Here is a 59,580-nt window from a genome sequence, read left to right on the forward strand (position 1 = left end):
GGCCCAGAGTGTCTCTGTAATTATTGGCACTTGATTGGGAGGCAATTCACAAGAGGAGCAGCACCAATTCATTAAGATGCTTCTGAGGACAGAAAGTCTCCAGGAGAGACGATGTCACAGGAGACGGTGACACAGAGAGGAAGACGGGGCGGCTCGTGGTTTCTTTGTCATCACGGTCATCATGAAGGTCGTCTCGCTGGGAAAGCACAGACACACCTGAAAGAATGTCATTCAGAGCCGACAAACCACCCGTCGCTCTCAGATTAAACCAAACGAGCCGATCGTCTGTCTTAATTTGACAGTTAGAGGACGCGTCGCTTCAAGCTGCTCGCCCTGTCTGTCCAGGACAGATCACAGGTAGAGGAACAGTTCTAGAATGAGACGAAAGGAGTGAAGAAAGACGATCAGACAAACTGTCATCGACAGACCAACTTCCTGTCTCCAGAACAGAAATGTGATTTCCTGATTTCTCTCTGAAATCAGATTGTGAACAAAGTCACACTGAACGAAACATTAAAAAAACTCCATGAGAAACATTTATTCTGTGATTTGTCAGACGAATCAAAAGTCATAAAAGTTCTGAAAAGAGATGTTTTCCTTCCTGTTCGGTTCTGGTAGAAGGTGATGATTCCAGGTGTCGCCGTCACAGAGAAAACCGGATCACTTCCTGTTTTCATCTGTAGCAGCGACAAACACACAGGATGCACTGCGCCTGCGCCAGTCAGCCTTCATTTTCCAGGTGATCACACCTGCTGGCCAACAGAACTGCAGAGTGAAACTGGGGCCTATGGGGAACCAAACTGAACGCCGATGGTGTCGTTATCCTGCAGCCGTCACACTGTGCAGTCAACATTAACGACACGTTCCAACGACATGTGCGCAGTCTGTAGAGGATGAGCCGCTGCTGCTGATGCACGACGAGGAAACCAAGAGGAAAACAGCTGGCGGTTTCTTCAGCAGTGAAGTGTCACACAGACAGAACTCTGATCCCGTCAGACTGGTTCAACGTGCACTCAGTTTGTTGGTGGAAGAAACTTACAAACCAACAAACAAAGAAGTTCACTCTCGACCTCCAAACAGTCAAAAAAGCCTTCAGCGTCCACTTCACGGCTTTTACCCACAACTCACAGACTTCTTCAGCAGTTTGTGCAGCCAAGGTCGTCAAGTCTAAACAGCGAAAGCAAAACACGTGGTTTGATGATGTTGCAAGGGATCATGGGAGTTGTTCTCTTCATTGTAACACGTTGGCTGACTTCCTTCCTCGCTCGTTGACGTATCGTCTCGTATTTCTTGTATTGACCAGATGTTTCCACCATTTCCTTGAATAAAATCATGGATTTCTGTGAGTTTGAGCTTTGTTGGAAACATCTGTGATAAAGTAAGTACACGACTCAAGACATATGACAGAGGTCGAGGTGTTTTTAGACAGTTTAATGTGGAAATGTCACATATTAAACCTTGAAGTGCTTCTGTCACATGACAGCAGGTCGTATGAGGGATGAGTTCTGCACTCAGATCACGTGATGTGTTTGAAAGCACTAAAAAAAAGCAGTAAGTCAAAAAGTCGGTGAGTTAAAGGTCCAGTGTGGTGGATTGAGCGGAATAAAATATGAATTATTATGTTTTCATTAGTGTTTAGTCACCTGAGAGGAGGAATTGTGTTTTTGTTAGCTTAGAATAAACTCATTATGTCCACAGAGGGAGTGTTTTTCACGGCCACCGTAGACGAAGATGTCTCCAAATCCCACAAACCTGGTCCTTTAACTTTTCTTTTCAGTGAACTTGAGAGATGTTGTTTTCGTGACAGTAAAATATGGACAGATTTGAGGCTCATGAAGTGACGGAAACACAAAACTGAAAGAGTAACCAGCGAGTCCAAAGTGACAGACAGTAATCGGGGGTGTCCTCTCTGTAATCACATCGTGAGCTCATGTTATCTTTCAGTTCTGCTGTTCAAATGAATCATTAAGAGCAAAGTGTAATAAAGCTGCATGACGTTCATCCAGTAACTTCTGTGTGATTTTACCTTCATTTGAAATATTGTGACACTGATATTTGAAAATATCGTCATTAACATTGTGGCATTGAATTTGTCCGTCATTTCGTCATCAAACTTAAAGGAGTCTGTTTTCAGAGAGACGAGCTGATCTGAGTCAGTCGCTGGTTTTAGTGTTTGGTCTGAATCGTAGTTTCATTCTGAGAGTTACAACCGTTCAGTTTCAATCCTCAAGACTTTAAAACTAAAAAAAGATTTATGCTCAGCATTTTCTGCATTCAGTGATTTAGGTGATGGAACTACATCTCTGTATGAGAGCTGTCACTGTTAGACGCGATGTCTGTAAACATTTCCTGTTCTGCTTCACATCAAATGCTGAAATCTGAAGGATTATAACTTCAACTATTCTCTTATTTTGAAAAGCCATTTCCTGAAGTCATTTAGAGTGTAAAGACCCTCAACTAGCAGTATTGTGGTCTAAAAGAACAACCAGGATCAGCTTCTCCCTCTGCTCCTGCTCCTCTTCCTGCCTCTCCAAAGTCCTCGTAGGCCTCCAGAGAGGAGGTGCACCCTGGTGCACCCTGGGAATCGCAGTCCAGGAAGAAGGCGGGGTGTTGCAGCTGGTGCGATTGGTTGATGGCTGGGCTCAGCGGGGGGTCGCTGAGCGGGGCGGTGAGCAGAGAGAGCTGCAGATGGTCGATGGTGCTGGTGGGGAAGGGCTGTGATTGGCTGGGAGGGGAACGGGCTGGGGACGGGGAGCCGGTCGTCATGGTTACGCCTCTCTGGGGAGCGGAGGGTGAGTTGACCTGAGAGTCGTCCGTGGTGAGAGAACGTCTCAGTTTGGCCCGAGCGTTTTGAAACCACACCTGTGTGTGTGTGTGTGTGTGTATGTGTGTGTGTGTGTGTGTGTGTGTGTGCGTGTGTGTGTGTGTGTGTGTGTGTGTGTGTGTGTGTGTGTTTGTTTCACAGGTGAAACATGAGAGTGAAAGAAGAAAATGAAGATATTTGTTAAATAAATTAAATGAGATACAGAATGTAGATTTAAACTCAGATACTACTACTATGTGTGTATAAATATATGTATTTATACACACATGTATGTACTGTATATATCTAACTGTACATCTTCCCTGCAAACGTCATTTTATTTTCCTTTTGACGTCGTCACGTCGTACCTGCAGGACTCTCTTGGGCAGGCCGGTCTTATGGGCGAGGCAGGTCCAGTCTTTGCCGTCGGGGTTGTGCTTCTGAGCGAAGTACGACTCCAGCGCTCGGAGCTGCTCGCTGCGGAAACACGTTCGAATGCGCTTGGTCCGCCTGCGGGTCCGCCCACCGGCCGCCCTGTCGTCCAATCGTGGCTCTGGACTGCTGACAGGCTCCTCCCCTTCACCTGAGACCAGATGTTGAGGTGAGTCTCACACACACAGGAGTGTTTTGTTAAAGGCCTGAACGCACCTTTTAGCATGTACACGCACACACGCCCGCACGCACGCACGCACACAGCTCTCACCTTCTTTCTGACTGGCTATGGGCTGGAGGTCATGTGACAGCAGGACAGTCCCTTCGCCGTGGTAATGGGACTGACAGTAGAGGTTCTGGCCCTGCATGCAGTACAGGTTCCCCGGTATCAGTTTCACGTCACACTCCTGAAAAACACGTTCACGGTCATAAAAACGTCTTTTTTAAGGTGAGATAAGACGAAATGTGAGATAATGTTTCTGTGAATGTTTCTCTGACCCGGCAGGAGAAGCAGTGAGGATGGAAGGTCAGCTCTCCGGACCTCATGACCAAAGCGGAGGCTGGGATTGGCTGGAAGCAGCGAGCGCACTGACCTCCTCCAAACATCCTGACAGGAGGAGAAACCAGGAGACGTGAACGGACGGCGGCTTGAGTCTCAGACTTCAGACAAAGCGAGCGAAACGTTCCACACCTGCAGTAATCCTGCTGGCAGTAAATGTTCCCGTCCCTCCAGTAAAGCGAGGGGTGTGTCTGCAGCTCGCACTGACATTGGCTGCAGCGGAGGCACACGCTGTGCCACACCTGGCCAGCAGCCAATAAGAAGAAGCGGTCGCACACCTGCTCGCCGCAGCCGGCGCACATGATTGGCTCCTGGATGGACACGGCTGTTGGAGGCTGAGACAGATCGACAAAAATGGTTGCAATTTGGAAAATATCACATTAAAATATGAGTTAAGATAAGTTAAGGGTGACGTAACTTATCGACATGATGCAGTTTGAATTTAGTCATAATTCTGCTTTATTTTCATCCTGTTCAGGCCTGAACACAGACCTTCGCTCGCCGCTCACCGGTTTTAAATATCATCAAAAAGTATCTTCAGGTAAAGTGACTGTCAGTGTTATTGATCGTTAGAGCTGGTGCTGTGTCTGAGGCTGCTGGGATGTTACGGGTTAGGATGGATGGAGCAGCTGAAGGAGAGCCAAACAGAAACATGAAGCAGTATTCACGCTGTAAATACTGTAAATACTGCAAATACTGTGAGTGATCAACAGGTCAGACACAGTCTAAAAAGTGTTGACTCATTGTTGAGATGAAGCCTGGGCCTTTAAGGATCTTACTGCGTTGATGCTCACGGCGTCTGCAGCAGCAGCGCTTTCCTGCAGCCCTGCAGGGCCTCCGCCCACCTCCGCCTCGTCACCAAGGTCACTGCTGTACAACAGGTCCTCGAGGGCCCGGTCGTCTGGCGACATCATGATTGTCCTGAGAAGGTAGAGTGATTATCAGCCCACTCGGTAATCACAGCCCTCATTAGAGAAACAAATATAGGCTCATTTAAGGCGTTTATTAATAAACTGACCCAAACACTGCAGATTTAAGGACTTTTCAATGACTTTCAAGGTTTGTCTGAAATTTACAGAATCACAGATCAGCAAATTAAAGTGCAAACGAACACATCACAGCCATTTTAACATCATCACACCGTCTCCTCGTCTCTTTTAGAGAATCTTTGTCCATCTTAAAAGGCTGAGGTCGACTGTCCCGCCCTTCATATTTCCTGACTGTGACTCAGGTCATTGAACGCAACAGCCTGACATGAACGGAACATGCACATGTCTAACGTAAGTATTAAAACGCTGAAGTGTGCACTGACCCACGTGTGGGTCGACTGTGTCAGTCCATGAAAATGTTTCTTTAATTTCAGATTTTATATTTAACTGATTTATCAATGAAAGATAATAACTTTAGTGAATTAACTGAAATAACTGTTGTGTCCCTAAACGTCAAGCATGTGCAGCAAGGGAGTCGATTTATCCAGGTAGACGGAGACGCAGGTGAGGTGAACCTACCTGTCCTGTTGAGACGCCTGATTGGTTTTCCACTGAGCCGCTCTGTCCGAAGCCTTCAGACACCTCCAGAACACAAACTCCTCTCTGCTTTGTCTCTCCTGAATGTCTCCCTGTTCAGCGCTCTCACCTGTCCAGGTGTCTCTGCTGCCTCCTCTCTTGTTCTCCCACCTGCGAGCGCTGACCTGAGATCTGCTTCCACCTCACCCTCAACCAATCACAGTCACAGCATCTAGACTGAGGATCAGCATCTGTCCCAGGTGACATCCCGACACACACCTGTAAACAAGAGGCCCCGGTGGCCCAGAGAGCAGGTAAGGACTGCTGTGATTGGCTGCCAGGTGCGCAGATGGGTGGGTGGTGGGGGGCTGCAGCCCAGGGACCAATTAAACCAACAAAGGGTGTTTAAGAGGACATCTGGGATCTGCAGAGGAGGAGCGGCGTCTGGACCAAACTGGTTTCTTCTATGTGACTTTTTCTGCTGTTTCACTGAAAACATCGTACGAACATCCAGACTGAAAGTAATCGAATAAAACACGTTCGGTGATCGGCGACGTTTCCTCAGCGCCACCATCAGGTCAACACTTCAGTGTGTTCAGCACTTCTGTTTATCATTAAATACCCGCAGGACTAATAACCTTCCCAACTTTGTGTTCACTGCTAATTAGCAGATGTTAGCATGCTAACACGCTAAACTATGATGGCATACTAAACATTATATGTGCTTAGCATTAGCATGTTAGCATGGTACAGCCTTGTAGAGCCTCTGGCATGACTGCAGACTCCACATCAAAACATGTTATTAATCACTTTACTCACTGTGCAGGTGTGTTTTAATCAAAGCAGCCAATCAGATCAAACCGTTTAAATGCTTTAACCAACATGAATTTAACTGCTAATGGAGTATTTTTACACCATCATCTCGGTCTCAGAGAAATTGTGATGCACACTGTTATGACTTAAGAACCAATATATAAAAAAGTAATCGATAATCGATAAGTGACAGTAACTGTTAGCGTTTCACTGAAAACTCTGAGCTGAGTTTTTCCATTTCATGTCACTTTATGCCTCTGCTCCACTGCAGCGTCAGAGACACACTAAAGGTGTCTGATGCACAGATTATTAATACAAAACATAATCAGCTGATCAATAATGTGTAACGATAGATTACTGTAAACTAGTAATCCTCGGTCATAATCACCCAGTAATCATCAGCCTGAAACATTAAGTGATGCTTCCTGACAATTTATCATCCAGTAGCACACATGCTTCTCAGATGAGGTATTCTGCGTCAGGAGTACTTTTAGTACTTTGAATAAAATGATACTTTCAATGCAGGACTTTTACTGATAGCAGAGTATTTAAATACTGTGGTGTTATTGGAACGGATAACAGTGAAGACGACCTGAGGAAGCTGCACTGCTGCAGGTCAGCGCGTGTTCTGCTTCCGTTGGACTCCGTCGACATTCGCTGGTGTTCGGGTGGAGAAGAAGGACACACGAGGCCCAAAGAGATGAAGAGGAAGGTGGAGCGATGACGGAGGACTGAATGCAGTTTAAACCCCGAACGATGTGAAAAAGGGAAGTGAGTCCCAGCCGACTGCTGTTTGAGCACAAAGGTTTCAGGCCTGTTAGCAGGAAGTCAGAGCGACTTGGAGAACGTTGTTCCACACCTCGACAATTCCATCTGTCGTCAGGAATCCACTTACCTGCAAATGACTGCTCATATATTCACAGTTTAAAGTACACACATCTATAGATCCTGCACACAGTACACACTGTACGTAGTACACACACACACTGTACATCTCCCTTCAGCTCGTGGATATCATCTATTACAGTTCTATTTGTGTTTATAGAAAGAGTTTTAGACTGAATGTTGTGGTTCATTGTTGTTTTTATGTAAATAAACTTCAGTCAGTCTGACAAACTGTAATTAATTATCTTACATATATTAATCTATCAATCACATGATCTCTAATCAGCAGCGTTTGATTTTTAGTCAACTGTGTCACAGCTTTTGTTTGTTAGCGCATCGCTTGTTTTTGTGTGTCACCTGTCAATGATCTCGAGTATTAATAAAGGTTGAATGAAAGAGTTTTATTTTATCAGCTGATGCCAACAAAAGCAACGACGCAGCTTTCATTTTCAGTCCTTTTATTGTCGTATTCTTTCAGGGGGCAACATAAACAGTGAGAGGACGGCCGGCAGCAGCACAAACAAACCTCTCCATGGTGCTCGTGTGCAGTACTCAGGTACACAGACTGTGTACTGAGGGGCCACAGTGCATCTGATACGCCTGACAGCGACCAGCAGGGGGCGCTGCCGAGCTTTAAGTGAGTCGGCCCTCCTGTCGGCTCCTCTGACTCTGTATAACAACGATTCTGCGTTTGGCTGATATCTATTTACATGAAAACTACAAGAAGACAAACAGGAAGTCACCTGTGAGCTGCAGCCAACCCGACGATGAAGCTGCTGCGAACACGAGCCACACTCACACCTGTGAAACCCGCCCTGCCTCACATCCAGGTGGTGGCGGGAGATTCAGGTGTCGACAGAGAAAAGTGTTTTTGGGCCGAGCCGGCGGATGCAGAGCAGGTGGGAGCTTTAAGAAGAAGAGCTAAACATGAAGCAACTGTACAACTACAGTAACATACTGATAACTGACCTCTATACAAATGAAAAAAGACGCCTTCGTCCCTCTGAAGCCAGAGCCGCGCTCCCTCTGAACATGGCTGTGTGTGTGTGTGTGTGTGTGTGTGTGTGTGTGTGTGTGTGTGTGTGTGCGCGCGTGCGTGCGTGCTGACACACTGCTGTCCATGCATGTGTGCTGCAGTTCATTATCTTCCCTCCTTCATCCTCTGGCTGGAGGACTGAAGGCTGCTGGTCTCATCTTCATCTCAGTGAACGGGATGGAAAACTCTTTTCCTTTCCAGGTGGTCCAGATTACACCCTGACACACACACGCACGCACGCACACACGCACACACACACACGCACACGCACACACACACACACACACACACACACACTGATGTCAAACAGGAGACTACAGGTGCTTTCACACCTTAACTTCAGCTCATTTGGTTCAGACAAAGAGAAGAATCATCCACAGTTCTGGTGCAGGTCTAGGTCCAGGTCTAAGTGCAGGTCTAGGTCCAGGTCTAGGTGCAGGTCTAGGTGCAGGTCTTAGTCCAAGTCTAGGTCAGTAACTAGGTTTGTCGGCACCTTAAAGGGACAGTCTGTGTTCTTTGGAGCAGGGCTGTGTGAGAGCGCACAAAGCGAGCTCGTCAGGTGAGCTTACCTGGTGTTTGACGTCGATGCCGTACAGGCCGTTGAGGTTCGCCTCGTGGCAGTTCTTGTACCACCAGCCTCCTCGGTACGACATGGCGCAGCGGGTGATGAACGGCGCCGGGTCCCGGTCTTTGGTGGAGAAGACCCGGTTGTTGTGATAACTGAGAGAATCACCTGAAACCACGAGGAGAGACGAAAGAGGAGCAAAGTGTCTTAAAGGAAGACGTTGAAACGAAGGAAGTCACATGTGATGCTGTGGTTATTTCCAGCAGAGTTTAAGAGCCGCTGACTTCCTGTCACCTGCAGTGCCGCTGTATCCGCCCACCGTCAGCTTGTAGTTCCTCTTGGCCACCTCGAACGTCGAGTACTTAGCGAACACCGCCTCGTCTTTGTCTCGCAGGTCGATGCGCAGACTCATCCTGGCCATCGTCGTCAGGTTGTGGAGGCTGTCGAGGCCTGAAGCAACAGGAAGTTCAGACAAACATCACTTCCTGTTTGGACTGAAATAAACCGAGTGCTGTAGCCTACTTCGGTACAGTTTTGGCAGCATGTGATGTGGCCGGTGTGTCGTGTCATTTGATGGCTGTGGAGGAAACACTCGATGTGTCGTACAGAAAGAAGAACTAGTCAAAGTACGGAAGCCTGAATGTTCCAGTCCTGTGAGAAAGGGAGTGAGCGGATGAAGAAAAGGTGAGAGGAGCTCCAGGTGAGTTTTGAGACGCCACAGAAAAATAACACACGGCCAGTGTGCACGTTTGCTGCTAACTAGCCAACAGCTAATGGCTAACTGTGCTGCTGTCTCATTGGCTGTTTGTGGCACATGACCACAGCGATCAATTCTACCCAAATAATTCAGATTCACCTTTAAAAAACTACTACTGACTTAGAAAAGACAAGATTTATGATGAGTGGAAGAAGCACTGACACCACACTGTGAAAATACTCCACTACAAGTAAAAATCCTGCATTAAAAACCTTTAAAAACTAAAGGAACATGGAAATAATAAAGTAAAATACAAAACAGTCTCTCACCCAACCAAAACTCTCCACTCAGATCCCCAAATCCTTTCACGTACTCCTTCCAGCCTCTGAAGAAATCCACCGAGCCGTCCTTCCTCCTCTGGAAGACCTGCAGGCAGGAAACACACAGACCAGGATCCAGGAAAACCTCAATACGAGCCGAGACTCAGGCTGAGGAACATTCCTCTGCATCTTTGACGTTCCGTACCGTCCAGCCTCCTCCGTCCGTCTCCATGTCGCAGTAAACCAGGATGGACGTCCCGAGTCTCCCCTGAGGGAAGACCTCCGCCTCGCCCGACGTCCGGATGCCGTTCAGCAGCTCCTGGGAGCAGTCTGTGGGGAAGGGGAACCTCAGGGTGCCTGAGGAAGAGGACGGAGGAAGACTTTAGCTCTCCATCACTGAATCCTCTGGCAGTAACGTCACTTGCGAGCAGCAGTTACCGGTGGTGAACTCAGCGGAGATGGCGGCGGTGTATCGTCCTCCTTCGTCTGCCTGCAGCTGCGCCGTGTACGTCGACCCGGGAAGAAGTCTGGTCAGGTTGTACTCTGTCACCGAGCCGTCCAGGATCACTTCCTGTCACGAGGAAGACGGGAGACAGATGTCCACAGAAACAACGGAAAAACACGTTTATTCACGGGTGAAACAATCCGAGCAGGAACGTTGTGATCTCACGTGGTGAAAGTAACTAAGTACTAAGTACTTTTACTGCTTCCACAGATATAATTACTTCACAGAATACGTCTTGAAAAAAACACAAGTGTATAAACATTTGACGACGGATCAAACCTGCAGTTTTAAGCCCTTCTGGCTTCTGTGTTAGTCGTTTCCTCTTGTCATGTTACAAAAAAACATTTGACCTCCGACCTTCTTTGAAGTCCGAAAGAATTATTATCATTTCATTAAATCATCAAAATGATCAAATATTGTACAAAATCAGAGTACATTTCTTTGGTAACACTGTGTAGTTTCACACGACTGCATCGGAACTTTGACTTAGCATCAAAATGAGTCAGACCCTCCTCACCTTCATCTCGTAGCCTTCTGTCTGATAGGTCAGTCTGTAGCTGCCCACGGGATTTGAGGGCAGCTTCCATGACAACAGGGCGGTGCGAGGCGTCACGTTGCTGGCCTGGAGATGGCGTGGTCCCTCCCCGACCCCCCCCGAGCCTGGAGACGAGCAGCATTCACGTTATTTAACAGCAAAAATACTCCAAGTAAAAATCCTGCATGAAAACTATGAGGACAGCGTACACACACGCAGCACGCACCATCACATCCGTAGAAGTGTGTGAATGTGTGTGCGTGTGCGTGCGCTGACCTCCGGCGGTGGTGAAGGTGGTGGTGGCCGCGGGGCTCTCCTGGCTGCCCAGCTGGCTGGTGATGGTGACGGTGTAGGTGGTGGATCCTTCCAGACCGCTGAGCTGCTGCTCGGCTGCGTTTCCAGACACAGTGACTCTGACCTCTGACCCTGAACACACACACACCGTCAGCCCCTCGCTGCCTCTAACCTGCTGAGGTACATGTACTCAAGCATTGTAGTTTTAAGGTACTTCATACTTCATACATATACTGCATGTCTGAGGTAAATATGGTGTCGTCGTCATCATCATCATCATCATCATCATCTTACCCGTCCCAGAGCCATAAACGATGTCGTATTTATCAATGGCGGCCAACGCTGGACGCCACAGTAACAAGGCCTTGGTGTCGGTGACGTTTACGGCCCGGAGGTCTGTCGGCGGGTCGGGGACTGAGGCACAAATAAACGTCTATATTTATACTCATTTCATTTAATTTACAGCAGAACTGAACACACACAGAATCACACTGTGAGACAGACTGTCAGCCGTCAAAGACCATCTGAAAAACTACAATCGCCGCCTCGTGGTTGTTTTCCTCCATCAACCAATCAAGCTGCATTTACATCCACGTCTGTTCAGACTCATACGGTGAAAAGGAAGTTCTGTCTATCCTGACAGTCTGACTCCAGTGAATAATGTCCACTGAGAGACACGCTGTCTTCACTTAGAGACTGTCCAAAGGAGGACAGAGGACTCATAGAGAGCTCCAACAACAATCACCTGAAGATCAATATCAGCTCAACCAATCAGCTTCTGCTGGACTACAAAGCTTCAAATATGGACGCTGCTGCCGAGAACGAGGAGGCTTCACACACACGTTCAACCTGCAGCTCTGAAGATCTCAACAATCAGCTCAGTTTGAAGATGGACGCCAAAGCTGAGTAATAACAATAATGCTGAATAATGAGCAAAAAAGAGTTTCTGCACAACCTTATGATGTCACAGAGAAGATGACCTTTGACCTCTGGAATATAAAACGTCATCACCTCATCTTTTCATCCAGTGAGACGTTTGTGTGAAGTTTTGTCACAATTAGCATCTGAATTCTTTAGTTATGGTCAACAATGTGTGGAGTGAGGTCACAGTGACCTTTGACCTTAAATCTAACCAGCTGATGTTTGAGTTTCCATTTCTAGATTAAAAACACAGGAAGCCAAACGTTTTTATGATATTCTCATTCATTCAAGACGAACTCAGCTGAGACAAAATAAAACAAAGTGAAGCCTGAAACACTTACGGGTCATAACAAAGTCTCTGATTGGATCGCTCTCGTCCAATCCGAGGATGGAGATGACGCTGACCTCATAAGAAGAACCGGGCGAGAGCCGTGATAGGCCAAGGGTGGACTCGTGTGAGTCCACAGACACCGACACCGGCTCACCTGCAGAGAGGGACAAGACGAAAAATCCATCTTATATTTACTTTTCAGGCTGAAATGTGCGATGGTGTTGCAGAGGAGAGCTTCGCTGGTCTGTCAGCAGGTCACCCACACAAGCCGAGTGACATCATCATTTGGTGTATTCAGTATTAACATAACATGAATCTCAGTCCTCACCATCGTCTACGTGGGTGTAGGTGACCTTGAAACCACTGATGGGACTCTTGGGTTTGGTCCAGGACACCGTCAGAGAGTTTTCTGTCACCTTACTGAAGACGATGTCGGTGGGGGGCTCCGGACCTGAACGGCACAAAGAAAACCATGAGAGGTGAATGAAAGGGAGGGCAGGAAGGAAGTGATTTAGAGGAAGAAGTAAAAGAAAAGGGGGAAACAGAGAGAGGAAACAGACAAAATAGGAAAAAGACAAAGACGAAAGAAGGTGAAATGAAAGAGAGTCGTAAGAGAAGAGAAAGAATCACTGTGGACAGACAGATTTCATGAAAAGACATTTGAGAGGAGACAAAAGACAAAAATGGCCACTAAAGGAGTGAAAACAGTGTCATTATTTATTCACCCACACATTTGCTATTAGTGCTCCGATGAGTTTATGTGTATATATGTACAGTGCAAACATATATACAGTATACAAGTTATATACAGACATACAGACATAATTAATTATAACAATCAAATACAGACGATTGGTCCTGGACAGCAGCAAAGGAAAGAGTGATGGCGTTTAAAAGTTAGCCGGTCGCTCAAACCTGAAAAATAAAAGCGCGGCAGCAATGAATCAAACGAAGGAAGAAAAGTGGACAATTTAACAGGACGAAAGAAACAAATACATTCAGATATTAATTCGATGCAGTCAGAAGAGCTGAAAGTGAAGCGTAGGGAAATTATTTTGTGGACAGATTTTCATCCTCCCTGCAGTGTGAATGAGTTTAGACGAGACTCGAAGCACGGCTGGGTATCACTGAACACATGTCCTAAAGGCTTTTCATGCATCCTGAAATGTGTTTCTTGATCCAGTTCTCTAATATCTGAATCTATCTACACACTCGTTTTATGGAGCGCTGGACTCTTAATACAGCCTGTTAAGTTAAATACATCCCATGCTGTCCGTCTATACATTACTGACATATTATTTTTTGGCACCTAGACCCGTTCAGTTCTAAAATATCCACGTTAACTCTCTTTCTGGGGAACTCTAAAGGATTAAAATGTGCATGTGTGGATGAAGCAGGTGGAGACAGACCAAACGTACAGAGACCAGCGGTGGTCTTACCCTGGTTTGGGTGAGAGATGAAGGGGTGTCAGTGAAGCTGGCTGTTAGCTTACCCTGAATGAGAGAAGACCAGAGCAGCAGTGAATGGTGCTGTTATGCTGTTACTGATGTTTTTTTATTTGATGTCAACTGCAGTCACTCAAAAAAGATGGCCGCCGTGGTTAAAGAGGACATAAACTCAGGCCTCTGCTGTGAAAGACACAGCTTTACGTTTCACCACACTACACACATCACTTTCCACGACCCTAAGACGAATCACCACCACTAGAACTTTCTCTTCACAAAGTTAGATGGTTAGAAAAAACAGAAAAAACTGCACCTCCAATGAAAAAACATCTGCACTTACTCCTGTACTGTCCGGGCAGCACATACTCATCAGAGCCCAGTTATCTCCACGGGAGACACACCAAAAACAAACTGTTTTCAATCTAAGTTAGCCAACATGCTAAAGACAACTGATGCTAATGTTAACATTAGCTGGAGCAAAACTTAACTAGCTAACAATATGTGAAAAAGTGTCAATGCACATCTGAGGTTTGACATCAAATAACTGAACATTTCTTTATGATAAATTCTTGACTACTTCATATGAGTATTTAATATATTCAAGAAAGCTGACAAATGAGTGCACAAATATAGCATTGACACGAAACACAACAGCTTAATGGACATTTTGAACATCAAGACCCATTGAAAACAAACAACATGTCACGTCATTGCTAAAACAATGATTAAATTAGAAGTACATGGGGTGAAACTGTAAATTGCAACTTACAGTTTTCAAGAGCGCCACAGAGCTTGAGCTCTTGAAATGAACATGGAGGAAGCATTTAGTGGGTGAGCAAACATTTGCAGTCAGACTGAAGACAGGTGACAATTAGTTTTTTGTTTGAATCAACAGATGAAACGTGGTGCAGTACAAATAAAAAATGTGTGCGTGAACAGTTTTATATTTTAAAGAAATGGAGCAGAGCCGTTTTCTTTAACGGACTTCACTGACAGTAATGTTGCAGCATTGTACAGTAGTCAGTAAAGTTGTTCTACTGTCACAATGGCTTGTACCTGTACTGATGACAAGCTTGTGCAGTCTGGACAGAAGGCCAGGACCCTTTCCAAGCAAAGTCACGGTGTACTCGGTCTGAGGAGGCAGATTCTCAAACTGGAAGGAACGAGCTGAACCAGGAAGAAGTTTTTTGAAGGTACTGTCACTTCCTGTCACTGGTTTGGCTGTTGCGCTGCTTTGAATCCTTGAATCTCCTGTAAAGATACTTTCAGGTACTCTGTTTTCATCTTCCCTGCTTCCTTTTTCTGATTCCATTTCTTTGGTTGGTTGAAGATTTGCTCCCTCCTCTTTGTTGAGACCCTCTTTCTCAGAGCCTTGTTCTTCTGCCTGATCCTTCTTACCTTCCTCCCACTTTGGCCCTTCATCTTTTCCAACTTGTTTCCTTGTCACAACAAAGTTTCTGTACTTCCCTTCTGGTGAGTCCCATGTGAGTGCAAATCCATCTGAGGTCCTGTTTGTCACTCCCACATAGTCCAGAGGTTCTCTTGTGACTCCGGATGAGGAAACGTCTGAACCTGTCAGAAGTTTGGAATTACTGTCAAACAACCTTTTTGCAGTATTATTTGCTTTTATATCCTCTCTCCTTTGGGTCCCACTGATGGAGTGTCTCATCTGGGTACTTCTCATTGGTGGTTGTCTCTTTGGAAGTGTGACTGGTCTTGAGGAACCATGCCTTGAATCAGAACTTTGTTTTATAGTTGGTCTACCTTGACTGGTAGCACCTGTATTTTTGCCAGCATTGACTTTCTCTGTATGAATGTCAGAATCAGAGTTAGAATCTGGGGTTCCAGTTTCTTCTTCCCCAGATTTAGCAATTTGGACTGGACCATTGTCCACCTCTTCTAATTCGTTAGTCTGCGATCTGATGATAGTGTTGCGAGCATCTGTCTGGGCATTTGGAATTACCTCTGCAGTGTCTTGTTCTTCGGATTGTCTAACTTGGACTCCGTGGGTAGGCATGAGGGCATCCTGCTCTCCTCCTTGGCTATCTGGGATTTCAGAAGCACTAACCTTTCCTAATTGGCTAGTTTGACTTCCAACAGTAATACCTCTGCCTCCATTTACCTTTCTGGTTGGGAATGGCTTGCGCACAGGACCTCTATATGGATGTTGAGCCAATCTCAGGTTTGTACGGGTTTTGTTTTGAAAACGTCCACCATGCAGTTGTGGCCGACGGAAGTAACCACCTTTGGTAGATGGCCGATGGGAGGATGGCACTCCACTTCCTCTATAGGTCTGATTGAACTCAGTGCTTGTCCCAACTCTGTCTTCATTCTCCTCTTCTATTGGCCTTGTACCTTCAGCTGGATATGATTCTTTGGAAACAGGAAATGAAGTGGCTGGCAATTCAGTGGAAGATAGCTGCTCTTTCCTTGTTTCTGATGCAGGATTTAAAGGTTGAGAGGGGGGAGGTAGCAGCCTCAAATTTGGACGAATTCGGTTCTTAAGAGGTCCAGAGTTTGGAAATGCGCCAGGCAGGTATCCCCCTTTTAGGGGAAGACGACGAACTGGGATTCGTCCTCTTTCTTTTGGCATCTTTCTCTCATTTGGTTCAACTTCAGAGGATGCAGGTATAGTTGCCACATCTTTGTATCCACTGGTATCCCTCACTAGTGCATTTACCTCAACTGAGGATGATTCCTCTGAAACCGATGAAGATGGTGACGACAGTAATTCACTTGTAGATATATTCCTGGACTCTGTCTGTCTTCCAGGGATGAGGTTCAAATGAGGAGGGGAATGGTGAGGAACTCTCAAATTTAGACGGGTTGTATTGCGAAAAGATCCAAAGTTTGGCCGTGGGCGACGTACAATGCCAGATTTTGCAGGTGTACGGCGGAAAAGAGGTACGCCAGCTTTTCCTGAGGGTGGTAGTTTTCTGTCTTCAGGTGATGCAGCGTCAGTCATGCTTTTACTGTTTTCAACATTGGGTTCATTGCTTTCAACTGAACCGGATTCACCTGAGCTGGAAAGGGATGATGATAGAGCTGACTGTGACAATGATGGCGGTGATGGTGATGATGAAGGTGATGGTAATGATGAGGGTGACGATGAAACTAAATATGTTAGTGATGATGATGGTGCTGCTATTGGTGAAGATGAGACTAGAGAAGCTGATGAAGATGGAAATGATGGCAATGATGATGATGCCGCAACTGATGACTGTGATGAAGATGATGAATGTGATGATGATGATGATGAATGTGATAATGATGATGATGATTGTGATGATGATGATGATGATGATGATGATGATGATGATGATGATGATTGTGATGATGATTGTGAGGTTGATGGGGATGATGATGAAGATGGGAATGACGACAGTGGCTTCAGTCCAGTTAAAATCTTCATCCTGACTCTGTCTGAATCAACTGAGAGGTCTGATGGTTCAGATAGGTGAACAGAAAAGGTTGTGATATTCAAATTGTCAAAAGTATCCGTCAGGAGTTTATGTAAAGAATCTGGTGAATAGTCGAGGTCTGTCTCTGCAGACGAGGCCTTTAAATCAGGAGTATCGTCTGTTTGAAAAGAACCTTGATGTGAGCCCGGTGTCCTTCCTCCCAGCACTGTTGCATCTCCTCTACACCCGCTGCCTCTGTCCTTCTGGGGTAATCTGATGTGTGTCACTTTTACTTTGTTCATACATTTCTTCTCTTGACTTTGAACAGTCCCAGTTGGCTCTGGGGACACTGGAGCAATGTTGTTTCCATGGCCTGCCATGCCAACATCTGGTTGCTCTTTGGAGCCAACAGCAATAATCTCCTTCTCTGAGCCACTTTGCCTGTGTGTATCCAAATCAGTCCCAGGCATTATGAGTGGATTTTTGGCATCGCTTCTCTCAGTGCTTGATGCCTCTACAGTTGGGTCTCTTACAGTCAAAGCTATTGTTCTGTTTCCAACGATGGGGACACTTGGTTTAGGTTTTTTGGGTACTAATGGTGCCTTCTTCTTCTCCCCAACTAGTGGCTTTTTCAAAGGTCCTGGGCCAACCTTCCTCACTCCAGTTGCAACTCTGGTTGTGTTAAAACGGGACAGACCAGTGACACTTGGCTTCCTTGACAATGTGGGCCTCTTAGCGACTTTGGGCTTTGTGCCATCTATTGCCATATTTCTGTTAACCAGAGGTTTAGTTCTTGCAATCACAGAGACTGTGGAATCTTTGTTCAGTCCATCGATACCTCCGACTTTCAAAGCGTCAGCCTCGCTTCCATCATCCCCCCTTTCCTCAGCCTCAGGCAATGGGTCAAAGTCTTGGTCTCTGTTGCCAACATCTTGTCCAGGTGCCAGTGTGACCTGCATGGTCAAAGCTGCCGTGGTAACCCTTGGTAATGTGTTTCCTAAAGATGTGAAGGAAGTGAGCATTTTCATTCAATGTTAAGGTCACCATAAGTTGCTGCTGTTGATAATCCAGAAGAGAGTCTAATAAAGGAAGAAAAGCAGTTTAAATATTCATTATGATACTTCAGGAAACGTAATTCACAGTAGAGGGCAGTTATTATGCAAGTGCAAACAAAAAACCTAAGGCAGCAGTATCCATGTGAAACCTGCAAGGAGAAAATTGAAATATAATTAATGTTGAGCTTGGACAGATGAATTTAACATGCTTGGTATCTGTGTCACTGCTGAGAGGGAAATATCACCTCTGAGTTCGAGGAAAATGGAGCAGTTTAAGGACTATTTTTTTATCTTTGCTCCTGGAGGGTTGAGCCTGCATCTCGCTTCATTAACTTTTACAGTAACATTTCTTCACACTGTGATGCATTTAATATGATGTGTCCCACTGAATAATGAGGTCTCTGCGCAGAGACCTCATTATTCAGTGAGAAGTGAGAAGTTTCACTTGCTTTCACTTAGCTGGAGCAAGTCTATTCTCACCAAGTCTATTGTCACCTGAAGAGAGTCTGGACAAGAAACATTTGACTTGCTTGCACTTAGCAGGATGATGGTTGAAGCATCCATGAATGCAGCTTGTGCTGGAGAATTACTTTCTATTGCTTCTTTGTGGTAAATGTCTACGCCATCTATTTTTCGCAGTCTTCTCCATTTCTGTCTTTGTCCTTTCTCTAATTTAACTTAGCAGCATTTACCACTCTCCTATGAAACCATCAGTCCAGGTTTGTTGAGTTTTAACATTTTCAGACAAGATGAAGGGTGAGTTACACCCTCTGTAAAACTTTTTACTAACCCACTGGATAATCTTAAAAACGCGTTTCCACCAAGTTTAAAACTGACAGAATGAGGCATGACTCTAGATTTGTCTGTGGCTCTCAGCTCTAAGCCAATTGGTTCCAACTGAAGACATAACTCTTTAAAACAACTCAAACAGGAGGAAGTAGTGTATCTGTTGGGGACTATATTTAGCGGCGGATGAATCTACACTTGGTGCTGTAGTGAGTGTTTGGCAGACCTTGTTAAACTCTGGGGAGTCCTCTTTTGGTTGTACTGATTCATCTGATTGCAGTAGCACCCTCAGGCCTGTTTTCATTTGTAGTTTACTTCCTCTCTTTACTTGTAAATCTGTTACCTTTGATCAATCCATGCAATAAGTAACTTTATTTTACCACATCCTGTTGGTTCCATGTTGCTTCTCTTTCGCTTACAGACCTGGGTCGCAGCGGCTTTAATGGAAGTGTTTCTTGTTTCACTTTTATGAGAGGATTGGGACTTTTCCAAACATCAGTGTTTTCTTAAATCTGACCCAAAATTCAGCAGAAAATAAAACCTCAGCTGTTCAGAAAAACGTGTCTTTGGTCGCTCTCACCTGGGGTAAACTGTGTGGTTGCAGGTTCGCTCCGACTCGAGCCCTTCTCTGCCACGAGTATGATGTCATACAAATGCCCTGCCTCCAGCTGCTGGATTTGGGCGGAGTTTTGGCCAACTGGGACGGTCATTTCTTGACTCCTCCCTGCTCCGTCGTTGGGTGTAACGGTCAAACGGTACCTGTCAATCTCCCCCTGCGAGTGCTCCCATTGGACCACGGCAGACGTCGAGGTCGTCTTGACGACTTGGAGGTTGGTGGGACCAGAGATGACTGAAGATGAAGAAGAGAAAGGACACAAATCCTCTATTTCTCTATTCTGCCTGGTAACATGTACCTGTAGGAGTGTTTCCAAGGGGGGACACAGGTACACAAACATCCACTCACACTCCTTCAGCCTTAAATTTACCTTGGCTCTGCACCTTTCCTCCTCTTTACTTTCCTAAAGTCACAGTTTGACTTGCTCCTGAGCAGCTGCCACAGATTACATCTTTCACAGGAAGGGCAGCGAGAGGGAAATGTTTAAACTCCCTGTGCCAATTTGGCGATTTGAGCTGCTCACGTCGGCCAATATGTTGGTCAGAGGCTCCGTTTTCTAACTGTTGCAGCTGAAACTGCACTTTAATGGGCACGTTTTTCATTTGTAAGCACTGCTGTCAACTGCAATATATTTGATTTCAGTATCTGCCATATTTGGGGAATGTGGCTTTTTCAACGCAGATGTCAATAGCGATGTTTCTTGTACTGAGGCTGCAGCACACTTGGTGTGCTGCTTATCAATATCCATCATTTAGATTATTTACATGTTTTCCAGGAATGTAGAAGAGTACCTGGAACAGCTATTTAGGACGTTACAAGACCTGAAAATTACACCTAAAACACAGCTTCCATACTGCTGCAGTGAGACTGAAAAATACTGTTACTGTAAACCAGCCAGTGAAGAGAAATTTAAGACTTTCATGACGCTGACTGACCACAAAATAATAAATGTTGCGAAACAAAGGCAATAAAAAACTGATCAACAACAAATCAGTCAACATGAACGCCATCCTAACTCGTCATTCGGGTAACATACTTTCAACCAGGAGTTAAAACTATTTTCTTCTCTCGACTGTCGTTCAAACTGCTCAAGAAGAGAAACACTGAGTTATACGTGTTGTATTCAGTAAAGGACAGACAGACATGGAGAGCTCACGGGTCATGAATTCAGAGGAGCTCTCGGTTCCCCTCCGGCCGCCGATCTCTCCGCTGATGCTGACGGTGTACTCCTGACCAGCCGCCAGACCGGTCTGGGTGAAGGTGGTCAGGCTGCCCTCCACCTGCACGGTTATCTGCTGGTCGCTCTCCTTCTGTTTGGGCCAGACGAAAAACACAAATGAGAGGGAAACCAGGTTCTTCGTGCATTAGCTGAATCGGGTTCTTCTCAGCTCGAGCAGCAGCATTCATCCATGGTCTTGTGAATCTGTCCGACCTCTAGGCCTCTTGGCCAGTTTCCCACATTTTTCTACATAAGCAGAATTTATAAGACAGAGACAGAGATGTGGTGATTCACTGTTGGTAAGAGGGATAAAATACAATTGGATGCAACTGTATGAAGGACACACTGAAGCCACTTTGTTCCAAATAAATAAATAAATAAAGTGTGATGGCAAAAAAAAAAAAAAAAAAATCCTGAAGACCTTTTTCTGTTTGTCTTCTGATGATTTTGAACTGTTTTACAGACATTTCTTCCTTTCTCTTAATGATTTGGGCACTTTTCACGGTCACAGCGTCACATCTGATCCATCAGCTCTGAAACTGAGTTTTTCAAGTGCTGCAAAACGACCACTAGAGGGAGCGTTTTCTCCTGTTTTCTCCGGCACTGACAGCTGATAATTAACTCCATTAAATGTTCTCTAAACTGTTTGCTGATTGAAGTTGTACCCTAACTTCAGCTCAGACAGCTGAGGGAAGAAACACATTCCCAGTAATAAAAGTAATCATCATCAGGGTGCACGAATCAGACCGAGTGGAAACACTTTGCTGTCTGCAGGGCATCAACATGTGTGTGGGCAAAGACACACTCCTTCTGTTGTATTTTCAAATACAACAGAATTTTTCCAAAATCAAACTTTACTGAAGCAGAACAGAAACAATCCTGAGGGAAATCACATTTCTGAAACTCGGCTTGTTTTGTTTCTTTTGCTGTAATCATGAAGGTTTGTTCATGTGACTGAATGTTGATTTTATACATTCAGTGTTTGCTCGGACCATGAAGGCATTAACCTGGATTTTATTTACAACGTTTTCAGTATTTTTCGATATGTTAAATAAACACTAACAGCCACGAGCAGCTGACTCTGTGTGGGACTTGTCATAAAGCATCTTTGAATGTCTTCTCTGGAAATCTCTTCTCCAGTGTTCTCCTTCCAGAAAAAACTCAGCAACCAAAAGGGAGGAATTTATATTTGACATTTTTTGTTTTCATGACTGCACCCTGTTTTGACTGAGACCTGATTCCAGCACAGCCAATCAAATCTTGCATAAAGCAGCTGTGATGATTGTCCTGTCGTTACAGTCTGTGGTGACTCTGTGTTCACTTTATTTCCATAAGGAATCGTTTCACGCTGCACAAAGTTCTCGTTACTGAATTCATTTTTGGAAACTTCCCTGAATTAAACGCTGAGGCTCACTCAACAGTTAGTCCACTGGGAGTACTGGGCTGGCGTTTCCTTTTTACTTTATCTCTAATGAATGGATTTCATGTTGTAAAGTAAATGGACCGCAGCTTGTTGCCATGCTGGTCACTTTGTTGGCTGCCTAGTGATGGAGCTCCAGAGGTCATCCTGGATCAGCGTCGGCGTGTCAAAACACCCTCATCCGTTCCCACATCAATGAGCTGACATCATTAAAGCTGAGTGGAGGCTCTGTGGCGTCTCTCTGGTTCAGGGACTATGATGTTTGGCTCTTCCTGAACACGAGGAGGTCCAGCTGGGCCTCCGAGGGACTCTCAGGCCGAATGTTTATGAATCCAACATCTCCACTGGAGGTTCTCCTCAAGCGCTGTTCCTCTGTTTGGTTCCATTTATTGCAAGAGTGTCATCAGCAGGTTGGCAGCCTCAGATGTAACACTAAGCATAGTGTGAGTGAGTAACGGAAGATGGACTCAGATCATAAGTAGAGGTAGTAATACAGCGTAGAAATACCCTGGAATTCATTATGCAGAACAGCTGATTTCAGAATAACGTTCATAATGTTACTGCATTATTATTAACGTTTGAATGGGTTCATCACTTTAATGATGCAACTGGTAAATGTATAAAGTTTCATCTTAACCTTCATAATTTATTTGTTGATTATATTTTGTATTAATAATCTGAATTTGCAAAGTAACTAAAGGTCTCAAATAAATGCAGCTCAGTAAAAAGTGGATTAAAAGTTGGGTAAAATAGTAATAGTCAAAGTACAACAGCGTACTTGAGTAAATGTACTATCCACCACCGTTGAGCTGATCTGAGGATCACTGAAGTCTCTTCAAAGACACAGGCCGATGTGGGAAACAGCACCACCGTGGCTCCAGAATCATGATGAAACTACGTCTCCTTCAGTTTTCAGCTCCTCTGCTGAAAGCATCAGGAGTGAACTCCACTGATTCATTCTGAGGAATTTGCTTCAGATGATTCATCAACCGAAAGCTGGACTCCAAAATAAAACTGCAATTGAGTTTTAAACGAACTGTGCTTGATTCACACAACCACTGAGGGTTGATTCATCGCCTCCACTTCCTGCCACTGAAATGTTTGTCTCGGATCGGTCTGCTTTTTATCCACGTCCGTGTGAATAAATGAGACAGACGTCATCAACCGGAGACTTTATGAGGCATTAAAACAAAAGAGCAGGTTCTGTGCAGCTCCACAGCTCATTAAAGCAGCTACACACTGAACGCTGCAGCTGGATCTGCATGTGAAGCATTAATGGAGTAAAATGTACTTCAAGTATTCAAAGTAAAAGTACTGTGTCTGTTGTCCTCTTGTCTCTGGTCTTTAGATCAGTGTGTCTCCTCATTCATGTCTCAGCAGGATGTTCCTGTTGGAGTTGGTTGAGGTGGAGCTCATTTTAACTCAAACTAATGATTCTTTTCATTCTGGATCAATCTGCTGATCATTTTCTCCATCGATCGATCGATTGATCGTTTGCTTTGGAAACATTGTGAAAATTGTGAGAAATGTGGTGACAAAGAGCCCAAAGTGACACCTTCACCATGTTTGTTTGGTCCAAACAGTCCAAAGCTCGAAATGATTCCAAACACATTCAGATCATTGAGATCACTGAGAGGAAAAGCAGCAGATCAAACATCTGAGATCAAACATCAAGTGATTCCACAGCAGAGATCAATGAAACCATTCAAACATCAGATGATTGTTGACTTTCATGTTCTTGTCTGTTTTTGATGCAAAAATCTTATTTTGTAACCAAAGAATATTATTTTAAATTCTAGTGGAGATGATCGAGTTTCCACAGATGTCTAAGACTCCTGATTGGAGGATTTGCTGCTTTTTTGTGTTTTATAGGATTGGATACCTTTGGGAATTTCAGGAAATTGATCAGGCAAATGTTTAATTGATTAATCTCTAAATAAGCAGTCACATAATTGAAGACGGATCGGATGTGCTTTAATGTGCCTGCAGTGGTCTCCTGTCCGAGAGGTGAAACGTTAAAAAGGAAACGTAAAGATCAGAGTTTGGAGTCGGGAGTGATGATGTCGCCTGGAAACAATAAATATTTGCAGGAAGTAACCGTGGTTCATGAGCAGCGGAGCAGAGGCCATCTGGCATGCGGGGACAAACCCCGGTGGGCCGGCGGACGTCTGAATCTCCAGTTCATGAAGCGGCTTGAACATAAAACATCACCTCTATCAGCCAGATGTCGGGTGAAGTCCGGACTCTTCCCGTCCGTCTTCGCTCCTCGGAGGTAAATCTTCCTCCGACCGGCTCGAAGTCTCTTCGGCTGTTGTTGTTGTTTATCTGTTGATCTGGTAAACATCCCTTTTCCTCCCTCTCTCTCTCTTTCTCTCTCTCTCTGTGTCACAGCTGTGGCCCGGTGGTGATGTCATCTCTCTGGCAGTGGCCATGTTTTTGACAGTGTTTACATGTTGCCGTAGCAACAAGCATCCCACATCTGCATCTTTTCCTCTCCACCTCCGAGTGTTGTGTTCATTCACTGCTCTTCTGTTTTCATTCTGATCTGTTGGACTGTTTTGTCTCTAAATTCCACCTTCATCTGTCTTCTATTTTGTCCTCTAACTTCAGGCCTGTGCACGTGAGGAGACAGACTGAAGCTGACAATCGTGAGGGAAACATTGGCTTTACAACCAATTAGACTGTGAGACACATCACCGATGATCTCTGGAGACCAAAGACAGACCAGAGTCTAAAATCTGGGTCCAGATTCTCACAATGCGACAGCTGTAACAAGTCATCCAAACTAAACATCAAAACATGTAGTTTGCTGGTGTCGGTTATGAACTGGTGTGATCACCAATGAGCTGTCCATTTAAATCTACTCTTTGATATTTCGTGTTGTGGGATGAGAGTCAGCACCCGCAAGTCTGAGGCCAACAGCTGGAAAACGGTGGACTGCTCCCTTTGGGTTGGGAGTGACCCACAGACTCGAGTGAAGGAGTTCAGACGAGTTTTATTCATGAGCGAGGAGTAAGACGGAGGGTGAGGTCGACAGGTGGAGATGGGCGTGGTCAGCTGGGGCGCAGATGGTGCACCGCAGAGGATCGGAGAAGACGGAGCTGAGCCTGAAGGCAGAGCTCTGGATTTACCAGCACCAACCGAAACTTACGGTCGAATGAGACCTCGGGTACAGAAACCCTCCAGGAGCGGCGCAGAAATGAGTTTCCTTTGCAGGAGGTCTGGACTCAACGCTCAGAGACAAGAACCCAGACATCCAGAGGGAGTCTGGAGGAGTTGAGGTGGTTCAGGCACCTGATCAGGATGCCTCCTGGGAGGACACCCCCATGGAGACCCAGACCCTGAAAACACTGAAGGAGTGAAGTATCCTTTCTGAACAGGAGACACCCAGACATCCTCATGGACGTGGCACCGAAGGCCACCAGGACCTGGAGATCAGAGGAAATGAAAGTGTTCCAGTCAGGAGAGCTTCTCCTCTGCGCGGGTTCATAAAGTCAAAATGACGAGTCGTCTTGTTGTTTTCACATTTTCCCAGCAGTTCCAGTTTTCTCTCCTCCACTTCCTCCATCTTTTAACACTTCATCTCTCCACGTCCATCCATCCATCGTGTCTTTTCTCTCTCTCCAGCTGAGGGTGGTTGTGGATGTTTTGGACGTTATTCTCGTCCAAATGTCTCTCAGAGTCATTACTGAGGCTTAATCCCACGATGATGTCACCGCAGGGAGACCATTGGTCTGTTTTGACGAGGAAATCACACAACGAGGTGATCAGTCTAACTCTGTGTGTGTGTGTGTGTGTGTGTGTGTGTGTGTGTGGGAAAACACAACTGAGAGGAAGCCATGTGTGGAGAGGTGATTCCTCCTGTGTGTGTGTGTGTGTGTGTGTGTGTGTGTGTGTGTGTGGTGCGTTGGTTTCTTTTCATCTGGTTGGCGGCTTTGATTTTGACTGATTTACAGACTTTTGGAGGTTGAGAGTGTTTTCTTTGTTCTTCTCTCTCCTCAACACAACTCTCACAAATACCAACGCAATTAGTAATTTTCCACTTCTTTAATGCCTTCTGCTGCTGATTGATCGCACATGTTAGAGGACGGACCGTCCTGATGAACAAATGAAGCAGAGCTTTCACGCAGCTGGAGGAGAAACAACGATCGTTGCACTGAACGAGCATCGTATCCGAAAGTGGGTGATGATCAATCAGCAGCGATAACATCCAGTTACACCTTTATAAACCCTTTTCAAAAGTTTTCAACACCCAGTGATTAACAAAATAAACAAGCTAATCGACAAAAACACAGTTAATGCCCCACAGTGGTTGTACTGTTCATTAAAACCATGGAACGCTTTGGATTGTAAAACCATTAAGAGTCCAGCTGCTGTAATTTGATCACACTCAGTCAAAACTGTGACCAGTTTTCTTCAGTCTCTGTGACAGTTGTCTGCACAACCATGAACACACTGCAAACAGCAGCTGCTAACAGCCAATTCAGCATTCCATTAAACGCAGAATATTTGCATTTAAAATAATTTAAATGAGAAAAAAGCAACTGGGTCAACAAGGAAAGAACTAAAACTCTTCAACCAACCAACGATCCTAGAAAGCACGTTTCTGCTGTTCACTGTAGCATCAGAATGGATGGATTACAGTGAGAGGTGATGTTTTTTCTTTCATGAACCTTTACGGCTGCCAGTGCTTAAACATAATGACGACGGAGACGACGGCAAAATCCGAATTTTGGACAGAAAACAAATGAAATGCTAAACATTTCCTCATGATGTGCAATACATTTCCAACAGAACATATTCGCAATTTAGTTGGGTGTAAACGTAATTTCGAGGAGATAATGTTGCTTAAACATCACTCTGCATGACTTCGTCTTCGACCCAGAGTGAAACAGACACACCAGTCATGAATCATAAGGCTTGCAGGTGCGACCACGTTGATACCAAAGTGAACCGACATTTCCAATCTCTGCACGACGTAACAGCCAATGATCTCCAGAGATTCATCAGTGGAGGCCAAACAAGTCAAGAAGCTCAAACCTCGAGGCTGAAATGTGTCTGACAGCCGATGAAACAGACGTGAGGAGCAGATGGAGGTTCGTCTTCTCCTTCAGACTCACAGGGGTGATTAAACTGAGCTGTTGCTATGCTGCGCTCCGTGTTTGTCTAACTTTTACCGGGGATTCGATGCCATCTGTGTTGTCACGACCGACACACCCTCCCTGACTGTTCAGTCATCTTTTAAGGTTCCTGTGAGGGACGGCAGCAAAAACGAGAATCTGGACTGAGAGAAATGAGAGGAATCATCCAGGAAATGCAACACGCTTTAAAAAAGACAAGATGAAGTGTTACCGTCCACGCACGCCGATCCAGCTGACACGAGGCCGTCTCTAACGCTTACGAAACGTCAGTCCGTTCAATGCTGGGACAAAACGGACGTCAGTGATTTTCAGGTTACAGTCAAACGACAGACGTGCCGACCTTTGCTGTACCTGGCCTTTACCCTCACCTGGTGAACGCTGTGAAACAGTTGCAGTTTGCTCAGATTTAGTGAAAATGAACACATCTGTGACGTCGCTGAAGCTCGGGACATGACCGGCCGTCTCCTGGGTTAACGTCTTGTGTTCGTTTGACTCATCCATCCACCTCACCTTCCTCCCTATGAGGACTTTCTTGGTCTTTATACCATTTATGCGGGCAGCTGTGGCTCAGGAGGTAGAGCGGTCGTCTGCCAATCAGGAGGTCGGTGGTTCGATCCCTGGCCTCGGCAGTCCACGTGCCGAAGTATCCTTGGGCAAGATACTGAACCCCAAAACTGCCATCGGTGTGTGAGGTCACCGGCTAATAATAAACATAAAAATGTGCTGGATTAACATCCGTGCACAGACGACCTGTGCGTCCGTCCTTCAGCTTGTTTTCTATCCTGTCAGAAAACATTTATTTGTCCTGTTTGGTTATTTAGAGGATTCAGAGTGAATGTGCCTCCATCGTTGCGTGTTTCTGGCTGCTGCCGCCTCCTAAATGTGTCTTATACAAACAGGCTTGATTCAGTGGCAGCGTCATGGCGTCCAGGCCGTCGCTGTCTGTTGATCTGTGAGCACAAACAGTTTCACGTCTGCATAAACCAACAGGAAACATTGTGAACATCCGGACGTTTGTGAGAGATTCACTTCATAAATACTGACTAATTTATTTAGTGGATCAGCTCAGACACACTTTGGTTTTGTTGACGTCTGCTGTCTGTTTCTCTGCAGGGACCAAATTTCAGGTTTCCTTGTTGGAACCTGGAACCTTCACTTCCTTTGATGTTGTTTTTTTATTTATTTTGTGCACCGATTTGACAGTTATTCATTGTGGATTTTTATCATTTGAATCTCATTTTGGGATGGTGAGACTACAGTTTTGTTGTGTGCGAGGACAAAGACAGTAAAGTTTATTTTGCTCCTTGTTGGCTTCCTTTCGGACTGTTTGTGCAGACTGAAGTCAAACACGTAAAATTTGTGATACGTTTGTTGCTTTTAGAATTATTCCTTTACGTGAATCCGTCTCTCGTTTCTCTTTCTGCTCCCTGACCCTCGATCGTGTTCGAGTATCATGTGAAGCAGTGACGTGAATGAGGTCTGCTGCTCGTTCGGTGACCCGTGTGTGTGTAATATTCAGGATGAAGTGTTTTTCATGAACATTTGAAGCTCTCCTTTGGCTTCCACAGAACTGAGGAAAAACCTCTCGAGTTGCTGAGTAATTAAGTCCTGGTTTGGATAACGGGGGAAAGATACAAACACGCACACGCTGTGGTCAGAAATGTTAAACTAAAAGGAGTCCAGATTCTTTTCCGTGGATTTGATGGAGTCCGTGAGGATCACTTCAAAGCCTGTAGAGATCTCTGCCCTCCTGACACTTATCCTAATTAGATTTATTGGATCTCATCTGCAAAAAGTTGATGAAAATGATCCTTCAAACTATTGTAACTTGATTTGTAACCCAGAAATGTTTTACCTTCCTTCTGTCCAAAAACCCCACAACTCTCCCGACGTACCGACGTTATTTTCAACATTTTAAAACTTTACATGAAACTTGGATTTTTGAAATGTTTTCAAACAGTTTCATGCTCAGAGTTTGGTGGCTGACAGATGAAGGAGCTGAAAGTTACAGTTTTATCTACGTTTACTTCAGCTTTAATGTTTTTAAATGAGTGTTTTTGAGCCTGTTAAAAAGACTAGAAGCTTCAGTTTACGTCACGGAAACATGAAAGTGGCACTTTGCTCTTAAGCCAGCATCCAGTGTTCAGAGTCACTGAAATGCCATAAAATCCTGCTGTAGTTGACCGTTTACGGTGCCCAGAGATCCCCTCTGGGACATGAAGTCAATTTCACAGATCATTTTTTCTGGCGTCTGTCATGGAAATGACAAACTTCTCCATTTCTATCCAACACGACCTGCTGCCACCACTCACTGTCCAGTTCTGCTCTCTTTAAGCACCTTCTGAAACGATCTGTCGTGTGTCCGTCTTATCTGGCTTTTCATTTAAATCCTCAGTTTGCTACCTGCTGAGCGGCAGACAGACAGTCAGAGACGAGCTGGTGAACATGGTGGAGCATTTAGCCGCTAAAGAGACGGATATTTCCCTGAGGAGCTGGAGGAGACCAAAACCAGAGCTAAAGGATTACTGGACGTTTGTCAGGTGACACAAACATGAAAGCAAAAATTTAATTTGCCAAAGTATTGAACTACTCCTTGAACTATTCTCCCGCGTCTAAACCTACAAAACATGAACAATACTATGAATACTATTGTACAATGTCAGCGTTTTCAGTAAAAATAGCACTCACACACCGACTTGGAGTTCTGAGTTTTGGCCCTAAAACATCTGTTAGAGTCCTGAGGTGATTTACTGAAGAACATCTGTGCTGCAAATCCTCTTCGGGGTTCTTAGATGAATCTCACTGGATGTTCTGAATCAGTGTTTGTGGAGGAAATTAATCCTGGAAGCTGCTGAATCCTCGTTGACTTCACTGTTTTTCATCTTTTCAGGCCTTTCTGGGATTTCATGGACGCTGTTGCTCTTGTTGTGATGGAAAGGATACAGTGAATTACATTAACCTGACATCCAGTTACAGAGTTCTCCTCAGTAATTCCACCTGACGGCTCTTTGAATGGGACTTTTTGCCACCTGCGATTTGAATTTTCATGAACACAAACAGGCCTCAGAGGAAGAGCTCCGGTCGTATCATCTGGAGGTCAAAGGTCAGATGGGTTTGTTGTTTATCATCTCAGGCCGTATGAGGTCATTTTATGATTCTGCAGAGCTCGTCCTCATTTTTTAAAACTCTCTTGAGGGTCTTGAGTAAATTTCAGCAACAGTTTTTACGTTCTTCTCCGTCCTCTCAACATGACTCTGACCTCCTGAACGCTGGGACGGCGACCACTTTTGGTGTTGCGCCACGACTGTCAACAAATACATCTGCTGTCTGAATTATATCTGTGTGTGTGTGTGTGTGTGTGTGTGTGTGTGTGTGAGTGTGTGTTTTGCACTGTGAACAGCAGCACTAGACTCAGACTTCTTCACGAGTCAAGATCATGAAGTCAAATTCAGGTCTGCACACGAAAGATCATCTTCTCTGAAATCACTTTTCATCTTTTATCTTCAAGAAAGTCGTTTTTGCTCTGATTTTATGTTTCACATTGTTGCATCTTTGTTTTTAGAGAGCTGTTAATGAGGATTAGAACATTTAGAGTCTGTGTATATAGTTTAACAGTGTTCACAAGGTGCAAGTGTTGAATCAAGATGGTCTTGGAGCCCATTAGGGGTCCCTGCTTCCATCTAACAAAGGCATAGAAATGCCACCATAAAACAAAAAACTAAATCCTTGTAGAGCTGAAAACGCCGACGCAGACATTTCAGCTGATGTGTATGCAAGTTCACCGAAACACTTTAAGACTCGACTGCATGAAAGCAAAGAGGCGAGAGGAAAGAGACGTGCAGTGACCGGCAGGCCGTGTTCTCAGGCTCGTACCTGGCTGGTGAAGGTGATGTGGTAGGTCTCGTACTGGACGGGCGGTGGAGTCCAGACCAGAGTGACAGACGTCTCTGTGATGTCCCGAGTGATGAGCTGAGACACACCTGACATGACTGCAGAGACAGAGACACATCGTCACTGGGAAGCTAATGTTATCCATCCCTTACACGCTGTGTGATTGAAAACACATTTCTTTTACGGATCTTTATCGCATGTTTCTCTTTGACACTTGGGATTCTTGACTTGCAGCACTTCTTTCTTTTTCTCACTCTGTCTGTCGTGACCATTATGCACCAAAGTAGCAGCGGTGGATGCACAGTGGTTAACATGGATCAGGCGAGAAGGACAAAATTTTCCATCTCGACATGATGACGCTTAATTTTCTCAAAGCAAAGCATGATTAAAATATACGAGTCCATTTTAGTCTTCCTCCACATCCACACAGAGCAGCACGGTCGTCCTCCAGGAGTCGTGTTTGTGTTCACCTGACGGATGTATATTCACTCTTCAGCTCCCTTTCCCTGATCTGAGGCCAGTCTGCTGTGGCTCCAAAGTCATGAGCCTGGATGTCACCCATTAATGACAAAAACATCTTCTCCGTCTGAACTGTTTCATTTTCAAGCAGAAGATCAGATAGAACAGCTTGTTTTATTGTTGTGGTGCCAATAAACCAAAAAAGGAGATAAACAGGTGAGATTTACTACTTCTCCAACAAACTTTTCCACACCATTCACACCTAATATTGAAACGCAATCCCAGGAACGTTATCAGGGTAAGTAAAAACACCTTAATGCGAGGTGTCACGTGTCGCCTGGAGGTAGTCTGGATCACATTGTGTCTGAGTCTTACAGAAACACGCTGTAGGCTACACAGCATACAGATATTTACATAACTAACATAAAATACAGGTTGCGTATAGAGCGAGCAAGCGAGAAGACTGAAAGACACAAGCCTCTAATTACCGATGATGATGCGTTCGATGCCATGAGAGCACCAAGAGATACACCACTCAACAGAACTACATGAAAAATGAAAGCAAAACAGATGGAAATGAACAATATTCTGTAAGAAATAACTGTGTTTGTCACATGTTGCATTCACCTGAGCAGCTGACCTCCTGTTAACAAGATCAATTATCTAGTCATTGAGTAGCCTTCATGCTGATACTGCAACACATTAACTGACTGTATTTTTTACTCTAAAAAAGTAAAAGTACTCTTTTTTTTACTTAAAAAAGGGGACAAATAAAAAAGACTTTGTTGTAGACAGAATTTCACAAAGTTTGGAAATTGTCTCCTAACTCAACAACTCACAAAATTCTGTTATTTTTAAAAGGAGTCTGGGGCAACTGTTGTGATTTAATTTACAGAAATTCACGTGATCAGCTGAAGACACACAGCATCAAAAACACATTTTGGTTTTTGGGTGTTTGGCCAGAGTTTTCTGTGGAGGAGCAGGATGAGCTGACTTGTTTCCATCAACCTTTGTCGCATCTTCATAAAAAACCAAAATGCAACCCCGTCAAACTTGTAACAGTAACTCCTGCTCTTCCATTGGTTACAGCTGCTCCATCCTAACTCACTCATTGGCTCGTCAAAAAGCTAAAAGTTGAATGAAAACTGCTCTGCATTAATCAGACTGTACGTTCAGATATGCTCCCCTGCTGCAGAAGAAGGCAAACAAGTCGTTTTTCTTCCTGAGTTTCTCTCCATCGTGTCTCTTTCTTCCTCGTGTGATTGATGCAGTGGAACAAATGAACCAGCGGGCTTCCACTTCTGCTGAAGGCTCAATTTAGCTGAAATTGAGACGTGCACCTTACGAAACCCTTTGGCATCAGCCTCCATCAATCGTTACGCGCTGGCACCCCAACAATAAAACAAACTGTTCTATCTGATCTGCTGCTTGAAAATGAAACAGTTCAGACGGAGAAGATGTTTTTCTCATTAAGGATCATGGTAATGCAGCCACAGCGGCCTGCGCTAAGATCAGGGAGAGGTGGATGAATATCTTTAAGATCTCCATAAAAAGACAAGAATGACACAATCTGAAAGAGATTTCCCCAAGGAGCTGGTGGAGGGTCAAAGCACTTTCATCAGGTGACGACACGCTGCTCCGTCTGCTGGATTCATGAAGAAATAGATGCTTGTTAACACTACATTTACCTGGTAACATGTCACATGTTGAATGAAGCATTCAGGAGGTTTATGAAGAAGAAGAAGAAGAAGAAGAAGAATCAGGGGGAGACATTCCCCTTTATTGTCACACACACGCGCACACAGCACACGGAGGTGAAATTTGTCTTCCGCCTTTGACCCATCCTGGTCGTCCTTCCTCCGCGGCAGACCAGGAGCGGTGGGCAGCCAGACCGGCGCCCGGGGACCCATTCTTCTGTGTCACCATTGGTCAGGTGGTGATCTTCTTGCATGTTTTTAGTGGGGGTATATATTTTTACGGAGGATACCCCAGGTGAACACGGGGAGAACATGCAAACTCCACGCAGAAAGGCCCTCCTCGAGCAGCAGGCACCGGTTATCACAGGTTTATGATGTTTTATGAAGCAGTTTCACCAGGAGAAACACTCATTTTCTGTCATGTTCTATCTACATTTCATATACATCAGCCTTTTCCATAAAGTGCAGTTCAATAAACCTCATGCTGACACACGAAGCTCTCAGGCTGGCAGAGCCACGCAGCTGATGTATGACTGCACACAGCGAGGGCATACTCGATAATAATTCACAGATTTGTTTTACTGCTCGGCCTTCTCATAAAATTAGTGCTGAAAAATTCACTGCTCAGCGGGTCACTGAGAGCCTGACGTGATGCTTCCCGTAACCGATTACTGAATCCAGCATGCATTTCATATACGAACTGAGCGGAGAAAGAAGCAGGCGTGTGGCTGACGACCAAACACGCTCACATGTGCACATAGAAATATATCAAAAACATAAGTATGAAAGTCAAAGTACTCACAGTGCAGTACAATGTTACTCTTACATCTCATGTTTCAGAACAACAGCCTGTTTTCAGCTTTGTGACGATGCATTTTCAGCTGATCCAAGAGGCTTTTTAAAGAGTTTAGCATTGTGTGTTTAACTTAAGAATTTTCTCAAGACAAAGGATAACTTCAACACATCTGGAGATACGTGGTTTTCACTGGACACGGAGGGTGTGAATGACTGTAATTGTAAAAGTAACTAGTAACTAAAGCTGACAGATGAATAAATAAAAGGCACAGTATTTACCTCTGAGATGTAGTGGAGTAGAAGTGTGAAGATGCCTAAAATGGAAATACTCAAGTAAAGTACAAGTACCTCAAATTTGTACTTAAAGAGGCCATATTATGCTTTTACAGTACTTGAGTAAATGTGCTTAGTTACATTCCATCACTAGTATCAACCATTGTGGACAGTGAGGTGATATTTTTGGTATTTTCTTGTGAATTTAAGTTTTAAATAGACACAAAAGTACTTTGAGCTAAATGCTAATGTCAGGATGCTAACATGCCCGCGATAACAATACTGTTTGGCAGATAACCATAAGATGGTTCCAGATGAAAAGTCCAGAGTTCACAAACGTTCTTACAATTCATCTTGAGTCGGACATGAACGTCTGAACCAGAATTTCAGGACAATCCTGCCAATAGATGTTGAGATATTTCACTCGAAACCACAAATGTCAACTTTGTATTGATGCTAGAGGAAAAACTAGCTGGATTCAACCTGCAGGAACCATGAATGTTTAACGACAATCCATCCGTTTGAGCCAGTGAAATAGATAAACAGACAGAACTGACTGTTTTGCCAACAGACTTTCAGACCTTTGTGAGTTTTCTGAGGCGGAGGTCAACGTGGGGTACCCTGCACTAACGATGTCCCGGTTTCTAAAATCCTGGCTATGCTAATAAAACACATTCAAAATGTGCATGAAAACAGGTGGATGGAAACGTACTCAACAGTTGCTGCTGGTCACTTATCTCACTTTCTCTCCCTGTCATGGGGCGTCAGATTGTGGGACTCCAAAAAAGCAAAAGTCCAATCAGAGGTCAGGTACATTTGGGAAAACACTTCACTTCCTGTTTGAGCCTCAGGCTGCACAGAAAGCCGTTACACAGCAGTCAGAGGGGTTTTATGGGCAGCACTTCTGGATCCTGCTGCTCCGTTAATGAAACAGTTCTGTCAGTCGAACCAGCTCCAAACAGACGAGCTAATACGCTAACGTAGCCTGGCAACAACAAAAACAACAAAACAGTGTGAAGAGGCAAACGACACGAGTCACTCTGCAAATCACGATGCATCAAACTAGCTAAGTGAAGGGAAGTTTCCTCAATATAGAAAAATGAGAGTGTGTCAGGGAGGAAATGATCAGATAATTAAGATGGAAACGCAGGTGTTAAATGAGTCATGACAAACACTCCTCATGACTGACATGTTCAGTTCACTTTCATGGCAAAACATTTCCAAAGTCTGTAAAACATTTTATCAACTACATCCTCCCAGAAATGACAAACTGTCTGCTTTCGTGTGTGAGACCCATTACGTTATTATGTGAAGAGATATTACACTAAAGCAAAGCATCTGGGATATTCAAGCCCTGCTTACATACCAAACATGTAAAGTGTTCTCCCTGATGTTATAAACCACAAGTCCACATGAGGAAAAACAAAGCCAAACTCGCTGGAAAGGGATATTTAAACACGGCCACTGTGGAGGAAATGTGTGATTTTATAGGCTTTTTGCAGATTTCTTGCCAGAAAAAGATCGTTCCCATGCGATCTGCGATGGAGCAGCAGATGTTAGTAAGCAAAAAAATAAGAAAGTAAACACTTGATAAGTTATATAGCACTTCTGTAGCGCAGGCATAGCTGTTTGCAATAAAAGCAAAATCAACAGATATAAAAAGAGACATAGAAATGCTAAAAACTGGCAGAACAAATGTGCCCTGAGGAACATTTTAAAGGTGCTCATGACGTCTTTAGTTTTAGGCCTGGATCAAGGACCAGCCATGATGGGATACAGTGGATTCATGTTTACCAGTGTCCCTCGACTGGGAAAAACAGGTGAATAAAGACACTACATGCTGGTCAAAGGGGATAGAGGGTGGATTTATCAGATGACGAAGGCTTCCTTCACCTTGAAGAAAAGTTTTGATAGCATTAAAGTGTATTGTGATATTAACCTTTTCAGATTTGAACCAGCTATGCAAAATTGTTGGAAATTTTGGTGCTAAAATGTGATGTATAACTGGATATCATCTGCATAGAAGCAATACTTGACACCAGAAAACTAGTTACTTGGCCAAGATGAAACATAGGAAAACAGAAGGGGACCATGAATAGAGCCTTGTGGTACACCACAGGTCAGTGTCACAGATGAGGATGAATCATGGGCATTGTACTACAAATCTTAGACATTGATGTTTTGCCTCTTGTATTGTTGCCCTTTCTAATGTGTGTAACAACTCTAACTGACCATCAGGGTAGTGTAGGGCCATTTGTTGATAGAATAAATTGTCGACACAGATGCTTTTCATTGTTGTTGTTTTGTCTGGTACACGTATAAATATCTTTTAAACTTCATATCATCTGCTCACTGGTTAGCATATATATATAAAAAAAAAAAAAAAAAAATCAAAATGGGACCTAGAATAGAACCTTGTGGCACACCACAAATCAGACTCAAAGATGAAAATGTATGATTAACAGCATTGTGTCACAAACTTGAGCACAAAGTACATTATGATTGTACTGTAGGGTACTTTCTGGTATAGTAAAATATGACCAAATACAATTGTTTTTTGTCTTTTGATGTAAACATTCTATTTTGCTTTCTAGAACAAATAGTTTCTCTGTAGTACTCAGTTACATAAAGACTACATCCTTGATAGAAAGGTTGTTTGACCTTCATCTATTATTCCATTGCTTGTGAGATTTGAAAACTCCACGTGTAAGACTGCAGAACACATTGGGAATTACATTAGCCAGACCACATTTGGTGACCACATTCTTAAATAAAATATCCCCCAGCAAGTTGAAAGTAACTAACTCCAACTGCTGACAAGTCCACCAGCCCTGCCTGACAAACGCAATGCCAAGAATCATGGATCAGATGTCATTATCCAGATGATGAATCCAGATACAGATCACATGCTGATACCAGGTCGGAATGGGGACAACCTATACATGACACAGTTCCACTTAGGAGACTAAATTGAATGAATACTCTCTTATTTGTTTGGTTTAACTCACCGGTATCACAGTTGGGTCCAGTCATGCCCTCCTCACACTGGCTGCAGTCTGGTCCGGTGAACCCCCGCCGGCAGACGCACCTCCCTTTGACGCACCGTCCTTTGTTGTTGCAGTTATTGGGACAGCCTTTGGCGGCACAGTCCGGCCCAGCGAAGCCCACGTCGCAAACACACTTCCCATTCACACACTTCCCACGATTGTTGCAATTGTTGGGACAAGCTTTCACGGAACAGTCTGCGCCGGTGAATCCATCATTGCAAACACACTGTCCATTAACACAGCGCCCCCTGTTGTTGCAGTTTCCTGGGCAGGAGTTCTCTGAGCAGTCGTCACCGGCGAAGCCGCTGTCACACACACATTTACCATTTACACACCTGCCGCGGTCGTAGCAGTCATTAGGGCAGGTTCTTTCTAAGCAATCCGGGCCGCCGAAACCATCATCGCAAACACACTCTCCATTTACACAGCGCCCTCTGTTGTTACAGTTTGCAGGACAGGCGATCTCAGAGCAGTCCGCTCCAGTGAAGCCGCTGTCGCATACACATTTACCGTTGACACACCTGCCGCGGTTGTTGCAGTTATCAGGACAGGCCTTTTTGGAGCAATCTGGTCCGGCGAATCCAGGATTACAAACACACTGTCCATTAATGCAGCGCCCCCTGTTGTTGCAGTTTCCTGTGCATGAATTCTCAGAGCAGTCCGCACCAGTGAAGCCGCTGTCACACACACATTTACCATTTACACACTTTCCACGGTCATTGCAGTTGTCAGGACATGCCCTGTTTGAGCAGTCTGGGCCGGTGAATCCAGGATTACACACACACTGCCCGTTGACACAGCGCCCCCTGTTGTTGCAGTTTCCAGGACACAGTTCATCAGAGCAGCTGGGACCCGTGAAGCCACTGTCGCACACACACCTGCCGTTCACACACCTGCCTCGGTTGTTGCAGTTGTCGGGGCAGCCTCTCTGCAAGCAGTCGGGGCCGGTGAAACCAGGATCGCACACACACTGTCCGTTCACACACCGTCCGTTGTCGTTGCAGTTTCCGGGACAGTTGGATTGACTGCAGTCTGGTCCTTTGAAACCAGGGAAGCAGACACACTTGCCGTCCACGCAGCGACCCTGATCGCTGCACTCATTGGGACACTCGTCAGTCTCTGGTTTGATGGAGCAACCTGCACCTGAAGCAGAAGAAGGAGAAGGAGAGACAGATGGGTTAAAAGAGATGATGAAGAGACGTCACGAACAAGCTGACGGCAAGTCGGTCTGTCACTGTGCAACACTGTCCTGCCAGCCTGTGACTGGGTTAAAAAACAGCGCACACACTGTGTAGTCAGGACGTTTCTGCTGACAAAACAGGACAGACAGTCAATGATGGTGGACAACAGTCCACACTACTGTAGAACCTGATGACATCTAATATGCACTTCTTGTACATATCTGGTCATATTTTTGTTGTTTTCTTTTTGTCAAATAGTACTTTTATTACTATTACTCTGAAGTTTTCAACAGCTTAAAGTTTTATAAAAGCTAAAATCTATCTATCTATCTATCTATCTATCTATCTATATTAGAGAAGGTCACAATCTTGCCTGAAGACTCAGAAATATTCAGTATAACCTTTGATGAGGGGTCACGAGTGAATAAATATGGATCCTTTTAAAAGGTCAAAAATCCCCAAGAACTCCAGAGTTTGTTATGACTCAACAACAGCCTGATGATTTAGCTTCTAGTCTTAGAATCAGTGGAGCTAAAAACGTTCCTCCTGAGGGTGGTGCTAAGGAAAAGTTAAGGTGGTTATCAAAGCCTTCGACATCTGAAGACCATTAAAAACCTCAATGAAAGCAGGGGCCAGTCGTTGAGCGCTCTGGTTGTAAAGTGGGCCGACGGACTGACCCCCACCCTCAGGTCTATCGGAGCAGTGATGGAGGCTTTGCTTTGCTGCAGTACAGTAATGGAAGTTCACGTCTTGAACGAGTCAGAGAACTCTTCATTGATCATCCTGCTTTAGTCTTTGAGGGGTGGGCTGGTGGGAGGTGGACATCTAATCCCCTCTAATTCGACTGTAAAGCACTAATTATCCCCCTGTGCTGTCGAGAGGAGGGCGGAGGGAAGCTGCGGCGGACTGGGAGGAGGTCCAGACTGAGATCACACTGGGCAGAGAGTGGAGGGGATACACACACACACACACACACACACACACACACACACACACACACACACACACACACACACACACACACACACTGCAGCGTTAGCTCATGCTTTGAGCTTTGCCAGTATCTCACATTAGTCTGTCAAACATAATTCAACTGACAGCACAGTCATTTATTCAGAGTAACTAAGTACATTTACATTTAAGTACTGAGCTGAAGTACAGTCTGGAGGTAATGGTACTTCACCATTTCCATTTTGTGTAGATATACTGAACCTCAGCCTCCTCTACGATCTGCTGTATTTCAGCTTGATGCACTTTAGTTGGATTGAATGTTTCTGTTCTGTCATGTTTCAGAGAACGTCAGAGAAATCTGACATGAAGTGAAATTAAAACTGACGGAAAACACAACCAGCTTCAGAGTTAAAAATACGGCTGGAGGGTAATGAGCACATGCATTTTAGGTAAAGTACAATTTAACTTGAGATGCTACCTTAATCTTCTCCTGGCCCTCACTGTTCCGACCAATCGCCCAGTCGCCCCCCAAACGCTCACAATCACAACAGCACTGCTGACGTCCACAGATCGATAACACTCAACAAACGTCCAGAAGATCCACTGCAGTAAAAATATTTGGTCCAAAACATGATAATAATCCACAGAAAGATGTTTTCTCCTTTCAAACCAGCAGACGAGCTCGTCTCCTGCTTAAAATACACAAACTGGCGGCATTTTGGCACATCTCTAGTCAAACTATATGTATAGATACCTTAAATATAGATGGCCATAATTTAGTTTTCATCAATATATTTATATTGATAAATACAAAGTTTACTCACGTACTGCACTGAAGTACAAGTATGAGGTACTTAGAACCCCGATTCTAAAACAGTCTGAACTCTGTGAAACATAAATAAAACCAGAATCAATCATCAATAATCAAACTGTTTTCTCTGACGGCAGCTCCATGTGTTCATCTCCTTCATCCACTCATGTGTTCACAAAGTGGTGAACTTTACTGACGACAGATGAGAGAGTTCTTCTTTTCCTTTGTGTTTGTTGTTGTTGATTGTGTAAATTTTGATTTTAGAAGACAAAATAGGGAACGGACGGTCTGAGAGTTTCGCTCTGCTCTCGACAAAAATATCAAAATACTTGATCAATTTGTCATCTGTTGGCTGTGTGTGTGTGTGTGTGTGTGTGTGTGTGTGTGTGTGATGCAGGATGAGTCAGCGGTAAGCAGCGACAGGCAGCAGTGAAGTAATATGAACTCACAGAAGTGGCTGAAGCAGACGCGTTTGGACAGATTGTGACTGAATGAGTGTGTTTCCAGCTGAAATGAAGAGCTGCAGCACGACGACATGAAAGATGAGACGTGAGGAGAAATATATGAGCTGTAAATCAGAGTCAGATCCACCACGCTCAGATTTATTACTGCACGATTACTCATCGGAGGAAACTCTGCATGCAGTTCACACAGTCACAACAGCGAGCAGCCGGGCGTGTTAATGTGAGCGAGGCTGCGCTCTGCTGCTTTGCTCAAGGGTAACTTGGCAGTCGGTGTTTAAGTTTGTGTTCATTTCTTTAAGTCGGTGCTTTTATGTCCCAGCGGCTTCTCCTCTAGCGCCACCATCAGGACAAAACTGTAAGTTGGATGAAAACGTCAGACAAGCTTTCCTGGAGGAATTATCCAAAAAGATCTTTATTGATGATGGCACACGTTAACGTTACACACACACTGATGACGAGCTTAAAAATGAGAGAACAGTCGACAGCTACGCTAGCAGCACAGCAGATGCTAATGTCAGCATGCTAACCTGCTCACGGTAACGATGCTAACATGCTGATGTTTAGCAGGTAAAATGTTCATCACCATCTTAGTTCAGTGTGTTAGCATGCTAGCATTTGCTAATTTGCACCCAGCTGGTGGGAATGAGGTTCTAGTCTGGGTTCTCCTGGTTTTCTCCTGATGCCTGAGTTCTCCCAGGTCACATGACCAGGTGTGTGTTAGTGTTTGTTGGCATGGTGCAGCACGTGGCTAACAGTGGTCAGGACGACTGTGGTCAGCTTTAAAAACTATGACTGCAACCTTTCCTTCACACGTACTAGTAGTTCAGATAACTTTGGGTGGTTTTGGAGAGAAATGTGGGTTCATGACGGAGGAATTAATGTCGTAAATGTTTTATTTTTCAAAGCTACTTAGTTCTCGTTTTCATGAGACACAATAACAACACGGAGAGGAACATTATTTACTCGTTCCCGATGGGACTGGCTGGTATTTATCTGTTGTTTTGTCCCCATAGCTTCGTCTCGCAGTGCTTTCCTGTGTGATCAGGCAGTTAAACAACATACCAGAAACGACAGACTTGAGGTTTATTTTATTTACAACATCAACATGTTGGGAAAAGTTTTGTTTTGAATGCTTTATGGTTCATTTATTGGTCTGTTAAGACTTTACTGGAAAGCCTTAAAGAAGGCATGATTATCTTTATATTGAAGCGATTAACTTTGGATTTATATGATGGAAAATCACGGGGCCCCTGAGGGCCCCCAAACCTCTTTTTGGTTCTCTCACTGGTCTGGGCAAACGTAACAAAGATTAAAGCTCCTAAAAACGTATTTTCTCAATCAGCTTCTCGGAGCGACGCACCGTTTTCTGACAGAGTGGGAAGAGTTCTGCTTATTTTACAGCTTCTCTAGAAGCGAGGCGACGAGCGCCGTCGTGTCCAGACGGATAAACAACGAGCTGAAAGTCACTTTAAACCTCCGTGAAGCCGAGCGGAGCTGCACATTCAGCTCACTGTTCAGCTCAGAATCTGATTCTGATTCTGATTCTGATTCTGTTTAAAAAACTTCACTCTTTAACTTTGTTGTTTATTCAGTCGTGAATAGCCGACACTACCTTTGCTCTCCTTGGAGGTGCAGCAGCCTCCCTCGGCTCCTCCACATTTCTCCCTGAGGGCTGACACCTCCCTCTCCAGCCTCTCCAGACGCTCCCGCAGGGCAGCAAACTCTGTCTCACAACCACAAGACCCGGATCCTGAATCTGAACCCGACGGAACCAGTTTGATCTTGTGGGTCAGGACCAGAGGAGAGCCGGGAGTCAGGTCGATCTCCTTCCCTGAGAAAAAAAGAGAGGAGCAGGCTGAATTAAGGTGACGAGGAGGAGGAGGAAACTTTTGTTTGAGGAGTCAGAACCGCTCAGACCAACACTGATGAAAAATGCATTTGTTTTAGTTCTGTTCAGGTCTTCACTGCAGGTTTTACCTCCCTGGCTGACATCAGATGAATCGCCCTGAGTGGCGCAGCCCTCTGAGATCACCACCTGCAGCAATGACAACAGGTGAAGTCAACCTTAGTATCTCAGTGGGTTACCTGCTGCACCCCAATCCTGAATATTGCACTACATAACATTCATTCATCCAAAGCAGCTCACAGTCAGCACGTCCATCAAATATGCTGCAACAAAACGTCACACGAAGCTTCTCTGAGCGCTGCTTTCAACCCAAACACAGCTGCTGTATCACCATGACCCAAAATGCATTGCAGGCAGAGTAACAGTGATAACAACCGCAACAATACTAATGAAAAATTTTATCATAAATCTGACTGTAAAAAAGGTCCAGATGAAAAAAAACAAACATATTTTACATGAAATTAAAGAAACTTCAGTGTTTTTTGTACTCTGTGAGGAGGAGGAGGAGGAGGAGGAGGAGGAGGAGGAGGAGGAGGAGGAGCAGGCTCAGCTTGTCTTCACTTCTTCAGATGAATGCTGTCATGGCTGAGTCCTTTGATGGACGTGCTCCTTAAATTCAGATGCATTTTAAAGTGGAGGGCGTTTCGAATAACCTGTCAATCATCTCTACATGCTTCACCTCTCACCCAACCAGCCAACGGCTCACCTTGATGGAGTCCTGCTTGGTGTCCCTCGCCGCCCTTTGACCTCTGACCTGTAACTCCCGTGAGGTTGATGGGGTCAGGAGGGCGGGAGCAGCCAGGAGGAGGACGAGGAGGGGGCAGGGGATGAAGGGAAGCATCGCTGGGGTCGGACCAGGAAAGTTCTTCCTCAGGTTGTTTAGGAAAACGAGGGAAGGGAAAGATGTCGGGCTGCTCAGGAAATCCGAGCTGATTGAAGCAGTTTGTTTGTTCGACTGTTTCCAAGACGTCTTAAGAGATGAGCAGCGCTCGGACTGCAGCTCAGAGAGATCTCCGTCAGCTTGGTTTCAGACTCTACGGAGGTGGTGGCAGCGGACGTAGCTTTCCTCCCACCTCTGCTTTGTTCTCCGTGGATTTTCCTCCTGGAACCAAGACAGAAACACACATTTAAACACACTGTAAAGTTTCCTTAATTAGCAGAAATGGGGCCATTAGCTGTTTATGGGCCAGTCAGTGTAGCGTGTCAGCCAGTAAACCACAATGGAAACAGTAACTTGGTCTGTCAGAGTAATTTGTTACCCTGCAGCCGGTTTTCTAACCGTCGTACCACCTCACATGATGGTGGCACATGGATCAAACTGAAGCTGGTTCTTTACCTTGTTTGTTAGACTGTAATTGGTTAATTTGTCTCAAATGGATCCTCATGTCTTACTGGGTTGGCTATGTTTGGCCCTGCTGGTCCTGATTGGTTTGGAATTTCCAGCAAAGGACAAAACTAATCCCGACTCCGGGAATGTGTCTCGGTCGCTTTATCATTTGGTCTTTATCAGAGCTGTGTGGCTTCAGTGAGCGCTCGTGTCGTCCTGGAAGTAAGAAAACTATGAAATCAACGTGAGGACAAAAGCAGTGCTGGAAGAAGAACCTTCACTCAGGCAGCAGTAGAGACTGTGTGACAAGTGCTGTACAAAGAAAGTTGATTACTATCATTACTAAGATATTCTTTAAGTAGGAAAAGTAGTCCTCATTACTGCTCAGAGTATCACTGCATTAAAATTTGTGATCTTTTTAAACAATGTGCTCATTAAAAAACCCTCTCTGATAAGTTTCCGCCTCAGAGCTCTGCACCACGCTGTCTGTGGAACCTTCTTTGAACAGATATTCATTTGCTTTGAGGATCAGAAGCAGAAACTTTAGAGGTGCTATGAATAAATAAAGCTCTAAATGTATAGTTTTGTCCAACATTACTTCTGTCAGCTGTTTCACAGCATGTTCGCCAATCCAGCTGAAACCAGCTGAGGGAAAAATGGCTGCCATCATTTCTGTGAGGGTTCTCATTCAAAGTCACTGCTCTGTGACAGACAGCATTCATGGAAACGTACGCTCACAGAAATGGTTTTCTGTATAAAGATTTCACCACGCGTTCCCTGACATTTCCTCCAACACACAAACAGTAGCTGAGCGACTCCACAACTGTGAGTCAAAGCTTAAATGATCTAACCACCGTGTCTCCCCCGAGAGGTTCATAACCCAGGCTGGTTAGTACTCCCGCTGTGTGTCCTCCATCCAGCTCCACTCCGCTTTCAGAGGCAGCAGGTCTGTATGCAGAAACCAGCTGCTCAGAGTCCCGGGTCCTGGACCGAGTCCACAACAACAGCATAACGTCATCCAGCCTGCAGCTGGAGGCGTGAACGAGCGACAGGAGGAGCAACTCGTTAGCTTTAAAAACCAAACACCAAATTAATAAATGTCTCTGCGTTCGTTTGTTTCCCTTTGTCCTCTGATGAGCTCTGGAGTCATTTTTAATATGTTATTTTAATGTAACACATTAATATTTACCATCAGGGAGCCAAAGAGTTTATTAAGTCACATTTTCTATAAGCCTGAAGGATTCTTTGGGTTAGAAGTCAGGAGTTTTCCTGCTGTTGCAAAACATTTCCAACCAAAATACATCTCCAGAACTCACACTCTGCTTCTCCGTGCGGCGAGCGATTCACGTTAGCTTTGATGGCTGCAAACGTTGGAGCTTTGTGGGAGTTTTGCTCAGTAACGTTGTGACTGTTCAGTTTGCTGAAGCGTCAAAACTTTATTCCTCTTCCCTGCTAGACGAGCGAGTTCATCACCTCACTTCACTTCACTTCCTCCCAACCTGAACTTCAAAAAAAAAAAAAAATGAGCAGACAAGTTATTAAAATATGGGCAGAATTGAAAGAATCCATCCAGAGGAGACGTCAGTGGATTCATCCTCCGGGCACCATGAACGTCTGAAGCACGTTTCTGTCAGAGCATGCAGCAGAAGCTGAGAGATTTCAGTCTGGAAAGTGTCGGAGTAAAAAGACTGAAAAGAGCATCATGATGTGGAAAGACGCCGCCCGAATGTCATGAAAAACATCGGAAAAATACAAAACAACAGCCATAAAATAAGGTGATTTTTGCTGGATGCTTCCTGACTCTTTGACCTCTCCGTCCTCTGACGCCTCCACTCATACACAAACCCCAGCTAACACACTGCACTGACAGGAGGGAGGAGAAGAGGAGCAGGGCGGGGGATCAGGAGGAGGAGAAGCATCAGAAAAGCTGCTGGACCCTGCTGGTTTTACTGCCGCCTTCGGTTTAACCAGGAGGAGCCGAGCGGCTGCAAACAGCGACGCCGGCTCTCACATCGTCACCGCGTTTACAAAAAGAGAAAAACCCATCGAGAAATCACCTCAATGACCTCGTTCAAAAACCTTGAAAACATGTCGACTCCTTTGACATATTCAGAATCTCTGAGTATATCAGATACTGTGAAGTCCACCCTCACTGCAGCAGTGGGAAGTACAATTTTGAGGTACTTTTACTTTGTTTGTCTGCCACTTCATACTTCTACTCCACCACATTTTGGAGGGAAATATTGTCTTTTTTACTGCAGTTTTAATTTGATAACTTTACTTACTCTGCAGATCCTGATTATTAATATAAAATATAAATCAGCTAATAAATCATGATTATCATTATGGATTAAGCTACTCAGCAATTAATAATTAGAGCAATTAGCTCCACTTCTACCAGCTGCAACATTAAAGGGATGAACATGTTCATGCATCAATAATGAGAATCTATTTATATAATACTGTGTATATATATCATATTTTGTCTACTTTTACTGACTAAGTACATTTTGATGCTGATACTTTCAGGAATGTGACATAACTGATAATTTAACGCGACCTGACACAAAGAGTTCAGCGTCTGCACTTTCAAGTCATTTCCATCTTTTTAAGCCTCCTGTTTCTTCTGGCTTCGACAGGATCAATTAGCTTGTAAAAACCTGCCGGTCGCAGCTGTTCCAGCTGCTTCGGTCGCAGCTCTCAGAAAGCACAGGAGGGCAATAGAAACGCTCCATAAAGACCTGTACTTTCTCTCGCTGCTGCTGGTTTTCATCTTTCAGTCAGAGCTTTTTCCTCCAGCTTCCAGAGGCCAAAATAAACTCCTTCTGTGCAGCTCCTTCAAACACAAACTTGGCACTCCATACCCAAACTTGGCTCCGGTTAAAACTGATCGGACTGTAAGCGAGTGACAGCAGGAGGCCTTCAGACGAGAGGCGGATGACGCCGTGAGAGATTCTGTTTTTATCAAAGCTGAACTCAGTTTATTTTCTGTTAGTTTAACAAATAACTTGCATTAGAAGCCTCTTCGCTTTCCTCTGAACTCAGCGTAACTTCTGCAAACCAAAAACAGGCTGATGATGCTCTTAAACTCAACATGCACAAGATTTTATGCTCACAGTTGTTAAACTAGCACTCAAACAAGCATCATCGATCACTGCATCACTGATATCAGTTCACAGCTAACTCCACTGTACACATATGGGTGGGTTTTGCTAGCGGCTAACGTAGCAGCAGAGGTGAGGAGCAGCTGCAGACGTCTGCTCACTTCTTTCTGACTCCTCGTTTCAGATCACTTGAGGACGTTTATCAGACTTCAAACAGCTGACTCTGCACACACTGAAGGACTTATACAACACGGCTCACTAATGCAGAACTCCCCTACACCTGGAAACACACACTGAGGTAGAAAATCAGCCAAGCTCCCCTTTAAACAGCAAGAACTCTGTTTAGTTTTGATGTTGAAAACAGGATTTGAACAACTGGGAAAAATCTTCACTGAAAGTCAAGTTAGTAGCTTTTTCTGCAGCAAAATCAAACATCTGAGAACGAAAAGTAATCAAAATCGAGTTAGACTGTCCGGATTTTCTGCTTACAAAGCTTTGACTGAGTGATACATCAGTTCAATAGCGAGTATCAGTGGTGACGTCTAAACAAGCCGAGGTCACATGAACATCACAAAACTATGAAATCAGTGCAGGAGAAAAGGCTCCATCACTCACTTTGTTCAGTTTTCATCTCATCTGCTGCACTAACATTTCAACATGTGACTGCAGGAGCTCTGGAAACCGCCTGATGGCGTGATGTTAGTCTTAACATCTTCGTCTTCTCTGCTCATTTTCTTTCACCTGCTTGTCTCAGAATTTATTTTCTTCACATTCCTGCAACAATATTGATTTTTAAGGCTCAATAAGACACTAAAATGAGTTAAAATTGATCAACATAACTTGTCTTTCGCAGTCACAAAAGTTTTTCAATTTTCTGCTTTTCATGAACTGAGGCACTGAAAGCCGTCGATATTTTCTGTTCTGTGCAGACAACACGGATCAATATCATCATCTATTTTCTGCATAAACTGATTATTCTGAAAACATCAGAAGAAAAGTAAAAAATGTTCATTTTAATTTCCGAAAGTCAAAGGTGACGTCATCAGGTTGCTTGTTTTGTCCAATCAGAAGTTAAAAAAATATTTTCTGTTCAGCATCATGAGACAAAGAAAAGCAGTGAAACTAGACAAACTGTCAATCTACTAATCAATCAATCAATCCACCGATCATTTCATGTCTAACTGATCGATTTGGTAGCTTTATGAATATCTCCTCATGCACATTGATCCTTAATGTCACTGAAATGGCTTCAGCTCTCCTGAATAGCTTCAAATGAAACTGATCAAAGATGCAAAAACGGACATTTTGAGGACGTTAAGAAGCATCTTACCTGCACAGAGTCTGTCCACAAGTGTCTCTGAGTCTGCCTGAGACTCTGATTGACTGACCAACAGGACCAGAGGACGAGGGATGGACAGGGAGAGACGGAGAGAGGGAGGGGAGGAGAGCAGTAAAATTTTCTCATACTTGAAGAATTTTTCCTCCCTCTCCTTCTCTCTCCTCCTCCTCTCCTTCTCTCTGATGTAATTCTATGTGCTTTACGGGTCCCTCTTGGGTGGAGGATTTGCGATGGAAAACATCTGAATTTTTAGATGTTTTTAAGGGCACGTGGGGCCTCGAGTCTTCAACGTTTTTTGAAGCGGTCTCTGTCCTCGGCTGGACTCTCAGTGACGTTGGAGAGACGGATCGCTCGGCTTCGGACTCTTTCTGCAGGAGTCTGATGCTGACAAACCTGCCTTCCATTGACTGTCGGTGAAGCAGCTCCAGGATCTGACCTCACACAGACTCCTGGCTGCTGCCTTGATTTGTTCAGGCAGCAGATCTCCAGTGTGGGATCAGACTCGGGCCGTTTGAGGGCTGGACGTGATGAGAGGGGCACCGGCTGCAGGAGGTGGTGCAGCAGAAAGTCCAAAGCCTGGACGAGATAATTTCACTGTGTGATTCAGATGTGAAGTGACTGCTCGGTCTGCCGGTAGCTCAGGTCAAACAGGGGCTTAGCTTGGGAACTGGAAGGTGAGGCGCCCTTGAGCAAGGCGCCAAACCCCCAACAGCTCAGAGCGCTTCACGATGTGGCAGCCCACAACTAACTCTGATACCTTGATACAGCAGATAATAATCAATCAAATATCCATTTCCTGATGTGTTGAACTGACTCTGCTTGTCAGTTGGTGGCTGTGTCCAACAGTTTGTCTCGTCTCCTCAGTGGTGGACGTAGTTGTCCTCTTCAGAGGGTGAAGATTTCTCTTAAACTCCGTCTTGTTGAAAGTGAGTGAAGGGAATTCAAAAGGTTAAAGCTGCCTGACGATCAAAGGCAGAGGTCGGAGGTCAAGTAGAGGGGTTCTGAACAAGGAGGTGAAGGATGTAGGTGGTTGAGGTGATACCATGCAGAGGAGCATGATGGTGAATGATGGTGTTCCTCCACCTTTTGGCTGAAGAGTCTGCAATCATGGAGTCAAGTTCCAACATTTTCAGGTAACATGCAGGACGCCACGGTTCAGGTGAGTTATGTGTTTCACACTAACATCTGTCTTTTTTGTCATTTAAAAATCTTGATGAGATTTTTACTCTCGCTTGAGGTGATTTTTTTTTGTTAAAGTGTTAAGGCACTAAATGGCAGATGGAAACACCTTTAATGAACAAGTTCTAATGTAGCAAACAACACGACTGATCAGCTGTTTCTGCTACAAACAAGAAGAAGAAGAAGAAGAAGAAGAAGAAGAAGAAGAAGCTGTTTCCGCTGTCATCGTCCTCCCTCATATTGACCAATAAGAGCTGACATGAAAGAACTAAAACTTTCCCAAACAAACAGATTCCTGCAGACTTCTCTCAGGTGTTTGAGGCGACTCGTGTTGTTTCTTTCTTGATTCTTCTTCATCTACTCCGTTTATACACTTTGTGTGGCCCAGTTTGTTCGCTTCAAAACAGCTTATGGAAACTAATTCACATTTTATCTTCTTTCTGTCATAGATGGAAAGATGCAGACTCCTTCCAGCGTCCTCTGCAGGACATCTCCTGAGGGTTTCTGAGGGTCAGACGTCCGTGAAGCTCGGAGGACGTTCGCACAGATAAAACACGGGAGCTGAGAGCTGTTAGCTGTCGGCTGAACCAATCAACTTTATTAACCATCAGCTTTACTGCCGACTCTGAACTCTGACTGACCTCTGCCGACTTCAACTCCTTCTGTCCTTCAGTCAGTTTGTTTTTCATGTACCTTCAAACTGCGCTGAAGAGTTGATTATCATTCTCATTCTTAGCGTGTATTTGACTGGTTAGAGCAGCTTCACGGGTTCGTGTTGGCTCTGTAACACATGCTGTACGCTGCAGTGTGAAACAGACTGCGGTGGTTTCAGGCTCACTAATCAGAGGCCGAAGGCCAAACAACTTTACTATCAAGTTTACAGCCTGAGAGCTCTAAAACCTGACAGACCTGCAGGCTGAACGCTGCATACTTCACTCACGCTGGACTCATTTCCGTCTATCAGATCGTCCTTCTACACTGGGCTACTTAAAAAACTTTAATAGTCTCTGAGTGGATTTGTAAAACTGGAAACTTTCAGTACACTTATATTCCAAATACTGTCTCTACTGTATTCTTTCAGCAAACAGAGAAGAAATACATATCAACCAAGAGGTCATCTTAAAGTCCGGTCCAGTGTCTGTTTGTGTCGCCAGCACTGTGCTAGAAATGGATTTTTTTGTACATTTTAAAGTCCAACTAAAATCAGTGAGTGTCTTTATGCAGTCGAAACTAAGTAACGTTATTCGTAGATTTTTCTTATCATTCATGTTTGTAAGTTAGATGAGAAACTTAAACAGGGAAGCTGCTTCAGAACTGAACCGAGGCCCAACGATCCAGCAGTCAAATTCATACGAATGATGTGATGATTGTTTTTGTAATTAGGAATCAGTTTTATGAAGAGCTGATCAGCCAGTCCACCCAGAGGAAGACCACCTGTCTTACATTTGAGGAAATTTTTTTTCTTTGGGTTTCTTTGGGTTTTTCTGATTCTTGGGCAGACCCCTTTCAGCACTCTGAAGATGTTTTTTCACATTTTAAGACTAAATATTTAATAAAAGAACCCTGATTAGTCACTTTTTGGACATTCACTCTTCAGTTACAATTAGTCATTTTGGCAGACGTACATATGAAATCACACACTGATGGCGCAGCAGTGGGTGCAGTTTTTGAGGTTCAGTAACTTGCCCAAGGATACTTCAGCATGTGGACTGCCGAGGCCAGGGATCGAACCACCAACTTCTTGACTGGCAGACGACCACTCTCTGCCTCCTGAGGCACAGCCAGCCCGACTCTTATCTAACAGTCCTTTCCACGGCCACATTGCTGTGCCTGGAAGAATTCATGTTTTCACCTCATGTGTTTCAGAGTAGACAGCTAATCACCTTTACTACTATCTTTAACTACCAACCTCAAAAACCTTTAGTCTGCCCCCATAGAGTCATCAACAGGGCTTTCATGGTCTCTGAGGGAGCCCTGAAATGACTGAAATGCCTCAGAAACCAGGACCACATGCACGATGAAATGAAGGCTAATTGTACCATATGCGTTTTGAGCCAAGTCAAGTCCAGAGAGCTTAAAAACAGAGCAAGAGCTTGGCCACAAAATAATGAGATCATGGATCCTGTAAATCTGGGAAAAGGTAATTGATGTCGACACCTACAACTGGATTGTTCTGTCTGCTCAGTAACTCTGAGCTTGTGTGTGACCAGGAAACAACCATGTGGGTCATTCATTTACTTTTTCGCTGTGGTTTCAGTCAGTTTTTGAACCACAAAACTCTCACTCAGTTTTCACTCAAACTTCAAGCCAAGTGTAAATGTTGGCATTATGAACACTGGATAATTGAGTGCTGACTTGTATGTTATCTAAATACAGATGTCTTTAATAATAATGACATAGCCGTGGCGGTACAATCACTGATGTCTGATCAGTGCTGGTGAATAAATACAGTAAGTAAATATGAAAAATGGATAAAAACTGGGCAAGAAACTGAATTAAGCACTATGCAAATGTTTGGGCACCCCAAGAGATTTGAGCTCTCAGATGACTTTTACAAAGGTCTCAGACCTTCATTAGCTTGACGGGTCGATGGCTTGTTGACAGTCATCCTTAGGAAAGACCAGGTGATGCAAACTCCAAAGCTTTATGAATACTCTGACTCCTCAAACCTCATCCCAACAGTCAGCAGCCATGGGCTCCTCTAAGCCGCTGCCTGCACTCTGAAACTTCAAATAATTGATGCCCACAGAGCAGAAGACAATAAGAACAAAGTGTTTCAGGTCGCCCTTCCATCAGTTTGTAATGTAATGAAGAAATGACAGTTAACAGGAGCAGTGGAGGTCAAGCTGAGGTCTGGAAGCCCAAGAAAACTTTCTGAGAGATCTGCTCGTAGGATTGCTAGAAAGACAAATTAAACCCATGTTTGACTATTAAAGACCTTCATAAAGACTCAGCAGAGTCGTCAGAAGAAAACCTTTCAGATGTTTGCAAAGGAGCATTTAAACAAAACAAAACGGAAACGAGTCCTGTGGACTCATGAAGTTAAAATAGAACTTTTTGTTTTATTGCTTATCAGTCGGCAACTGTGACTACTAAGTTATCTTAGCTAGCTAGCAGATGTTTGTAAGCTTCCTGCTAAGACAATACAACACCTGAAGCATTCTTCAATACCGAGCTCCAGTTTTTGAGTAAATTAAACTCAGCCTGCCATTTGTACCTTTAACTCATTATTAATTATTAATATCAGCCAGAGCTGTTGGAAAACTTCTCTCAATCTAACTTTACTCTGGCTGATGTAGCTGTAGTGTTGACTTCCATGATGAAATACTGTTTAAACTCTTCTGAGAATGACTAATAAGGACACGTCAGTCTGCTCGAGTCCTAATGACACAGCCAGGAAAGGTTGACGGTACAAATATGTGACTACTCAATTACATGGTCAGCATCTTAAATCTCATGAGTCCTAACCAGAATGAAGAGTGCATCCTTTTTCATGCTTCCATCAGAAATTGATTTGCAGCCCAACTGTAGTGGAGACGCTTCAGCTTACTCCTTTAAAAACAATCAGTCGATCCAGAAATATATTTGCAGGAAACTCGAGGGAATGAGCGAGGAGGTCGTTTAAATAAGAGTCAACAGAAGAAGTGAAGTCATCATGACAACAGAGGAAACAGGTCGTTAGCAGAGAGGAGATGTAGTTACAACAGCCAGGTCATTAGAGGAAGAAGAGGAGAGGGGAAGATTGCCTGAAAGACTTCAAAATAAAAGACGAGGGAAAAAGTCATTAGAGGAGGAACGTGGAGGCCAGTGTTCCTTAACGTGCCGCCATCTGTTTCACTGAGCATCCAACCAGCGATCAGCTGGTCTACAGGAGCAATTTCTCCTCTACGTCCTTTCTTATCAGCCGTCCATTAAAGGCCACTCAATTATGTTCTACCGGTTGTTAGCACTGTTCTCCATTCGGGCTGATATTTCACAGTGTTGAATGTTTTAGACGGCCAGACAGTTGATCGGCAGGCAAGGACTAATCCTGGAAGAATGCAACGAGTTCCTTCCTCCTTCATGGAGAAGTTCACAGAGTTCAAATGAGTTTCTCACAAAGCGACGGCCATGTGCACAACCTCACTCTCTGTTGGACTGATGGAAAGTCATTCCTTCCAATGACGGCTGAAGAAATAAAAACAGACGAAAGGACACCAGATCTTCTGGGTATTAGATAACAGATTCAACAGAGGCTTCTAAACAAAACAAGTTGTAAACCAAAGATTTGGCCTTTGCTCACACCAAATAAAAAAAGATGAGCTGTTGGTGCGTCTTTCCCATCGGCGCTCCTTGTTGGCAGGTGTGAAGAAGTGGTTGGTCGTTTTGTGTATTACAGATGTTGAACATGAACGTAGGAACAGGCCAAGAGTGGAGTAAGCTGCTGACCTGCTTTTTGATGTTTGACGTCCTTCCACAGAAGTCACAGGATGATAAAATTTGACTGTTGTTCAAGCAGCAGGTGGTTTTAAATGTTTCCACAGTGGCCAAACATTTTATCATGTAGGCAGAGATGTGTGACAACATGAAAATAGTTTTTAAGATGCAACATGTAACTGGATAACTAGTGGAAAAAGACTACAGGCATGCTAGCAGCTCTGTGAGGGTGCTAAATGCTAACATCAGCATGCTAACAAGCTCACAATGACAATGTTAACAAGTTCAGCAGATGTTTCCCATGTTCACAATGTTAGTGTTTTAGCATGCTAATGTGTGCTATGTAAGCATAGCTTATAAAGTGTAGCTGAGGCTGATGGGTAAATCAAAATGTATACATTTATAAAATCAGTAGGATTCATCCTCTGTGAAACATGAATGTCTGCACAAAATTTCATGGCAATTCATGAAAGAATGGTTGGACCAAGGTGACGGACAGCAGACCAACATGCTAGCTAGCTGCTAGCGTGGCTGAACATAACAAGAGAGAAGTAATGCAAAGCAGCGAAATTAGAGATTACAAAGCGGAAGAAGTGTTAGGTTAGGTGTTTCTCCTCATGATAAATAAGCGTCTCAGTCTTTGTGTTGCTCTTTGGCCGTCAGGTATTCGAGCTCCTCTGGAGGCTGACACTCTGGAACAGGCTGATGTGAATCTGACTGGTCGCTGGTAGTCTCCTCTGAATCACGGACCACTTTAAACTGAGGTGAGGTCAGTTTGAAGCCGGGTATCAGTAGGTGGTCTGTCCCTGCTGAGGGAGGGCGACTTGACAGACAGTGAACCTTCAGTCTCAGTGATCTCGTGGCTTTTAGCCTCATGTGAAACTGAAAAGCCGCTCTGTGGCTGGCGGTTGAACGTGTGAGGTATCGTTTCTCAACTTCCTGCGTGCTGCACAGTCCTCGCTCTGTGTTTGACTCCATCGTCGTAACCACCGGCGGTTAAATGACTTACAGCCTCTTCTCACTTCAACCACAAAACCACATCTGAGCAGCACATCAAGAACTGGCAGCGAGTGTTTGTGTAAACTGACAAACGCAGACGTGACTTCCCTTCCTACAGTTCACCTGGTGTTTCCTCTGCAAGAGAGACGCTGAACGTGACAGCAAACACAACGTGCGATAAAACACAACTGAGACGATGGCGTTTTTAAAGTAACACTGTGCTCATCAGCTTTAGTGTATCTGATTATGTGCAGAGAAGTGAGTTAAAGTCAGTCTTTAGTCTTTTTATGTGTGAATGTTACTCAACTGCAAAACTGTAAACTGTTTACATCTTGTTGATTTAGAGGATGTGGGAGCTTGAGGTTTATCAAAGGTTTTTCAAACCTAAAAGAACATGTTCACATTAACAGGATGTTCATTTAATGCTTACACACACACACACACACACACACACACACACACACACACACACACACCAGATTACAGTGACGGTATTATGTTCATGTTATGAATGCACAGCAGCTGAAGGGAACTTTATGTCCAGAAAGCTAGACGCTACGAAAACAATGGACACTGAAGGCAGATTCATCACATCATGAGGGGTTAAAAGGAACCGGGAAAATTGAGTATTTTCATTTTCTTTTGCTTCGCACATCACACATTTCAGAGGCAAATACTGTATTTTTTTAGACCAAGACTTTGCAACAAAAAAATGAAAATTTAAGAAACTAGAAAACAGAATTATTTGGATTAAAGTGGAGTTTTTCGGCTTCAACTTCTGAAAAGCAGTGTCTTGTGAAGGTGTCACTTTGGGCTCATTGTGACCACATTTCTCACTATTTTCACAATGTTTCCAAACCAAACGATCGATCGATCAATGGAGAAAATGATCAGCAGATTGATCCAGAGTGAAAAGAATCATTAGTTTCAGTCCTTTACAAAAGAAAATGAGCTCCACCTCAACCAACTCAGAAAAATCTGAAAAATCCTGCTTGCAAAGTACTTGTATGTGAGGGTCCTTGCTGTGCTCCTCACACGGCCGGTGGCTGTGAAATATGGCCCTCCAGACTGAGAATCTATTAGAGACGAGGGGATCCAGCTCGCTCCCCGTTCTGCCTCGGACTCCAACACTAAGTGACTGCAGCATTACCTCAGGAGGGATCAGGTTTTCATTAGTGTGTGTAGCTCATGTACAACAGGCCCGTCAGGACCCGTCCGTCTGTCTGGCTGCATGCCGGCTTTCTCCTCCGCTGAACGTAACACCGAAAAAGACACGCAAAGGGCAAATCAGCTCATAGAGACACTCGTAACTCATGTCTTCCACCTGCCAAGCGGCCCTTCGCTCACGGTGTGTTACACTGCCGACTGGCACAGCGAGGGTCCCACTCACAGATTTTAAAGGACACAAGGTGACGTTTGTAAATCAACCCGAACCTCGACAGCTTGGAACCACACAACCAGACAAGTTTCTCAGCTGTTCGTGAAGACACAAATCCTGCACTCGGCTGGTGATTTAGCATTTTTCGGTTGAGGTGAGGACAAACCGGAGCGTGAGATGGTGAAGAGGGAGCTGAGCCTGAAGGCAAACCTTTTGATTTAATCAGTCGATCTACGTTCAGACCCTCAACTCTGGTCACGAGCTTTGGGCAGTGACCAAAAGCTTCAGACTGTGGACACAAGCAGCCGAAATGAGCTTTCAGGGTGTCTGGGCTTTGAGATAAAGTGAGGAGGTCAGACATCCGGATGGAGCTCGGACCAGATGAAGAGGTTCAGGCGTCTGACCAGGATCCTCATGAGCTCTTTCTTTGGAAGGTTTTACGAGTGCATCCAACTGGTAGGAGACCCCGAGGTAGACCCAGAACACCTCGAAGAAGAAGGCGCTGAGGAGATTAGCTTACCGCCCCGGACCAGAAAATGGACGGATGGTTACAGATGAAGGATCTCCCAAGGTGGTACGGTGAAATGGACCTCGCGCGTTTGTTTCACATCAAACGGACCTGGTATGGGAGGTCCCTGCTGAAAGAGCCACCTTTCGAACGGCTCTTCATTTAACACTTCTGGCTTTTACATTTCAGCCAAATTTAGCAATGTTTTGACCTGTGACTGGTACGTGTGCTCATATATTGCTTCTGAATCATCCTTTTGTTCGGCCTTGTATTAATTCCTAACAAAGAAACTTAAATGAGCAGACTCATAGAGCTGATTCGTTCCTGAATGACACATTGCTAATGTGCAGAGTTGAGGTGAAGGTATTGTGAGACTCTGATAGACTCGCCTCATTCTGGATTATTAATGTTGGTTTTAGCTCAAAAAAGCCCAAATCTCACTTCAATCTCTCCCAGACTTGTAGTATAAATTGGAGCAGATTGAAGAAACAAACAAACAAACCAAAAAAGGCAAAGTCTGTGAGTGCATTCATTCATCTGACAAACTGGAGGGCAGAATCCTAATATTTATATAAACTACCTGAGAATTTGAGCGTCGATGGTAACTGAGTTTGGGTTTTGAGCCTCTGAGACATAAAAACACTGCAAGAGCGCAACTGCAGTGACACTTCAAGACCTCCAGGATCAATAAAAAAGCACTTTGCCTTCAGTGCAGCGTCTTTAGCACTGACACTTATACTACACATCACGGTAAAATTTGGGATTTTAATTAGGTCTGGTCTCACTATTGCTGCAGCAGTTTGGACTGAAGTTAACACTGAATCCGTCAGTTCGGGTCCAATCAAAACTCACCAATAACACATTTCCTGCCCTAAAAGCTCCAAGAAACACGAACAAAACACAAAGAAACAATAACACATTAAATCTGTCATCACGGGTGCAGTTTCTAATGTGCTACATGACCGTCCTGTAGTGTGTTCGCATGGTGTCAGGTGGTGCTGGCGAGGAGCTTCGGCTCCTGGAAGGAATTCGTCCCAACGTAACGGGTCACCGTCGCCCGACCGTAAAACTGTCAGCTTTGACAACGACAGCGAGGAGTCCGGCTTTATGGGACGTGCACAGTAACAGCTTCAACAGCTTTCCAAAATAAACAGCCAGCTAACACAACACACACACACACACACACACACACACACACACACACACACACACACACCAAATCTCACATAGCTTGTTTACATGTTCAGAAGAAAATCAGAACCATGACTGACTAAATGAGGCGTGATTGGGTCTGTTGTCCTGTGAATTACTGTCTCCGTCCAGCCATCTGCGTTGTGGTGCGAAGACAAAATATCTACAAGCTACAATATAAAGCTGAAGTTAGCGTTTACGTAACTTTACACTTTACAGGACATTATCCGAAAGAGAAATCGTGTGTGTGCGTGTGTGTGTGTGTGTGTGTGTGTGTGTGTGTGTGTGTGTCTTTTCAAAGTTAATTATGTCTCGTTTTTACTGGCACATTTGGAAAAGTGTAACTTTAATAATGTGTTTCTTACTGAGGTCATAGTTACTGGGCTTCATTACACTGAGAGGTGTTCCTAGTTTTTTGTCTACTTTACGTGAATGTACGTGAGGGGGCGGGATGCTAGAAACATCCCTCAGCATGATACAGTCGCTATGATTTAATTAACCAAGAACAGCGTCAAAAACCTGGATCGTGAAAAGTCGCCCGTGCAGCAGATCTGCTGAACATCACACTGTGCAGGTTTGCCTAATAAAGTGGTTTATTTGGGCATTTTGTTGGTCCATTTAGGTCTTTAATCTAACTTTATATGCTTTGTTTGAAAGTATGAACTCACACAAATCAACAATTACATTTGAAATGTTTTTAGTGTTTTTTTATGTAAATCAAAGAATTTACTGTAAAATAAATAAATAAATAAATAAATAAATCATCAAGCCTGAGCTCAAACATTCAACCTCCTGCAGGCTGCAGATGAACACACCAACATCTGCGCAGCGTTCAGGGCGTGACTTTAATGTAGGTCAACACACACTTGGTGTGAGACGGTCACATGTTGGCCACACAGAGAGCGGCGCGACTCAGAGTTTCCATGAAACACGCCGGCCGAGCGTCAGCGGCGATCGAAGTGAACGATATCCTCACTTTGGTCGTGCTGCTGAGGTGTGTGTGTGCGCGCGCGCACACACACACACACACGCAGTGCAGATGGAGCCATATAAAACTCTTGCAGGGCTGAGAGGGAAATCTCTCCACCAATCAGCTGCCTGCCAGACTGGGCAGATGTGGAGACACTGAGCTCTTTCACATTCATGGCAGCACAGGACGGATAAATCAGTTTGTTTAACTGGTCTGTGGCAACGAATATACACATATTTAAAGGTTTTATTTAGATTATGATATATCAGCCTCTGATTCAGACCTCTTCATCGTCTCGTCCCTGCTGTCATTGCATCTGCTGGTTCTGTGTATCTTCACTGTAGTCTTCATCGGTCTGTATCAGCCTCTGCAGCAGAGGCTCGTTTTGTTTGGCTGACAGCGCTATACAT

The 59,580-nt window shown here is 44.4% G+C and overlaps 1 protein-coding gene across 1 annotated transcript; it reads right to left on the bottom strand.

The window, feature by feature from the left end:
- Positions 1 to 7,466: 7,466 nt before the first annotated feature.
- Positions 7,467 to 43,697, bottom strand: LOC143335299 (tenascin-like). The gene is made up of 22 exons (XM_076754599.1): positions 43,466 to 43,697; positions 42,831 to 42,888; positions 42,466 to 42,684; positions 38,179 to 38,589; positions 37,968 to 38,085; positions 37,408 to 37,781; positions 31,158 to 31,273; positions 20,661 to 20,814; positions 19,469 to 19,738; positions 17,886 to 18,044; positions 16,665 to 16,866; positions 15,134 to 15,565; positions 12,212 to 12,300; positions 11,244 to 11,363; positions 10,932 to 11,081; positions 10,638 to 10,780; positions 10,054 to 10,186; positions 9,821 to 9,972; positions 9,625 to 9,721; positions 8,893 to 9,048; positions 8,603 to 8,766; positions 7,467 to 8,251 (listed from the first exon to the last, which is right to left on the bottom strand). The coding sequence occupies exons 1-22, from the start codon at positions 43,598 to 43,600 to the stop codon at positions 8,153 to 8,155; spliced, it is 3,951 nt and encodes a 1,316-aa protein (XP_076610714.1). The 5' UTR covers positions 43,601 to 43,697; the 3' UTR covers positions 7,467 to 8,152.
- Between the last annotated feature and the right edge of the window lie 15,883 nt (positions 43,698 to 59,580).

This window comes from Chaetodon auriga, chromosome 17 (assembly GCF_051107435.1).
Source record: "Chaetodon auriga isolate fChaAug3 chromosome 17, fChaAug3.hap1, whole genome shotgun sequence".
In the NCBI taxonomy this organism is placed as follows: Eukaryota; Metazoa; Chordata; class Actinopteri; order Chaetodontiformes; family Chaetodontidae; genus Chaetodon; species Chaetodon auriga.

Bases quoted from the DNA above. Each gene is read 5' to 3' on its own strand.
- LOC143335299 (XM_076754599.1), bottom strand. From the start codon at position 43,600: ATGCTTCCCTTCATCCCCTGCCCCCTCCTCGTCCTCCTCCTGGCTGCT. The intron at 42,685-42,830 runs GTAAAACCTGCA...TTTTTTTCTCAG, and splicing joins ATCTGATGTCAGCCAGGGAG to GGAAGGAGATCGACCTGACT. The intron at 9,049-9,624 runs GTGAGAGACTGT...CTGTTGCTTCAG, and splicing joins GAGTGGAGAGTTTTGGTTGG to GCCTCGACAGCCTCCACAAC.